This window comes from Aquila chrysaetos, chromosome 1, assembly GCF_900496995.4.
Source record: "Aquila chrysaetos chrysaetos chromosome 1, bAquChr1.4, whole genome shotgun sequence".
NCBI lineage: Eukaryota > Metazoa > Chordata > Aves > Accipitriformes > Accipitridae > Aquila > Aquila chrysaetos.
In genome coordinates this window covers 47,380,801-47,452,889 of record NC_044004.1, presented here as the reverse complement: position 1 = coordinate 47,452,889, position 72,089 = coordinate 47,380,801, and the positions used below count along the sequence as shown (strand labels likewise).

The window sequence follows — 72,089 nt, the reverse complement described above, 5'->3', positions numbered from 1 at the left end:
ACATAATGTATGAGTATTTCAATTACAGATAATATTTGATTGGATAATACACATCTGAGTTAAAAAGCAGTAATCATAGTTTAATATCCATGTTACAGTACATCAGTATATTGCTATATAAAGTATGTCTGTGTGCATTTAAGTGAAAAGTAGTCAAGAGTGATGAAAGCTGTCCAAGGGTTTTTTATTCATTTTATATGAAAACTGTTATGGAGCAACCAAAATGTTTATGAACTCAAACTTGTGTAAATTTCAAAATGTCCTTTTACTGTAGCTTTTTGTTTACAGTACAGTATCTTATTTTCTGCTTTGTTAAATGAGTAACGGTACAAAGCTGGACATACACTTTCTAAGACATTAACGTTCCCGTTTTTTCATGTATACCTATATGACAGAAAATGCTTCTGATTTTATTTTTCAATCTAACACATGATGGCTTTTCTGGAGTGTTGTATAAACTTCAATCATACATAAAAAATCTTCTTAAAAAAGGCAAAAGACCTTTAATGTCTGTTTAGTATTATTGAAATCTGGTTTCTTATTTATTATAAATGTATTTTCCTAAGATTTTACATAGAGCAAACATGTTTGTCCCCACAGACATGAAATTTCCTTGAAGAGTTTTGCAAAGAGAAAATAAATCTTCCCCCAAATCATCTTGTCACTCAAGGGTAGATTTACTGTAGTTTGCATTATTGCTAAACAAAGTAATGTAACTTTCTTGCCAACAATATAATTGTATTTCTGGAATGTAACCTTGATCATGGTTATAATGGCAGTGTGATAGGATGATAATGCTAGTAGGTTAAGTATCTATTCAGTTACTCTACTTAAAAATTGTCATATTCAGTATTTTTTTACTTCAACAGATTGTTGATGTGTCCAAAGCAGAGAAAGAACCTAAGAAATGGCAAGTATTTTAGGTATATATTAGTAGCGTCGCTACAAGAGATCTGGTACAACAAAGAGTTCACTGTAATAGCAAACAGATTGTGTCTGAAGAGGTTTGCAGTGTGAAAGGTACAACATTTTTGTTTAATGTGTTACACATTTTAACACAGTGTGTGTCCGGGGTATCAGCCTCCTCTTTGGGTGATAGATGTAGGCAGTATCTTTAGACGAAGTACTGTGCACAAATAATTGTATTTTAAAATACAAATACAGGATTTCAGCTATCATTTGGTACAGTTAGTTAAGTGAATACAGTGGTCACCAGCAAAATAGAATCATCAGCAGCTATTCTGCATAATATCCCTAGAGGGTACTCAGACCTGTTTCACAGTACCGAAGTTTATTGTTTATTAAATCTTTTCATTTAAGCTGTCATGGGATCACAAAAACTTGCTGTGAGAGATCTACTGGGTCCAGATTATCTTAGGAATTCATATTATATCAAGCACTTAGAATAAAATTCAGCGAATTACTTAGCTGTGGACTTGACTTTGAACATTTTCCCTAGCATCAGTTTTTGTAGATAATAGAGAGTACTACATACCTGTGTGAGACATAATAGAGTTAGGGAATTGTATACAGTAATGGCACCTATGTGACAAATCTCATTCAATCTCTGCCTACTATTGGTCTTCCTGAAATTTCTGCTCATACTGCTCCTAATACTCTGAACTTCACGGCTGTTTCAAATAGATCAATGGTAAAATTGCCCTAAATTTTTTTGGTTTTTCTGTCTTGAATGCTGTCTTTTCTCTCCCCAAAGAAGTTTGATAAGCATGTCTGCATCTAATATCTGGGGACCTACAGGAACTTGGAAGTGATAACAACTTCATAACAGAGTCTCAATTAATTCCTACTTGCATTTAGTAGGTGTTAACTCCTTGTACCCTGAAGTAACTGTAATATTCATAACATATCCTTTTTTTAGAGGTTTCCTGAAAGTAGTGAGTATCACTTTGATGATCACAATTTCAATTAGAGTCATTTAGTCCTTTAACATAAAATTTATTGAATTGATATTCTTTGAAAAAAAGAAATCTTTAAAATATGATTGTTGTAAACAAGTGGAAAAAAAATAGAACATAGTAAGATACAACACAAAAATTCTGAGAGTTACAGATCTAACTCACCTGCAGCTTTTATGTGTCACAAGGCCTTCCCACAGTTCCTAATCTTATCATTAGGGCATATTACATGATGCGCTTGCTTTCTTTCCCTCTTGCCCCACCATATGCAGTTAGTGTTAATACATACTTTTTAGATTAGTAGGCAGACAGGAAATATAGTTACTGTATAAAATACTTACTATAATTTTTTAAAAAATGATTTGGCAGTCATTAAAAATGTTTATTATAGCTCATTGCATATGTCTCTGTATTAAAGAAGCAGTGATGATAAAGGTGGGAAATACAGGTGATCTAAGCTAAACCCTTAAATCAAGTGGCGTCATCCACCGCACTGTTCTTCTATCAGTCTCCTTTGTACATCTCTTATTGCTAATGAAAATTTAGCTACCTCTGTAGACAGCTCAGTGCTTTACTTACCTCAGTGGTAAGAAGATTCTTTATACCTAGAAGAAAAGCACTTAATTCCACAAAGTTGTCCAGTGAATGACTTTGTGGCATTTGCCCAAAGTTCCTCCTCACAATATACTTACAACTCTCACTCAACAGGAAAGGACCGTTACTGCATGCTGTAGGCGTAGAGAAAAAGTTCACATTTCATTTGTCATTATTTTTAACAGATATTGACATCTCAGGAATGACTTATCTGTGTTAAAGCATTTACTCCTACTAGTCTTCTGGCTGAAGACTGTGATTTAAAAGACATATTTAAATTAAAATGGTTTTTATTTATTTGCCTTAAAGATCCCAAACCTAATTTTGAAGACGTATCTTATAGAATAGGAAAGGGCTGCTAAGCATTAGTGGCTAGACCAGCACCTTGAAATTGCCTTCAATTAGTTCATAGCTGGAGGTGGGGGAAATGCTACAAAGAAAGGGGTTCCATGGCTCCCGTGAGCCATGCAGGACCACACTGCCCCCTCCACAGCTTTCCATGCACAGAAGGCAAGCAGGTGGGCAAAGCTGAAATAGGAGTTGGAGAGGCAGTTTTATGTCATTCTTCTGTCCTCTCGCTCCTAAAAGGTGAAGGAGCATCCAAATGAGACGGCAGGGAGGATTTATCCCTATATTCTAAGGATAGAAAATATACTCACAATTGTTTTTTTTTCTTTTAAAAACCCACTGTTGGTGCAGTTTTGAAATGATAAGTCTATGTTTTAGTTTATGGTAAACAGTTCATAAAATTGGAAAATAAAATCTGTTTCTGGAGCCATTTACTGTTAGTAATGCGTACACATACTAGCTTCTTAGAAGGGGACAGCCCAGAGTCCTTCTGGCATGTGCTTTACTGAAGCATCAAGAGCATCTTGTTAAAAATATACTTGGAGGCTTTTATATGACAATTTTTTACCCAACTTTCAAGTTGTATTGTTACTGCCTGCCCTTCAGCACCATATTCTCTGAGTTAAGAGAAAAATGTAATTAAAGAGGTCAAGCTATAGCTCTTTAACTTAATAGTATGCTTTACAAATAACATAATATTTTTCAGTAGTTGGTTTCCCTTATGAGTTTCATTATTAATAACAAACACATTTTGGGTTACCTCATACTCGTAAATAATGGAATATTCACAGAAATATATTTTCTGGTTTTGAATGAGTAGATATTTTTTATACTGTCACAATGACTAAAGATACAATAATACAAACTACACTGATTTTTACTCAGGTGCTTGCTTTTATATTTGTTACTGTTGTTTTTAATAATTTCACAAAACTGTTGGAAGGCTATTTACATAAATTTGGAACTAAGTGGCTTGGCAGCTAATACAAGTTACCTGTAGCTGGCATTCATCATTCAGTTTCAGCTACTATGTGTTAATAAATAAGCAGAGTTGCTGATACATGAAAATGAAGATTGTGGATGTTCCAGTATATATGTATGTATACATATCCATACACAAATATGGAAATGCAGTAGTAAAACTAGTGCTGAGTTTGATAAGACCATACTCAAAAACGATGATAACCACAGCAATAATTCATAGTAGGGCCAGTAGAGAGAGGAAGGTTCATAAGCAAGTGCCTTACCACCTTTAGTTTGAATAAATATGGAACCTTACATTTCCATAGGACACTCTGAGTCCCCGTGGAACTCAAATCAACAGTGAATCCCATAACTTCAAAATCTGGTGTAACTCCTGTGATCGTCTTTGTTCTCACTGACAGGATTAAGTTCTACAGAACTTCTGTGAGAAAAACAGCCTCTTCCACACTACCTTTAGCCTACACAACAAGGTCAAATGAAGGCTATTGCATGCGTCATTGCCTCTCACTTCAGCAGCAGGGATGAAGGGTTGATGTGTATGCATGTATATGCATAATTTTTCAAATTACACCGTCTTGTCTCTTTAAAAATCCACACAATTGATCTGAGAGGCTCAGGTTTAGTTAAATATAACATTACATGAACAAGGACAAACAAAACATTACTTTTTGTAAGTTATTACTTGATTTTCTGAACCAAAACCTCTATAAGAAGTTAATGCCTCCAGAACAAAGTGCTGGGCACTGACAGGGCTGGATACTACACTACCTACTTTGAACATTGTGCAATAATATATACTGCTATGGTGCTGTGGCAGAATTCTGTCCACATTTTATATTACTTTTTTACTGGCATAGACAAATGAGTACTATAAGCTATAGAAAATCACTCTCACAGTGTAGGCTTGGCAGACAATTTTCGGGCAATTTCTGTTGATTGGTTGTATCTGTGGCATTACTATTTCTTTAAATCTGCACCTTCTGAATATAAAAATAAAGCATGTGATAAACTGTTTTTGTAAAGCCATTATCTTCAGTGAGAGCAGGATTTTACTCAACACGTTTTCTTCATCCTGATGGCTATACTTACCTAAAGTACTTGTTTTCCACAGGAACAGTTTTCACTCTTTTTCACTGTATGCTCTTGCTTGTTCTAAGGGATCTAAAAATATATAAATAGAAATATTTTTTTTTAGTGTTATAGATCCACTATTAGATGTGGGAGATGTTCATCAGTTCCGCTTAGTCCACCTTATAAGCTGCTTTCTATAGGAGATCTTTGTCATTTTATGCTTGTAATTTACTTTTTTCATTTTTTTTCATTGGGAGAGATCTTAGCACATTGAGGAAAAAAAGTAACATTGCATAGCTACCCTGCTTGCTGATTTGAGATGTTGCCCAAGTCATTCAAAGTCATTCAGCTGATGAGTATGTCCCGTGACTCACACCTCTTAAAGAACCTTTCTCAGACCGCAGGGACAAAGTCTGCTCTGAGGCGAGTGAGGTTTTACGTGTCAGTCGGATCCTGCCCCACTGACATCCAGGGAAGCCGGGGTGTCACGACCCGGTCGGAACCTCCCAGCTGTCTGTATGCAGCCACGCAGGGGTCTCCCCTGGGGTCACCGCACTTGGGCTCATGCTAGCAAAACTGAGTTGTTAGCACGGTCAAGGTGCAAAAACTATTTCTCCACTCTGAACATGATGCCGAGGGGGAGACCCGTCCCCTTCTTCCCCATCCACACTTTCTGAAAAGCTTTTTCCCTTCCCTGAACTACAGCCATTCATATTCAGAAAATTCAGGATGTAAATTCAGAAAAATTGCATTAGTATAAAATAATCGTGTATTTTGTCAACATAGAGGAAACTTGGCATTTACCCTCACTCAAGAAAACTGAGCACAGCCATCTTGGCTGGCTGAACAATTTTATGGAGATTTTTCTCATCGGGCAAAAAAAGTCACTACTTTATGAATTATGGCATCAAATACTATCATAAAAGAAAATGTGTAAGCTTCCCAGGAGACAGGTTCATGAGAATGTAGGTGTTTGTTATTTTTTTGGTAACATGCTAGCTAAGATTATAGTATGTGGACAGCCTTTCTTTATGCATGTTGTAATATGCTATGTAAATCAGAGGATTATTGGCTTGCTGGGTGATTCTTGTGCGGTGTCAGACCTGTATAATAATATATATACAAATAATACAATTATGTTATTTTTTTACTTTTTTAAAAGGGTATCCTTTGATCACTTACACAAACCTAAGTTAGGAGCAATACAAATAGTTGAAGTGCGAAGCAAAACTGCTCAATGTGACAACATCACCTGGTCTATGCTACTTTCTTTTTTTCTTTCTTTTTTAAATATCTGTTGAAAAAACAGTGTCTTGCTAGAAGCAATAAGCAACAAAACAGTGGGTAAAAGAACGCAAACCAAACTTCAGTGTGACTATAGGATGGGGTTTTGAAGCCATGACTTGGAACTCTGATACTGCTTAGTAAATAAACTAGAACTTCAGTTCTCATTTAAGTTACAAAGTTAGAAGAGGTTCAGTAGATTTTTGTAGTGTAGCTGAATCATAGAAATGTGTCATAATGAGTGTAGACACTGAATATAGCCTCTGGCATTTAATGCTTAGACCTATCCAGCTTCCAGGTATTAGCTATTTTAAGCTACCTTGTGAAATTCTTACAGGCCAGACTTACTGCTTAGCTAAATCAGCTCCCATTGTGGCTGTCCACATCAAATCAGTTTCTGGGGATAAACATCAAATCTGGGGATAAACTAGACCGTTTTCTTTCCAAATGTTCTTTTCAGCTGGCTTGCTTTGTTTTTTAAAGTCAATATTCAACAGCTAACTTAGAGTAATTATTTTTCTTTCCTTGCTGGCGATACTCTTTAGGTTTTGGTTTTTTTAAAGCCTTTAACTAAAGTTGGTTAAAAGTGTTTATTGACCAGAAATGTGGATTATCAGTCAAGCCATTATTTTTTTTAAGACACTGACTATTTTCTACTGAAAATATAGAATGCTTCATGCTATAGCAGAGAAGAAAAATATGAGGAACTGTTGCAAGAGGATTTAGGTGAGATTTTGTTTGGCTTGTTTTTCAAAAAAGTTTTATCTTTTTACTTGTTTTCCTTTCACTACAGCTTTTTAAAAAAAAAAAAAAGAAAATTAGTCTTCTCTGTAATCATCCTCTGCTATTACATGCTCTGGTGACATTGGTTGGCATCAGTGAAGCCACCTGGATACCTTGGAAAATGTTCCCATGTTCGTGTAGATAAATGGTAGAACTGCCCAATGTAATAATAGATGTTTTCTGTCAGATTTCATTTCCATGTGGATGTGATTGTTCACTTGTTTTGTACAGTTTTGTTTGTGGTGCAGCTACAGACACAGAGATCAGTGGGGAAAAAACTAAATAAGTTATTTCTTAAAAGAGTAGTGTAGAATATGACAGAGCACGCCTGAAGTCTCTGCAGAAAGATGTTTGAAAAAGAAATGCTTTATAAAAAACTGACTTGCCTCTGAGCATCCCTTAATGAGAGGGGAAACTAAGTGGCTTCTGTGTCCTGCAATTGTATTCCCCTGAGTAGAAAATCCTGTTCTAAAGGTCAAGAGTGTGTACAGAGGTATTTTCGCAGAATCAGCCCTAATTGACTGAATGCTATATAAAGATGTAAGTATTGGTATTGAGCACGCGATGAAATGCACAAAGGAAATTTCTTTAAAAAGTAATTAGCATGATATTTTTTTTCCTTTCAGTTACATCCTCAAACCTAGCAGTGTCAGGGGTTTTTTAGATCAGTACAAAATGCATGTGAATTAATGCTCCATGTCCTCCTCCTGCAAATTCCATCACCATTACATACCATTTGCAATTTTTAGTATGGACAGATCTTCTACAGTAGATGTCCTCATCAAAGTCATCACCTTATAGAGCTTAGCTCATGTTTTATTTCAGATTCTAAAGAATTAATCATATACGTAAGTCCTACCATCAAAGTGCCTGAAAAAAATTGATTTTGATAATAGACTACTTTTCGGCACAATGAAGTCTCACCAGATCATTTAGGATCCTTTCCCTACCTGGTCGTTAGAAACAATATCGTAGTATTTCTTGATTTTAATATGAATTTTCATCCATTATTGTCTTTCTGTCTGAAACATCTTGCACACTGTTTTTCTCCCTCTTAGGAACAAAAAGATGATGCATGGGACACCACAGGTATATTTCTGAAACCCTCTGCAGATACTGTCATTTGTATGTATAGGTGCTTGGCTGTTTCTCATCTTAATTCCTCTGAGATCTTTATGGCTGATAAGATTTAAATCTTCCAGACTTTGTCTGTATGTCTTTGTGTTGGAAACCTGTTTTGTAACCTGTTAACATTCCCTCAGTGGCCATTAACTAATGATTAATGCCATTCAGATACAACATTTAATTTGTATAAAACCTTGAGGCATATACAGTGTTTTACAAATAATTTAATATTTATGGCACTCTAAAGTGAAGACTTAAGCATGCAATTTAGGATACTGAGGATAAGAGATGATAAATGAACAAAAGTATAGGAGAAATAAAATGTGAGACATTGCAGGCCGGTTGTGTTGATGTGAGCATATACTCTTTGTTTTGTTTTTTAATACTAAGGCTTTAATCTTTGATTCTAAATTGTCTTAATGAAAAATGGAGTAAGACATAGAAATACATATTGTGACTTCCATCTGGTAATACTACTTATTCCAACTAAACAAATTTTTTACTCTAATAGTGAAAACTGAGGAAAAGAAAATCCTTTCCCATGAGCATCTTATACTACTGATTTTTTTAGCATAGCATTGCTGCTGCTTGGAGTATTTCTTTCATTTCTTTTTGGAAGCTTGTCCTTCAGAGAGACATGCAGCTGCAAACATAAAATGCTTATTTTGCAAGTGCCTGGAACTTGCTGAATCATTCTGTCTTTGCCAAATAAGTATTTTTTAATGTTTCTACTCTGAACTTGAGGAGGTCGTACATTTTGATAGCATTTGAGTTCTGAAATCAAGCTATGATACCTAGATGTATGAAAATTAGCTCTTAAATTAGTTTCTTGCCATGACTTAGCTCAGAGGCTTCTATGTCGTCTGCAAGATGGATTGCCCTTTGTGTTGTTTTACATGTTAGTGATTGTTATAAATTATAGTAAGAACCATAAAATTTAAACTTTCCATGTTAAAAAACCTTTCCAGTTCCATTTGTCTGTGTGCTCGTGTTCAATCAGCCATGTAAAGTGTCTTATTTCGGATACATTCAATTGTAGTCAGGCCTGTAATTTCCATGCTTATTTGGAGACTTTATTAAATAAATTATGTAGCATTCACTAAACATGGAGTTAATCTTTCTGTTGTTCCTTCAAGTTGATTCAGACTTGAGACCTGGTTTAATCATGATATTCTTTAGAAGAGTTGTTGATAAAAATTATGGACAGTGTCCTGCTATGCCTCTTGATGGAAGCTATTTACCCATCTATTTAACCTAAATACCACTTTGGGAAAAATGAGTTAAGCTGACACAAGCAAAAAGGTGTTTTACAAACTCCAGAACCAGTGTATTCTACTGCTTTACAATCTGCATCACATTCACCTCAAAAGCTTGTCTAACCTGATCTCTAATAGAATAATACATCATTGTATTAAGAAGAATAATTTTTATCTATGGGTTACAATTTTTAGAGCTGCACAAAAGGCCTATTTTTCTTAACTAAAGTGCCAATATTCTCAGTTTTGGTGAAAATGTACTTCTGCACAAATAAGCTGTATGTAATAGTGCAGGGCTGCATGACTGTCACTTTTTATATAAAGACCTCAGTGAACACAAGTCCTCTTTGAAGTGGGAAGTATCCTGGCACAGAGTTCAAGAGATTTCCTGCTTCCAGACTCTGTAGTTTTAAAGGCAGAATGATCCATGTATGAAATGATAGATCATAAAACCAGTGCAAGAAGGACTGGGCCTGGGACATTACTTCGCACAAAGTGCAAACACTTGTATGTAGGAGTAAGAACGGTAAGCCAGCGGAAATTGTAAATTTTCCCGTACCCACTTGTCTGTCCATTTCTCCATTTCATTTTGCTCTAGAAAAAATAGAAAAGATAATCACCCATTTTCTTATGCTGGGAAAGAACCCACCACCTCACTTCAGGCATCAGACATGGCACATAAAAGGTTGGTGAAAGGATCCTGCATAGTTTTTCCTATGAACTATCTTCCTATCTTTTGAATGTTCAGTATGCCTGGTACCTAAATTAAACAGTGAAAATCTCTTATAATCCATTTATCAGATTTTTCTCCACATGCCCTTGTCAATTAAGATTTCCCTGGCGATTTCCAAGTCTCATCAAAAGGTTTTTATAAAGAAGAAGGTTAAACTGACATGAAGATGTTTAAGACATCCTGCTTACAGGGTGATCTATGCTACTAATGACTGGCAGCATACCCAGAATAGCAGTCTTCTGAGAGAGCTTCAGAGTTTATTTCTCACAGTCACTGTGAAATGAGACAGAAGGAGACAGAAGAAAAAGGCCTTAAATGCACAAAGGTTAAAATATGTCTAGGATGCAGAAGCGCTAGCCTGATGAATGAAAAATGTCCAGATTAGCAATGAAACACCTTAAACCCATGGGGCATTTCCAGGATCATTGAATCACTCTTAGCTGATGATTGTCAAGCAATGATTTTAGTAAGTAACGAAATCTCTGAGAATATTAGCTTGTAGAGAGTGACCTTGTACTGGATGATTATGAGTTGATTCAGTATAATTTTAGCATAAGGATTAACAGAAGTAGCCATACAGTTAAGGGTCTCTCTTTCAAACTGTGACACAGCAAAGCCGGCTCCATACTAGTACATCCAGCAGTGCCCAGCGTGTTCCAGGCACCAGACTCATCATCTATCCCATTAAACTGCTAGAGCAGACCCTGCCGCACTGTTGGCTGGTGCCAACCGAGCATGCTCCCAGGCAGTTCTCAGGGATACTTTAGGGATGAGAATGTCCCAATGATCTTTCCCATTCGGCATTTTGTAAGTCGTCACAACATTTTGGCATATAGGAAAGTTTGCTGTAATAAACGGAGGCTATTGCATGCCCATTAGCTTGAGTGCACAGAAATATTTGGGGCACTTTCTTTAGCAGTGTGAATGTCACCTGTGGGAACTAATTAGAGTTGGAGGAGTGTAGAGTCTTGGATTTGGAGGAGACCAGGAGATCTCTTTGGTCAAAGAAGTTACACCTAGCAAAGGTTTTTATTAAAAGCCTTTGCTCCAGTCCCCACTGGTAGAATACTCACATTAGGAAAGACATCTGAAATAAGTGAAGAGATTACCGGAAATGCCTGAAGTGATGGGACTGGTTATCTGAAGAAGTTTTAAGACAGGCCACAAAGAGTAAGCATCGTTTAGGAAAAATCAACCTGCAATAGGTTTTCCAAAAGCTATTAAATACCACATTTTTTTTTCACACATAAATATATGAATACCAAACATGAGAATGTGGAATTGGTGATTAATGACTGTTTAGTTGTAACTCAAAAAGTCAATGTATATTTTGGTTCAGTTTTGACAAGGAAGTCTGGTGAATAAACTGCGGGTTTCCTCCATAAAGCAAAGGAGCTGTGAGGTAGGCAGGAATGTGGATGAAGGAGATGGCATTACCTAAGGAAATTTTACACGGGAAGTCTGAAATTGTATTTTTCAAAGATCAGTGTTAGGATCAGTTCTGTTTTACTAGACAAATAATGACCCTAACACAAGGAGTCGAAAAGTCCTGGTGAAATTAACTTGATGAGGTAAAGTTAAGATAAAAATGAAGATGAAACAGTGAAAGAACTGGATGTGCTTGAGGACTGGAGTTATAGAAATAAGTCTGAATAGCATAAAATGAAAGGCACTTAAGACACTTGGCAGAAAAATTTAGGACAGCAGCAGATCCAAGGGGGACCTATTGTTTTGCTTCCAACACTGGCCGATAGTGAATGCCCCGTGAAGACTGAAGATTACACGTACAGTGTATTTCGCTGGATGCTCGTGTGGCTTCCAGCGGTTTGTAGGTCAGGGACTCCCTCAGACATAGATGATATCTTTATGTTTCATATCCTTTCCAGCAATTTATCTAATCACTTTGAACTCGTCTAAACTTTGGCAACCATAATATCCTGTGGCAGGAATTGTCATGGTTTAACTAAATATTGTGTAAAGAATCACCTTTTATTTTGCCTTAAGCCTGTTACCTGTTAATTTCCTTTGTTGCCTCCTCATTCTTATACTATGAAATGTAGCTAGCGGTTGCTCATTAATTCCTGCTCTGAACTGAGAGGCTCGTAAGCTATCATACGAGAGAAAACTAAAAAAATTGAGCTGCTTTCATGTAACAAAATGAAAGTTGAGGTAGTATGTGACTGCTGTTTATAAATACAAGTGGGAGAAGAGCTTGGTCCCAAGAGGGAGAAAAGCTGCTTATTATAAAAAACAACACTGGCACCAGAACAAGTAGAGAAAATTGGCAAGGCATAAATTTAGGGTGGATTGTGAACACTTCTAGTTTCAATGCAGCAGATTCTCTTGGCAGTCAGGTCAGAGGGCTATACCCTGCACAGACAGTGCATTGAGCAGCGTGGTTATGGAACAGCCATTTTTACAGTAAACAACCTTTCAGAGGACCACTGGTTCCTCATTTACAGAAGATCACCTCAGGCAAGGGTTCAAGAGCTCAAATACATGCCTTTGGATCACCTTACTAGCAAAATCATGAAAATGCATTTCTATGTGTGAAAGTTGGTGATTGGGATTCAGCACCTCAGAAGGTCCCTTTCCACCATATATGCTCCTACGTGGTCTGGCTGCAGAGATGCTCTTTGTTCACATCCAGATTCACAGTCCTATGTGGTCTCCTGTATTTAGGTGTCTATGTCAGTCATTTTGCAAAAAGCCAAGAAGGCACATGGTGCCCTTGCATCCCCCAGCTCAATGATTAGAAGTGATTTAATTAAAACAAACACCCCCTCCCCTCAAAAAAACAAACCTCACCCCAAAACCCCAAGCACTTGCTTTGAATATGGGGAACCTTGGTTTCATCCCTTCTGTTCTGCAAAAAATTTATGAAAAATCCCTTTTCCATTCTGCAGGTGAAACTCATCACTAGTGCTGGTGGGTATCTTCAGAAACTAAATATCTCCTGGAAAACCAGCTCCATTTTGCAAGAAACAGCTAAACAGTCACTGGATAGGATTGGTGCAGGAGGGTTGGTGACTTACACCAAAAAGAAGCCAGACACCCTCCTCTTCCAGTGGCTCTAAGGGTAGGACAAAAAACTCTCATGTTGTCAGCAAAGTTGGAACCCACATCTGCCTTTCTCATCTGGGCATCTCGTAGAGTCAAGCTTCCGCTTTTCCTCAGTTGGGTTTGTCCAACAGAGAGTTAAGTCCTCCACAAGAACTGGAGCAGTTGCGTTAGGGGCAAATATCCTGTCAATTTGGATTATTCTCTGTTTTGCTCTGGGGCTCCAATCCTCTCGTTGCCCAATCGCGTACACATTTTTTTGTTTCTGATTTCTGTCTGGAAGAAGCCAGAGAGCTCCCTCTGAGAGAGAACGTAGGCATTGTTCAAAAGGTAACTTGGACCCACAGTTCATTCTGGACAGACTGTATAGATGCAGAGTGAGCAAATTTTGCTCCGTGTATGTATTTAGGCTGCTCTGAAAGGTGGTGGCCTTGAAAAGTTTATATGTGGACCAGGCCTTGATTCCTAACACAGGCTGCCGAGATGGGATAGGTGTACACCAAAGTGCTAGTTATGCAGAAGGCACAATCTAATAAAGGGTTCTGCCAGGGAAGAGGGGAATGTAACTGAGGTCTCCCACTGTCTACGTGAGGCGAGGAAACTAGGCTGGGGTTTCTTGTTTTGTAAGTGGCTGCACTTGGTGATGATAATCTGAGAAGGATACTCAAGACTCACACTGAGAAGATGTAAACCCCTCCAAAAGCACGATTACAGGCTGAGATTCAAGCTGGACATTTTGAAGCTGAGGTTAATTCTGGTTTACATGCTTTGTGCTATGTCCAAAGCCAGATGTTGAAGTTCCAGTGAAAGATGGTTAGAGAACCTGGGCAGCTCCTAGGAATGGGTGGTAGCTGAGTGCTGAAAAGTGGTGAGGCTTTAAATCTTACATGTAGACACCTTTTACAGATTTAGCTGAGAGATTTTCTTGGTAAGTTCTTTAAAATTACCTTGAGTTGGTTGGATAAGTTACAAATGACGTATGAGTAACCTCTGCCTTAGTACTGATGTCTGTGAGGATAACCTTGATAGGGAGTTGCAATCTGTTCTTTTTATCCTCTCCAAAGAGAATGCACTTGATGTGCTGAAGTATAAAACTTGCAGAATAGGAAAGAAGTCTGATGGAAATTACCTTAAATAGAATATCCTGTGCCAAGACATGTGAGCTGGCATTGCAGACATTTTTAAGGTCTCTGATTTTTAGTTTCTGATTTTTTTTTAATAGAAAAAGAGGGAAAATGTGTAAAAACCAAAGCTGCTCAACCTTGATTACTGGTATTTTATGCTAAACACAGTTGTTCCTGCCAAAAACATTAAGCTGGCAAAGAGAAGCTTAGATGTCTCATTATACTATTGCCAAGAAAGACATGATTTTGAAAGCTCTACAGGGCGGACCCAGAGGCTCTTGCTGCCAATCTGTTCTGGTATTCACTGCAGAATGAGCAGAATCAGTGTTTCTTTGAAGAAACGGTGCTTCAGGCTTCTCTGGATGTGCACTGAATAGATTTTAACAATGATGGTTTTTTACGTAACAACTCTGAGGAACTTTGTTTTGCTTTATGGCGCAGGCTGTACTAGATTTTAAACAAACCAATAGAATTCAGAATATGTGCTCATCTCTAAAAGCATATATAAGAAAAATTGTAAAGTAGTGCTGCTAAAGCATGAAGTGAAAAATGAAGACCTGAAATCTCACCATACTCTATAAGAGGATGCACAAGATTTTGTAGAGGGATAAGCTGGTTATTTTACATTTAGTAATCATCTCTGTCCCAAGGACACATTTAGTGAGAGTCGTAAAATTATATTGAATATGTAGGCAAAAAGTATGCCCAGTGCATATGTTTCATTTTGTTGGTGATTCACAATCAAGTCAGAACAGCATAGAAATAAACCTGTGAATTCTTCAGATCGCTGACATTTAGCAAATTAATATGAATTTTAAGTTGCTTCCATATTGGACTATGAATCAGTCAAGAGTGAGAGACAAGAAAAAGGATTCTAATGTGAGAGCATTTACCCAGCCAACCAAATGGGAATGAGCTTACCATTCCTGGAGTCAGAAAGAAAAAAACCAGAAGGAAATACAGTGCTTGTTGAAATAAAAATGCATTCCATTCACATTTCCTGGAGTAGCTCATAAAACACTTTTTTAAAGAGAAGTTAGATTTGGCACTGATCTTGAAGTCTGAAGGCAGAAAGCAACTGTCCGCTATACTTAGACTAAAGAGGTATATCTCTTAGTCCAGAAAGCTCATAGATCTCAAGGAAGAAGGAATGTTTGTTCACTTACGCTTGACCTCCTGCATGCCAGAAAACCATCTTTGGAGATTTCCATATTGAGCCAACTCAGCATACTGCTTACAGAAACATCCAGTCTTGACCAAGAGCCCTTATAGCAGAAAACTTAGCACAGACCTTTGTAATCTGCGCTGACAGCTTGTTAACTTCATTTTAAAAACATAATCTTAAAAAATGCAATCTAATCCTTACTTGAGCACTCATGCTTTTTATCTCTTGGAGAGCCTGAGTTGGCTAGATTGAAAAGTCTGCTGCTATGAGATATTTTCCTTTCATGGGGAACAAATGGATCATGACTTAATTGCCTCTTAAACTTCTTCACTTGAGGTGCCTTAGTCTTTCATTTAGTCTTTCACTGGACAGAACAAGGTCATTTTCAAGGTTGGTCTTGCACATCTAATTTGTATTGTCTCCAGTTTGTCATCACTGTTTGCAAAACTGAGTGTTAGATTTTGACATAGATAATGCCATTTCTCTATTCTTGTTCAATACTAATAACAACCACCTCATTTCTTAGATATTCTTCAGGAGTTCATGTTCAGGTGATGAAACTGCAATGAACAAAATTAATACATGTGGGATGCCTCACATTTCTCCATATTTTTATATGAAGGTGATAAAAGAAGCAAGGAAACCTCAGTCTTCTCCATCTCTTTCCAAAATCATTTCACTAAAAGTCTGCTGCAGACAGGGGGGTTGCATCAATATGGTACTTCCATGTTCTCTGTCTGCCATTTAGAGACAGCGCCTTTAGTGGTCCCTCATGCATCTGTGTTCTGTGGAAAAGAAGACCAATGAGTGCACGGATTGAAGCCATAATTACTTTGTATGAATGCTCATTACACACCATCAGAGTAAACTCTGGGAGGAATATTTTATAACAGGAGAAGGATCCTGCAGGAGCTACACATACTAAGAAGTTTGCTAATAAGGAGTGGGAAATAGAACAGAAGCTTTGGAATTTCTGACCATGATCAAGTCTAATTCCTATGCCAGAAAAATGAACATTTTTTCCCCCACCCTGTAGTGCTTGCAACATCCGCAGGAAGGTGACATGTCTGCTGACTGTGATGTCTGAAACAGTAAGGGACAATAATTTGGTGTCATTCTTAAGACGGTACATTTTTCTGCGCAGCTCTGATCTTGGAGTTCTTATGATGACAAACTACTGGAAAGTTAGGTGAGTCCTACCTGCCCTTTCCAATTTGCATTTCCCTCTTCGATAGCTCAGATTTGAGATCCTAGAATTGGGATGTTGTAATAACTTCTGCTAGGAACAAATAACTGAATAGGGGACACGTTAAAGGAAAAAGTCTTTAAAACACCTTAGTTCATTTGTTTGCAACTGATGTCATCCCAGCCCTTATTAAAAGTTCTGTTCTAAATCCTTCTCTGCAATATTATGAAGAAAACTGTACCTTTCAGAAATGTGAATGCCAACTGAAAAAGAGTAGTCATGCTTTCCTTGAGAATTTATTTTGGGACAGAAAGACTGGTAGCGCTTTGTAGATGTACTGTACATGTGACAGTTAGCAAAACCAGCGAAGTTGATTCTAACATTGTGTACTCACATCGGGGGCAGCCAAAACTGAGATCCTTTGTCAGTTTTAATATCAGGCAGCTAAAGTCTAATAACCAGCCAACTGCACATCTCTTTAGTAGCATTCTAATTCATGTACCGTAATTAGGCTTGAATACAAAATATTGATTTAGTAATTACGTTTGTGTGAGCATTAAGATAATGTTTCAGGAAATCTGCCTAGATTCAGCATGACATTCCAGATAATGAAATGTTCACTCTATTGCTATGTAGAAGAGCTTTTAAATAAAACTTAGTCTATCCTCTAACTAATATAGATTTATTTGATCCTGTCCTCTGACTTGTTTGGCTTGAGACACTCTACCAAAATTGAAATACATTCCAGTGGTAAATCCTAGCTACTTAAAATGCACCAGCTTTTTTAATGTGTTTTGAGATCATCCAGGGAAAGAAAGTGTGAGACCTATAAGAAGTAAGGCAGCATTTAGAGCACTGATTTATGGTCATAACTCTCATTAGTTGTAGAACTAAATATAATGCAGATAATCTTTCTTTAAGCAAATTTGTAACTACTCTGTTAGCCTTAAATATTACACACTTAATCAACACATGCACACTGCGAGAGCATGACTTCCTCTGATTCCTGGGTAATAACTTATTTTCCTGTTTCACTGTTCTTACAGTATTTTTAGAATTTCACATCTCAAGGTGTGCATAGATACATGTTTTATATGTTTACATTTATACACACTAAGAGGCAGACTTGTTTATCGTAGCTACAAGTATATGCAAGTAACACAGTCTGGGCATACAGGAACATTTAGTCTTAGCTTGCTTTTCATCTAAATGGCTGCTTGATAAACTTTATTTCAGAGATCTGTTACTGTAAAAATGGGAACCAGTCAGAAAGTGGCAGATATCTGGAGCAATGGTTCAGTTAAGGATCATCATGGCAATCAAATAACTCAGAACTGAAATAATAAATGTGCAGTTAAATCAGACCTTCAGCAGGAATACTTGTATTACCAGTCCAGGTGGTCTGCATGCAATTTGTACCTTGAAACATGTTTCATATCAGGGTAAGTATTCTGTGTCTTCCAGGGGGAAATAAAACCATATTTGATTTTTAATTTGAAACATGTATCTGAGCTTAGCCACTCATATCAGACCAGGAGTGTTTAAGACACACATGCTATTGTGGGTAAGATAAAGTAAATGCTACTTGCGGAGGTGAGTACACCATTCACATTGCCTCAGCAGAAGCACCCTGAGTAGATGCTGTATCTGTTGCAGCTGTTTAGCAGATCCCCTGCTCTCTGCTTGTTGCACTGCAGGGGAAGAGGAATTCAGGAGGAGATATATATATATACACCCCCCACCCCAATAGATATACATGTATGTATATATTTGTATATATGCATGTATGCCTGTGTGTGTAGATATATATACACAAATACATAAAATAAACCTGGTTTACATAAACTCTGCTTGCATTCAAGGCAAGAAAGCAGAGCTGAAGTTCTGACTGTGCTATGTCTGCTTCCTTGTCAGGCTGGGAAAATCCCAAGGACAAGGGAATTTGTTTGATTCCACCTGAGCTTTGGAAAATATCATGACTGCTGATTTTCCTCCTCCCCATACCCCTTCACATAGGAGACTAGCTACAGATGAGCAACTGACAGTGAAAATCCACGTCTGGCTCTACTCTGTCACAAGTTAGGAAAGCTAGAGAGATGAAGCAAATGTGCAGCTATATATAACTCAACTCACCTGGGCAACTCCTCCTTGCTGCAGGAGTCTCTAGCAAGACTGATAGGAGGTTTCTATTCTATTTATGCTTTCCAAGGCAGAATCAAACTGAGGAACTATAAACCTCTGGCTGGTGCCACTGCTCTTTTACTCACACAATAATATAGAAACTGCCGTGTCTAATCACATCTAACATCCACCAGTGTGTCTCCTGTGTTGGATGGTGGTCAAGTCTAGAGCTTTCAGAGGAGGAAAAAGATTCCTGTAGTTGGCAGACTTAAGCTGACCTGCCCAGTCCCCATAACAAGTTTCATTTTGATGGCTATCTATTAGCATAATTCTTAATATTTGAAGCATCAGGTGAAATATTCCTTTAAAATAAGAACTATAGCTACACACAGTATCTCTGAAGTGCCTTGAAATATAGAAGATAGTTTTTACTGAAATAAATATTAAACGTGCTAGGCATATTTCCAGGAATATGGAACAGCACTTAGTTAGAAAATCACATATTCAAATAAATATCTCTTTGGAGACGCATTGTGAGTATGTGTTCAAAACCAGTAATGTGAGTAATTTACTGGAATAGATGACTTCATCGCAATAGGGCATATGTATTTTAAGGAAGCTTCCACATTCAAAAAGGTTCAAATAGTCCTAGCGAGTAACATACTTATCTCTCTACGTTATGTCTGTGTACGAACCTTTGCCTTATGATGAATAGCATCTTAGATCCTCCTGAACAGCAATAACAAAGGTGGTAGATTAAATTTTCTGAAGTTCAGTTTGAGAAACCCCAAAGAGCCCACTTCCATGCATTTCTCTGTGTGCCAGATTATGCTGTCACTGTCCTCCTTTTGCCTTGATAGTCATGCTGCATGAAGAATTGCCATTTTGATTTCTTCCCAGTGAGACATAATTCTTCTGCAGAAAAAGCCTTGACTAGAATATCCCTTGCAATGCGCTGGCTTTGTTTTATAAAGGACAGTGATTAAAAGGTTGCTAATGAGTCTTCTCATCGTTAACCCCAAAACACTAATGATGGAGAAGTCTACTTTGGGATTATGCTCTATGGAGGTGCATGAGAGCACCCTACCTGGGTGATGAGACTGGGGAGGGCGGTGCACCTTCCAGAGGAGCTATAGAGTGGGCACTACTCATCTGCAACTGGGAGGACCTTCAGGTCATGTTCTTAGCTGATTTTATGTGAGTGTTCATGTATGGTCATGTTTATGGGACAGAATTAGTTGTCTTCTGAGGAAGGCGAGGAGGAAGCACTGTGGACGGCCCATCATCTTCAGCATCAGACTGGCTGCTTGTTCTCTGAACTAAGTACCATGGGCTGAATTGCTCCCTCACTGCCATTACAGCCTGTTTCTGCTCTCCTTAATTTACATGAAGTTTCTCTGAACAGGCTATTCAGAAAATGAGAGAGGAAGAGGGGAGAATAAATTTGTTGTAAGAGAAAGATTGTAGCATCAATCGAAAGTGGCCAAATAAAACACTTATAAAATACAATTTACCTCATAACCCACTTTTCAGACAAATCTCAAAACATACTGAGGCACAACACCCTACTATTACAGCAACAACATTGCAGTGTAAGAGCAGGTAAAATAAAGTGGGAGAGAAAAGCGGGGTAGGTGTTAAAATCCCTAGCAGGGGATTGTCTGACACCTTTCTGGCTGGTTTCGACCTGGAGTGTCGGTGCCACAAATACAGAGGCAGACATCAGTTAAAATCAGGTTTGGGACCTGGAGCATCCCACAGGTGCAATCCTTTGATGTGCTGAACATATCCAGAGTCGGTCAAGCCCTCCCTATGCTATTAGAAAGGGAGGGGGCTCTTCTTGTCCTTGTCCCGCATCTGCTGGCCGTCGAGTTGGGTGGGGGCTGTCCCTGCCGAGAGGTTGTCCCTGGTCCATCCCTCGAGCTGTCGCGGGCAGCCCAGCCGGTGACAAGGAGATGGGCTGAACTCCCCTCGGTGGTCAGCTGCGTCCATCCTGTGCAGCTCTCCTCTGTGTCTGAGAAGACGGACACAAAACCAGCTGGCTGCCACTTGCTTGTATATTAAGCTGTAGTGCAGGAGGGCACTAAAGCTGTTAGTGTCCCCCAGCACCCCAAGGAGGTGCTGCTGACCCCTCACAGCACCTGCACAAGGAAGTGCCTGATTTCCCCCAAGCACACCCGGATGGCATTAACTCCAGGGAAAACGGTCCTTGCAGCCACCTCTTCTCCATGGCCACGGCCTCTGAGCGGGGAGGAGTGTTTCGCTGCTGGGCATTGGGCTGGCAGCAAGTGCAGATGCCGCCTGAGTTTGGCTGTGTCTGTGCCAGCCAGGCTGTTTCTGTCCCACGGTGAAAGGGGGTGGGGAGTGGGATGGGTTCTCACCTGGTGGCCCTGCTGGCTCCCACCGAAGGAGGACAGCATTGCTTGGCTGAAGCTGAGCCCGTGCAACGTCCCTAACCATAGCCTCAGTACAGCAGGATGAAGAACCAAAAATTTCACTTGCCCCAGTGAGGGTCAGACTCACTTCAGGGTGGGCTTGCTAATATCTGTCTCATTGTCACTCCCTGCTTTGTACATTATCAGCCCCCCAAAGCTCAAAGCTGCCCAAAAGAACAAGTCTTCTTGTTTTTCTCTTGGCTTAACCTGGGGATCGCCATCCTCAGCTCACCTGGGCATGTGCGTCCACCAGCGCTCTTGCTCACGCTTTGCAGGTGTTACCTAGGGGAGCCCAATCCTTGCACTGACAGGCTGCGGTTTGCATCAGGCAGAGGCACAAAGAGAGCCAGGCCAGAGGCAGCTGTTTGGGAAGAGTGAGCCTGAGGCTGTGTTTACAGAAGGATTATGCACCAGCATATTTTGTCAGAAGGTGTGATTTTTTCTTCCTTCTTTGTCTCATGCTACTAATGCATTCCCTCAAGTGGACACAGCTCTATCAGTATGAAGGTGCTTATGTTGGTATAGTTTACTCTTTGCTGTAATTAAGGTAGCAGAGTTTATGTTCCTTAATTAGGAGGCGAATGTCTCCAACTCTCCAGCCAGCTATAAGAAAGCACACACATTGCTGCCCCAGCTTCTTGAAACTAACCCATGAGATTTTGAACATCTTTTCAGTGCTGATGAGGGAAAAGAGACAATAAGGAAGGACTGTTTCTCATGATTGTCATGAGCAGGCTAGGCACTCAAAAGCATGCCACAAACAAATAGCAAATTGCCCAGTAAAACATAAATAAGGCCTGGCTTAGAGTACACGCTGCTTGGTAAAACCAGGCGGGCACCTTGGACTGTGGGAGAGAGGAAGAAGGAAGGTGCTGCAAGCGGCCTCCAGCCCTCCAGCCGGGACGTGGCTGGAGAAGGAGCCAGCCAGACCGACAAACAGAGCAGTGCGGTGAAATGCAGTGGGAAGAAGACATAGATAAGCTGACCTACGCAGGCTACTTTGATAGCAGCAGTCAGTTACCTATGACGACGTTCAAAGCCTTCATGTTTCCAAAACCGATGACCCAAAATCCACCTCCGAGCTGTTATGAGCAGAAGGGAATCGTGCGTTTACCCTCTGCTGTGCTAACAGCTCTTCACACCCAGGCAGTTCTCAACAGCATCTCTTCTGACAAATAAGCACCCACTGTTCAGAGTCAGCAGAGGTAAAGGAGGGAGCACAGTTAACTTGGGACGGCTTTCGTTTGTGAACGAGAAGAACTGACAAAGTATGTGATTTTCGCCTTTTTGCGTTTGACATTTTTGAGACTCCTTCTTCTTCTACACCATTAACTTGTTAGCTTGAAACATAAGATGTCACTGTGATAGAAAACACACACAGGAAAGTGTTCATTAAGATAGTGTTAAAACAACGTTGGGAACTGTAATGTTGTGCATCTAGTGTGATATGAATACTTTTTCTAATACTGTAAAAGCCAGAAGAAAATGTCATTCTAAGTGGATATTATTATAGTTTATGTCCCACATCACGCAACAAACCTAATTCTTGCAGCAAATGCTATGCATGAAGCAAATTAAAAGCGTTAAGGCTCTCTGACTAATGGCTGATCAAATTAAGCACAACGACCTGGCGAGGATCAGAGGAGCAGCAGCAGACGGAGACACCTCGTAACCTTATTCAGTGCAACAGGAGCACAGGGCTGCTCCTGAAACTGCAGAGGAGGGGGGTTGCATCCTCGCCGCTGGCGGGCCATCCCGATGCGACTCCCTTCTCAGAGCCTATGTGTGCGAGCTGCTCATGAGCTTGAAGTGGAGCTGGCTCATCCCTCGGCTCGCGAAAGAAATTTTGAAAAAATTTCCAGTTGCACATTTTCCATTGCACACTCATTTATAGAGAAAGATTTCTCCCCTTAAAGGGTATGTTGTTATAGAAACTTTTGCCAAGTGGAATTTATACAGCATGTTACCAGGACATTTAACCTGTCGTGAAGCTAAGATAAAACCAATAAAAAGGCAACAACATGTATTACTTAGAAAATTATGTGTGATCTGATTTTATAAACTTTCTGTTTGTCAACAGGTTCTTTAAAATGTGGAGTCTTTTCTATCCCATTTAAAGTCAAAGTCAGAGAATATTGCCTTGTGGTCTCCAGGTAGATAAGAGGAAATTACAGTCTTTCGGCTCGCCTAGAAGAAGGAAATGCATAAACGGGTCCAGATTACAGATTTTTAGAGAATGATCTAAATTACCAAGCCATTAATAGCAGATGAGGTATATGGTATTAAATACCAGCACATAAACTAGATGGATAGTTTTTTTCTGGAACATTAAAATTTTCCAGGACAGGGTTTTTCAGGAGGTAGGACATTTTGTCTCTCATTTTACAAATGTGGTGTGAAACGAAAAGAGGAAAAACACTCCCCCCTCCCTCCTTCTCCAGCTCTCTGAGGAGGAGACTCATCGTGGCACATAGAAGAAAAACAGCCACCCACACACTGGAGCCCTTCAAGCAGAAAGCACCTGACGGGAATTTAAAAGTAGGTTTTCAATGGTGAAGTTGGCAGAAATCTACATAAAAGCAGTTCTTCAAGGGAGGGTATTATGTGATATGAATTAGATGAATGTATTGAGTTCCTCCTTTTTTTTTTAACTGTGGAGTCTAAAATTAAATTATTGTTATCATGATCAAATATTTTGTTCAAAACAGCTCATGCCTGAAGACAAAGTATAACAGCAAGGAAAATATAGGGGAACACAATATATTTTAATAAAATAAAGTTTGCTTATCACTCAAAATCTTGAATTTCTATTATTAGAAATCTGGGTGCTAGCGGCTTAAGTCTTCAAAACCCCCACTATACAGAGTCAGCGGTATGCCTAAAGCATTTAAAAATTAAATACATCAAATGAAACAGTAAGAAAATATGGACATAGCAAGTCATTTATTTGATTTTAAGATCATTTTATAAGAGAAGGGGAGGCGCTTGCAGTTTTCCTTTTAGTAAAAAAACCCAATAACATTCTGATAAGAATTACACCTGTTTTTCCAAAAGCTTTTTAGAGTCTTCAAATGGGCATCTTTAGGGCATTGCATTTCTTATCCTTAAGACCATATGGCTACATTAAATACATTTTGCTTCTGAGTCACTTTATTCTTCTGTAATGAAGGGGGAAGAGAACAGTTGCTGCTGTTTAAGACCTCACTTAAATTTTTCATTGCCTTTGAATGTTTTATATAACCTGAATTTAAGCAGCTTTCTGGGTTTTAATTTTTCTCCCTATTTATTTTCAGACTGAAGCCAAACAATAACCTCTATATCTAGCTTGTTTTCTCTGCAGTGCAAAGAAATTTTTAAATGGCTTACTGATTTGCAGATTATTGATAACTGAATCTGGCAGATAATTTCACACCGGCTTCATTGCTGGATGTGATCTGGATCTTCCATACACCAATGGTACAACCACGTATGACCTTCTTCTTGGAGTGAGTTTCCTCTGATTTACACCATTTGTAAACAAAATGAAAACTAGACTTCTACATTGCTTCACCAGTTGTGAAAGCTTTCTTCAACAGCACCAGCTTAGCACAGCTTTCTTGTGAAGTATTTAAGGAAAACTGAGTTTTCTTTTGCCTACCACCTCATGTATAAATCAGCCCATAAATCGCTGGTGTTAACTCTGAAATTCAAATTGCTGTGCACACCTCCTGGGGCTAGACTTTCTGATATGCTGTACCTGTAACTGGCTAGTAGTAACTGCGGGTGTACTCAGTGTGGCTTCTCACCCATTAATAAGGGAAGCACAGATTGCTCAATTATTTACACACACAATAACAATTCAAAAAGGTCCTCACCTTGACATTCACAGAAAGCCATTCCTCTTAACTACCATCTTCCTTTCACCTGTACTATGTGTCTTTCACACATGAGGATCCCAGTAAAGAAGAGCATACATTTCTTGCTAAGAAAAACTGTATGTCCAGCCCTTAGCTATGCCTTTGGGTGTCACCGCTGTGCAGACACCTCTGCCTCTAATTGCAGCAGGGCCCCTGGTGGCTTTGCAGAGGAGAAACACACTCAGAGATATTAAGCAGACAGGAAGGTTTTTGTGCTTTGACTGGCTGGAAGTCCTCCCAGCAGTATTGACTCATTAGCTTGTCACCTGCAGGTGAATGAAAAGGATATATGCACTGTTCAAAGCCTTATCCTGGGCCACTCTATGCCATATGACAGCTCCTGCCTTTTCATATGCCAGTATCTCTGCAATCACGGATCCATAATCACAGATAAGTTTCAAAAGCTTGGGATTTTCTGGGGTATTTGTTTCTCCGTGGTTAGCTGTTAACTGTAACCACGTGGGATCGACCAGGGCACGCCGATTTATTGCGTTAGTCCTGACTGATGCCAGGATTTGGGCTTTTTATCACTAAAATGAAGAGAAAATGTGTGGGGAGGAAAGGCTTGGAGGTGGTGGTGGAAGATCATATCCTATGTCTTAAATGCAAACCCAAGTTACTGCTGTCTCACAAATCAGTCTTAGAAGCTCATTTCCTACATCAGCTGCAAAACATTGATGTGCACTTCGTTTGTTTCAAAGGAGAATTAGGTGAAACCACTGTTACCACAGCACTGTGCAGCATATGATACTAGCTAGTTTAATCAAATTCCTCTTCATAATTGTAATCTTTGAGAGTGTGTGTATTATCTTCTCTTATCTTTCAAGTTTTTTATTATGGTTCCTAAGTTGTAATTGGACCTCAGTGTCAAACGGAGCCTCACTGTGTTACAGTCACAAAGACACATCAACCTGGTGATGTTGCTCTGTATCCGACCCTCCTCGCATGCTGAACAGAGAAGAAAGGTGCTTGAAAACCTGGTATGTAGGATTTGTAATACTGAGCTCCCATGCATTTTGTATATCCAACTACCACGTGTCCTAGTTTCAGCTGGGATAGAGTTAACTGTCTTCCTAGTAGCTGGTACGGTGCTATGTTTTGAGTTCAGTATGTGAAGAATGTTGATAACACAGTGATGTTTTCAGTTGTTGCTAGTAGTGTTTAGACTAATGTCAAGGATTTTTCAGCTTCTCATGCCCAGCCAGCGAGAAAGCTGGAGGGGCACAAGAAGTTGGCACAGGACACAGCCAGGGCAGCTGACCCAAACTGGCCAACAGGGTATTCCATACCATGGGACGTCCCATCTAGGATAGGAACTGGGAAGTGGGGGCGGGGAATCGCCGCTCGGGGACTAGCTGGGTGCCGGTCGGCGGGTGTTGAGCAATTGCACTGCGCATCATTTGTACATTCCAATCCTTTCATTATTGCTGTTGTCATTTTATTAGTGTCATCATTATCATTATTCGTTTCTTCTTTTCTGTTCTATTAAACTGTTCTTATCTCAACCCGTGGGTTTTGCTTCTTTTTCCCGATTTTCTCCCCCATCCCACTGGGTGGGGGGGAAGTGAGTGAGCGGCTGCGTGTTGCTTAGTTGCTGGCTGGGGTTAAACCACGACACCACGTTTTGAGGATCCTGAAAATTAATTCATTGTAGCTCACTCCTTATGGATTTAGTTGCAAAAAGGTGGTGGGTAACTATAAAGGAAATCTATTCCTGCAAGTGACAGGATATTTTCTTTGAGAGGTTCCTCTTAAAAGCACAGAAAATCAATTAACAATCCTTGTATTTCAGGCTTAGGTCTTTTTTTCATGCCGTTGAGCACCAGATTGATACCACCCATGAAGTCATTCCCACTCTAGCACAGTGCTGCCCCACTAGCAGGTGTTTGGGTTTGACAATAAAATCCCAACTCTTGTTTCTTGAAAGTATGACATTTCTCATCTTCAAGAAACACTGCTTGTGGAGTAGATTTTTGGAGGAATGATTAAAGAATTACATGAAACTTAATGAAAAATAAGAGAATTGCTCTTTATAACTATTTTAAATTATGTCTTGTAGACTTTCTAAATAACATATGTGATGAATGGCTTGGGAATTTAAATAACAGTTAGAAGATGTGCAATTTGAATTTCTAGTCTCATAAAACTCTAATCTTAGGAAACCTACTAAGCTACAGGGATTTTTTTCTCCATTTTAAGCCTCTTCCAGAAGTGAGTTATGGATCACACTGCAGCACATTAGCTGTCAGAGTAAAATTTGGCAATCCTGCCACAGTACACACATTCTCTTTTATGACTTTATAAAATGCCCTACAAACAAAACCTACAAATATGTAACTGATATTGGAGGTCTTAGCCCATAAAGAAACTCCAACATAGCCACAGGACAAGTTCCAGAGTATTTGATTTCTTGTAGAGGAGGATGAGGCAACTGGTGTTGGTTGGGTACAGGGCAAATTGCCAGGGGAAGGTGTTTTTTTTAAAAATCTCTGCCTGCCATTATTCATTGCAGTGGGATGAAAATTTCTGACACTGCATGAACTTCCTATCTGTGTTTGGGCATTTGGCACTTCCACATCATAGCAATTTAAATGATCTATTCATTTTGAGGGTTGTTACACTTTTTCTTTTTTTAGAATGGTTATTAAGGAAAAGAAGGTAAGGCCTCGAATTTTCTTAATCAGTCTGCAGACCTGAGTATGACATGGACACTACAAAGATATCTTTGATAGATGTTATGACATCATGAGCTTGTTCACTTTATTTCACTCGTACCACATTCTGATATAGGTGAGATAAGGTAGCCATGACACTTAGCAGAGGGAATTTGGTACTTTACAGGGGGATTCAGCTCATTTAAGAAGGTTTCTATGGTACTTTTGATGTGGCCACTCTTCTTTTAAATCCATGTAAGTCTGTAATGGGAAATAAAAAAGTATTTCAGGTCTCATCTCATCAGGACTGAAATTCAAAGTCTGAATTTCCAGGAAATATGTTCTCAGATAAAAACACGTTTATTTAAATGAAATTTAAATAAAGTGTCTAGTTCCTGAGAAATGGAGGAGACACATACACACACAAAAAATGAGAGGAAATACTTATTCTGGGGAGAGGATAGATTCATAAGTAACACTGCCACGCCTCAATTTCAAAGTCCTTGGGAGAAGGTGAGATTGAAGAGTAGCTATAAAACTTAGCTAAGGTTTTGTCTATAAAAAGATAAAATTACACGTAGCTTTTCAAGAGTCTGGTAGCTAACTTTAAGAGAGAAACTCAAACACAAACATTTGTTTGATTTATCAAGACAAATTCCACGGATTTTTCCCTGTGTATGTGTACATATATAGAGATTTTAAATCACTTTATCTCGGATTTACTAATAAAAAGCCATGAAATTAAGAGAAAGTGTAAAATTGAAGTGAGCATGATAAAGCATGGTGTCTGATAAAACTAATGTCAAAATAATTTTAAACAGGCTCAGTGCCGCAAAAGGTCTGCACAGTCGAAAGTCAGCAGTGTGAAGCAACATGAGTCCAGCCCCCTTGGGATTACAGACTGAAGAGGAGATGACTGGTTAGTTTAGCAGCATTAGCAGCATTTCCCTCCATCGTGGCCATTCTTCCTCCAGCAGTAATGGTGTGAAGTGGAATTGCACCTGGCCAAGGATCTGGCCATCGATCCAATGCATCTACATATGTACGTCTGAAGGAGCAAACTGGATGATTGTACTATTAGCAGTATGTTTAGAGAATACCCTGAGCAAAAGAAATAAAAGAAATAAAAGAAAGAAAATTACCTTTGTGCACACAGAGAGGAAAATCACACAAATGCTACAATATTGAATATCTCAGGCTAACTGCAGTCATTTATTGTTAAACTGTCCGTCTATAAAAAGGATATTAGAGAAGATACTAGGCCATTTGGCTTGTAATTAGGGCTTTTTATTCTAATCTCATTAATTTGAAAACTGAGAAAATAACCAGGCTTGTTTATCTCTATTGAGCTATATCATTTTACTACAGTTTCCCTTTCCCTTTTTTCCTTTTCCTTTCGGAAAGCTTCATTTAACATTGTGCACATGCAAGGTTAAGATAGGACCCTTGCTGGGCAGGGGAAAGGGAGGTGGTATCACTTCAGTCCTTGGCTTCCAGCTGTTGCTCCTTCTCTTTCTGCATCGCCCCCAGGGCCCTCCCTTGCACCAGGCACCCATCATCAGTATCAATGGCTCCTCAGGAAGTCTCTGCCTTTCCTGCTTTTGCAGAGGTTGTGAATTTCCTTGGGTTTACTTCTTTTCATCTTTTTGCCTCTCTTGTCTTCTCAGTTGGTGGCTCTTGATTTGGGGGTTTCCCAGCTCAGGATGCAAAACATGTCTGTGGAAGTTCTCTCCTCATGCTGATTTCTCCTCGTTCACGTCTGTCAATGCAGGCTCCAGGATTGCCAGATTCCCAGCTAAACTTCTCCATGTTAGTTGTATTCATGTTTATAATTCGATTTACTGTTTAACTGCTAAAAAAATCCCTCCTCTTCTCTGTTTCCCTCTCTGTAGAGGATCTTGATTTCTTCCAGGTGAATACCAAGAAACGTAATCTGGCTGTTCCCTGTCCTTTGAGGTTTCTTCTATTCCTTGAACAGCTCCTCTTCTGACATGTGTAAGTGTCGTGGTTTAACTCCAGCCAGCAACTAAGCACCGCACAACTGCTCACTCACTCCCCCCAACCCAGTGTGATGGGGGAGAGAACTGGTAGGAAAAAGGTAAAACTCATAGGCTGAGATAAGAACAGTTTAATAAAACAGAAAGGAAGAGAGTAATAATGATAAAAATAACAATAATAAAATGACAATACTAATAAAAAGATTGGAATATACAAAACAAGTGACGCACAATGCAATTGCTCACCACTTGCCGACTGATGCCCAGTTAATTCCCGAGTAGCGATCCCCCCAGGCCAGCTCCCCTCAGTTTATATACTAGACATGATGTCACATGGTATGGAATACCCCTTTGGCCAGTTTGGGTCAGCTGCCCTGGCTGTGTCCCCTCACAGCTTCTTGTGCCCCTCCAGCCTTCTTGCTGCCTGGGCAGGAGAAGCTGAAAAATCCTTGACTTAGTCTAAACACTACTTAGCAACACCTGAAAACATCAGTGTGTCATCAACATTCTTCTCATACTGAATTCAAGACATAACCCTATACCAGCTACTAGGAAGAAAATTGCCTCTATCCCAGCCAAAACCAGGCCAATATGAGACTCATATCTAATTTCTTCTTATTCTTTCAGCACACCATGATCATTCCATATTAGCTGCTGATTTCTCATTTTTACTTTCCTTGCTTTCTTTCTGATTTTCCTTAACCTCTTCCTGCTCCTAGGTTCCTTTCCCCCTCCCAATACGTCTCATCTGAAGAAGTGAGAAAAACAGGTATCGTGGGTATACCATAGGTATCATCTCTAAACTTGTGTAACACGAGTTTCTCTATTCTCATTCAGTTATAGGCTGTAGCTGATCCAGCATCCATGTCCTGTAGTTTTTTGAAACCACTCTTGCCAAAGGCTTCAGTGACCACATTTGTTCAAACGCCTGGCATGTGTAAGAGCTCTGCACCCTCTTCAGCCTGTGATGACTTTATCCTCAAGCCCCTGGCCTTCTGCAGCTTTTCCTCCTGGATCTATTTGTAATCACTCCTTCAGCATGTATTACAGCAGTCCCCCCCCTCTAGCCGTTTTGTGGGATCTCACATGGCTCTGTCCTGGATCTTTTTGTCTCTGTAAAATTTATTTCTCATCCGTTGCTCATCTCAGCTATAGCCTCTAGTAGCGTGAATCACACATCTGCCGCTCCCATCTTGTCACTGCAGCATCAACTGAAATTCACAAGTGTTTTATCAGAGGTCTTAATTTATTCCACCCAAATCTCTCCTTACTCGTCTTCCTCAGTCATTACTTGTCCGTCAGGACTGCAGACCAATTGATATTTTTCTATGATACCAGTGCATGCAAGTGCATGCAGACTCACATGCAAGTCACATAGAAAGTCTGTAGATACTTTCTGTGTAATCTCCTTAGGGTAACATCCATGCACCCAGTTAAAACTAACCAGGCCATCTTGATTTTTTGCAACATCCTTTTCCTTTGTCTTTTATAAATAAAGTGTTGGGCTGCTTATATTTATTGAGAATTTGTTGAAAAGACTGATCACTTCAAATGTAAGAAACTTGTATTCCCATTCAAGGTCCTGAACAGCCTGTCCTTCTCTAATTAGGTATCTATTGCCTTTACTGAAGAATGATATCATTTTCAGTTGTTCACTTTTTAAGTTTCTGTGATATTTTCATGCATCTCCCAGGCTGTACCTCCCATGTGGGGGAAAAAAGCACCTTATTGCCATCCATCAAACTACCTTAACATGACTCAAACATTCTGCTGCTTCTTGATGTATACCGAAAAATAACACATTAGTTATTTAACTGACTTGTCGAGTTCACTGCCTCTTGCTATTGCCCCATGTGCATTCTTTGTATTATGTATCATCTTCTACCTAGATCATAAGCTGACTAGGAGAAATAACAGTATATTTCTGGTTTTGATGAACAGCTGCTCCTGCAGTTGGATCTTGGTCCACACCTAGAGTCTTTTGAGTATACAAATAAAAGACCTGTCAAATAAAAGTAGTTGTTTAGAGGTTTTTGTCCATCAGTCCCAGTGGTCCAGCTCATAGCAAAGGAATAAAATGGGTTTGTCCTTCAAGAGTTTGCAGGAGTGTGCTGTTTTGATCCATGGCATAGGGGTATTCCACTGCATTTCCCATCCTCCCAAAACACTTTGACAGTTTCCAACACAGAAAATGCATATAACACAGAAATCTGTTACCGTAAAATTTTAATTCAGTGTTCCTGGGTTTAGTAGTAAATTTGGATTAATACCAGGATGAATATGTAATTTATTGGATAACTAAGTATACATAATCAATTAGTTACTCCTAGCACACAATAATAATGGGTTACTTTCAGCTGACATTGCACTTTCTCTGCATCATTAAGATTTACATTAATTTTTATTCTCTTCTCTATTAAATGTTCCTCAGATACATAATGCAATCAGGTTACCGATTATTAAAAAATGGATGTCCTGGTTACAGCTGGGATAGAGTTAATTTTCTTTCTAGTAGCTGGTATAGTGTTATGTTTTGGTATGACCAAAACATATCTTCAGTATAAGAAGGATGTTGATAACACACTGATGTTTTCAGTTGTTGCTAAGTGGTGTTTAGACTAAGTCAAGGATTTTTCAGCTTGTCCTGCCCAGCCAGCAAGAAGGCTGGAGGGGCACAAGAAGCTGTGAGGGGACACAGCCAGGACAGCTGACCCAAACTGGCCAAAGGGGTATTCCATACCATGTGATGTCATGCCCAGTATATAAACTGGGGGGAGTGGGGGTGGAGGGAATCCCCATTTAGGAACTAACTGGGCGTTGGTCAGCAGGTGGTGAGTAATTGCATTGTGCGTCACTTGTATGTTCCAATCCTATTATTACTGTTGTTGTTGTTATTATTATTATTGTCATTTTATTATTGTTATTATAATCATTATTAGTTTCTTCCTTTCTGTCCTACTAAACTGTTCTTATCTCAACCCACGAGTTTTACTTTTTTTTTCCCCCGATTCTCTCCCCCATCCCACTGGGTGGGGGGGAAATGAGTGAGCGGCTGCATGGTGCTTAGTTACCAGCTGTGGTTAAGCCACGACAATGGAACTCAAACTCTTTTCAGTATTGTTTTATTCATGGGTGACTCTTGAAAATCCTTAAAGATTACTAAGATCAGACATTTTAGGACTGGGCCATTTCTGCAAGGACTGCAAGGACTTCCCTCCCCCCCCCCCCCCCCCCCCAAATTGGAAGGGATACTTGGGAAACAAGTTGCTCCCTTTTTTAACTAATGTGCTCTTTCTGAGCCCACCAACTGATTGGTCTCACTTTAAAAATCTGCACAATAACATCCTCTATTAATTTTGAATTGGGCCATTTAAGAAGTGCATAGGAAGTAAGTTATTGTACTTTAGATGATAATCACACTTAGAAACCTTGGACAGAAGGCAACATAAAAGTGTAATATAGTTGCTTAAAAAGCTAAAAGTTCTTTTAAAAATGTCAGTTTATGGATTTTTATCAGTCCACAGAAAGGGAAAGCAGACATTCCAACCAACAGAAAATGTACCAGGGAATAATAATTTTTTAAAAAAGCTGTTCAATGAAAGGGAAATAATCTGAATGCAATAATGCCAAATGGAAATGTACAAGAGAATGGATTAATTGCTTTGTAAATTAGTCAGCCTTTTCAACCCATTAAAACCATTAATAGTGGCTGTTTTCATTATAATTATCTTATTTTGCAATGTAAAATTATACTAAAAGGGGATTGAGATAGAGTTCTCCTTACAGAGAAGATATGAACCATAACGACTTTCTTCTACCAAAAAACCCCCCAAACCCACAACCCACAATAATCACTTTTTAAAGTGTAAGAAGCAAATGAGAACCTCTTCAGGATGGATTCTTTATTGGTTGGGGGATATAGTTTGTGACTGTCTCTCCCTGAATTCACTCTTTTACAATACTGAAACTTTTTGGACATTGTGGATTGTAACATCTCCAATGCATCCTGTTACTAGCTGTTGAAATGCCAACTTTGATTTTTATCCTACTAATTTGGTCAGCACTAAGAAAAGAAATAGCAGATACAATTTTGTTTGCTGTGTTATTTTCAACTCTACAAAGTCCTCCCAAGTATTCTGAGTCCCCAAAACCTTAACTGATGATGAACATGTTAATATCAAGGGATAAGCTTTTAACACCTAGCAACTCATCAAGCATTTGATGTGTTTTTCTGCATAATTTCTGAAGAAATTCTGAAACATTTTCTTCTAAGGGGTGATACAGATTTTTTTTCTGATAGGTGAGATCATATGAACTTGGGGACAAGTTGTAGCTGGTAAGCTCCTTACACATGGACTGAAAAACACTGGGACAAAGATGTGCTCTGTGGTGGTTTGTTTTTTTAACCACTCATCTAATGGAGTTCTAATTTTGGGTACTTGAGTAGTCCAGGTTAATATTGTGACATTCTTCCAAAGAACTTAAAGGAATATCATAGTACAGGAGGTAGAAATTAGATCAAACTAAATGGGACATTCATTCAGGTAACTTACAGGGCCAATCCATTTCAGAGTCAAGAGCATCTGGTAATATAAAGGAACATAATTCACTATGAATAATAGGTTTTCTGGATATTTTCATGCTAAATAGTTAGTTGATACTACAGAGGAAAAAAGGGATTTTTTTTTCTTTAAAGATTTGTACCAATACATTCTTCATTACAATGCTTCCTAAGTAAGATGGCCCCCATTTTAAAAAATCAACATTATATCTCTTCCATCTGTATTATACTGCATATGCTCTCATATTTTCTTTCACAGATAAATACCTCTTCTTATATTAATGTTTATGTACTCTAGTGGAGTAATAGACAATTAAACTATAAACCCACTAGAATCTTTTTAAAGCAATAGACACAAATAAATTTCTTTCTATACAGGTGAACCTAGCTTAAAATTTCAGCAAGGTGTTGTTGAAGTTGTATTATCTCTTCCATTTAAATGTAGTTAGCTTCAGGTAGAAGTCATTCATTCAGTTATTAGTCCAGTGGTTTATTTGCTCAAATATTCTGGGAAGTATGTGGCAAAAATTAATAACAGAACTTTAAGTTAGCTTTTAAGATGTCTCTGCTTTGAGCCATCCAGAGGCTCCCTGCAGATAAAACACTGTAATTCTAGGATTTAAATTTCCAGGAAGGGAAATCAGAAAGTGAAGGGTGCGACCTCAGCAAAAAGAAATAAATATTGAAGTGTTTTACTATGCCTTGGTAGATGAAAGAATGTGAAATAACAGAAACTGATATAGAAGAGACTTGACAGAACTCTTATGGAAAAAGAAAAAAAAAAGAAAAAGGAAGGAAGAAGAATGTTAAGGCATTGTAAAACACTATACAAAAATAAAGAATTTGCTGTATTGCATCACATAAAGGACCATCTAGGTAGGTAATGTGTATTTAGCAGTGGCCATTTTCTAGAATCAGACTCAGAAGAGCCCTAAGCATAGCTGCTTAGGGATACATTATCATTTATTAATTAAATTACTTATCCTCTAACAGAAACTCATTGCATCTATTAATTTTTCACTCTCTTCATCTAGAACGTAAAAAGTGGGATGTTTTTTTCTCTTATGAACATCCTGATCTTAAATGAAAAGCAAGATCAGTTGGAAGTTATTCCAAAGCCCAGTTCTGAGTAAAACAGGATTACACTGAGAATGTGGGATTCCTAAACTAAACCAGTCAGATGCTAAACGCAGATGATATGTAGCCTCAAAGGGACCCCATAATTGACATTTGAAACTGAGGTCTAAGGAGGACAAGGAAGGAAACGCAGTCAGCGGTGACATTTCTGGTACGCCAGCTGGGGCCGAAGATAAACATTGGGCGCAGATGTGCAAGCCTGAGCTGCGGTGGGAAAAGCGTATCTTGCTGTACTCAGATCCGTGCATTTTTGAGTTTCCTTGCGGTGATGTGCTGCAGGGCCACAGCCGGTCGACTGTCATCCGCTGCCAGGGAGCAAGGGTGTCCCTTACGCCGGAGACCTTCAGGCCTCCGTTGGTGCTGCCAGCAGCAGCCTGGCAAGCTGCAGTTCTGAAGCTATAAAAATCATTGACGTTGTCCGAAGGGAAAGAAAAAAAGAAAAAAAAAGGCCCAGGAAGACCTTGCAAATGCGCTGATATCAAGCTCATTCATGTAAGTTTACCTTAGTAGCACAGTGCCTTAATTCTCTAGCAGGGAGCACTCAGAATATGAAGTGATGATCCTGCTTTGTAGGTTTTTGTTTTGGTGTCGTTCTTTTTACTTTCCAGCTGGAAATTATGGTTCAGGAGTAATGAGTCAGGCACAATGGTGGGCTTAGCTGCTTCTCTTGTATCTGAAGACACATTAATTACATTCTCCATTCAGTTGTGGTTAGGCTTGAATGGGGAAAAAAAAAATCCTATAGGCAGTTTAGGAGGCTGGGCACATGTCAGTGGAGGAGAAAATACAAGTTACCACTCTTGTAGTGCGTGCCTAAGTGAAACTGAAATCACAATATCCTGGGCTTACTGATAGTTCTCATTTTGCAGAACAGCCTCAGATATCTTAAAATATAATAATCTCTTTGGAATTTTCTCCTAAGAACCAGTGGGGACTTATGGACTATATTTATTTGAGGCGGGTTTAATTGTTGGGGTTTTTGACTGAGGAAGGTAGTGAGAAAGGGAAATCTACTGAGCAGGTTTTTTGCACACTCATTTTTCCAGGGTTAATTCTTGATGAGTAGGTAACTAAGAAACTTTTTAATCTTGAGAAAGGAGAACTATTCCATAGTTTAGGGTTTGAAATATTTTCCTGTCCCTTCTATTCTTTGTTGAAATGAAAGGAAGACAATTATTACTGGAATCTTGGTTTCAGATGTAAGTGGACATTTCGTTTTTATTGTGCATCTATATCAGCGTGTATTATGTGAGTGTCTACTAGGAGGTGGTCAACATCACAGGATGACTCAACGCTTTCTAAACTTCATACAAAATTTAAGGTCCTTAACAGCATTTTTTTTAAAAATTACAGTGTCGAAATTTATTTAGAAGAAAGTATCATTTTTAAGAAAGGAATCTAAAGCTTTACCTTGACTGACTTGAATTTTTATTCAGTGTAGCATTAGACAACAGTTTAAAATAGAAGGATGAGTGATAAAAATTCTTAATATAATTCCATCCATTATTGTAAAGCCTATGTTTGGTTCTACCCTCTCATCTGTACAAGGATAATTAATGTGTGTTTCTAATCACTCATTCCTTCTGTTTCAAAAGAATAAAAGAGGTAGCACTTAAATAGGTGCTGAGCTGCATGAAAGTATTTTTGGTGATTAGAAATGGTAGAGAAAAAAGAATCTAATGACAAAAAATGAACATTAGCAGATTGACATCTTCAAGTGTCTGAATGACACAAAGAACAAGTGCACCATTATACAAACTTGTTTCCTAGAACAGAAACGGATTGAAGAAAATTGCTTAGAATGAATTGCTATCAAGTTGAGTTACAGGGGAAAATTAAAAGAGGTTTTATAGAGCAGTCACTGATTGAGGTAGTACATTAAGACTCCTGAGCAACCATTTATCTTAGGGTTAATGTGATATAACGAGAGTTGGGTCATTTATTCATGACTAATATATATATTTACCTAAAGGTGGTAAACATAATTAAACAAATCTTTTCCTTGAGTTACCTTCTGAAGGCAACTTGCTAAATCCTGCAGGAAAACTGTTGGCAGAGAGGTTAGCTCTGTACATCAGAAACAGTGCTGTTCCCTTGAGATTATACTCCCAGCTGTAGTGTTAATTCCTCAGACCTGCTCTATGACTACATCTTTTGCCAGAGTAGCTACATCACTGAGCAATGTGAGAATTGCTCAGCTAACAATTGGCAAAAGATAAATATATTGCCAATAGAGTCTTTATTGTGATGTAGCTTCTTATGTTTGGCGATATGCCTAAGCTACGAAGATAATTATTCGTTATTTCTAGTAGGAGAATCAGTAACCATAGCGTGTGGCTGGTACAAGGTTGAGCTGAGGTTGCTGCACTGATGCAATGGTACATTGTGCACATTGGACCTCTTTAATAGTGAGATTTAACTATTCTGCTATGTCTATTTTAAGTGCAGCAAAAAAAAAAAAAAGATTTTTTAAAATTTACTTTTATCCTCAGTATTCCAAAAGATTATGTAAATAATATATTCTCAACTGCTACCCAGCCCTGTAAGTTTTGTCAAGCAGATTCCAAACACAGAGGAATTTAGAAGAGGAAAAACCAGCAGCTCTTTCAGTTAAATGACAAATGTACCTTGTTGCTGGCAGGTTCTTTTCCAGTTAATCAAGTACCTTCGTTTCGCAAGATGAGAAGTTGGGAAGTAGAGTCCTAGTGCTGCAGCAAGTTCTCCATGTCCCCCTGTATCAAAGATTAGTAAAATACAGCATTAGATTAATACACAAAGTATAGGATTCTGTGTGTTATACCAAGGAACATTATGACCTGAAGTCTAGGAGCTCGGATATTCATCAGATGCATGTTTTGTAGCAGAAAATAAGGAGTTCCTTATTAGAGTATCCAGTGGTACATGAAGAATAATTACAGAATCTGTCATTTGTTTTACCAGGACAAATGTTTGTCGTTTTAAAATGTGTGTTCTGTAAAAGGCATCCCATAATTAAATGCTCCCCCATTCATGTTCATGGATCAAAACCATGAAAAGGCTCGCCCCATGCAAACAACAACAATAGCTACCACATTGTGCGCATTTATTTTCAGATGAAAAACACTGTTGTCTCTTTAGTTAATAATCTCTGCCAATTTGGCCTGATTGATTTACTGCACATCATTTACTGCTGCTGTCCAAATAATCTCTATTCATGCCAATAAAAGACAGTGTCAACGACTGTAATAATAGTGCACTTGTTTTTTCACCACTCCAAAAAGAAAAGACATCCTGAGTTCAGAGGGATCCTGAAAGAAATAGTGTTAATGAATGGCCTTCCCAGCTGTATGCGCTATGGCAAGTGAAAAACCTCCCCAAGAGTATTGCATAACCGAGCATCGACGTCGCTGTCTTCCCAAGCACTCACCTTGCTCTGCCTTGTTGACATCAGTGCAATTGCACAGGGTCCAGGTTAGCACAGAATGGGCCCCAGTAGCTCTAGTGAAGCCAAAAGACTTTATCCCCGTGGACCAACTGACGCTGAAGAAACGCAGGATAATTTTCATCAGCTTCAGCTCTAGTTCATCTAACCCAATGGGAGTAAGTAGTTATGCAAACTTTGAAAAGCAAGAGCAAAGAGAAAATTAAGTGCTGTAACCCTTCATTGATGTTTTTATGCTCCAGACTAGAATAGTAACTCTCTCCCTGAAATAAAAATCACTTTCTGTGTCCTTCACAAGGGCGTTCCACATTTTCAGAGGAGATCGAATTTTCTTTCATTCTTTCCTCAGCCCTGGACCTCCCGCAACAGGATCTGATTTGGCATCAGCCTGTGGTAGGCTACCCATGCCATCTGGAGAAGAGGCTTTCTGCAGAGTGAATGAAACAGCTGTAAGAGTGTTTTTAGGGAGGGAAATGAATAATGTGGCAATAGAGGATTTGCAGCCATTGGAGACTTTCTCCAAGTATCAAGGCACTGATTTCACTCCCTATTGAACTGAGGCAACTCTGGTCAATACACAGACAGCTTTTTATACCAGAGGGTGTTGGGATCACTGGAGTTTTCAACTAGTGCCAGAGGCTTTATGCAAGGGCTACTATATTTCCAGGGTTTTGTAAGGTCCGCAAAGTATTATTGTTTAAAGCCTCCTTTACAGTGGAGTCCCTAATCAAGATCAGAGCCGTACAGAGTTGTATCATGGATGACATCACTTATCTCGAACAACAATATTGTAAGAAGCAGAGATGAATGTCTGCCAAAAGGATTATGGATGCAGGAATATTCTTCAATTAACAGGACATATACTTACCAAAAAATATCATTTCACTAGGACCTTCTGAGTTTTTGTTATGAAGAAGCAAATAGTAGTATTTTGGTGCCCAGTAAAACAAATACTGAATTTCAACGTTTTGGTGAAACTCTTAACATTTCACAGAGATAAAAATCCCTGCTCCAGTTGCTCTAGAAATGAGATAAAACCATAGAGAAATCTGGATTTGCAGATCTTATAGCTGCAGCTTGGAAATAATTTCCATTTGGTAAATATTAGACCATTCCTCCTGAGTCCTGAAGAGGGATAGCTAACTTCTTTTCATCAGTTTGTTTGTTACTTTCATTTAGGAACACTTTTTCCATAGGAACAATCTTTATTTTTCAGTTATTTTCTCTTTTTACTCCCCATCATGTGTTTTTCTTTTTATTCCATTCTTTTCTAAGAGGAAAAATAAAATAAAACATTAAGATATTTTGTTTTCTGAAAACTAATGTGATGTTTTTGTCAAAGAACAAAATATGTCTGTAGAAATTCCAAACCAGGCTGTGTTTATCTGGCTACACTTCACAGAACTTTGTAATTTTATAATTACAAATCATGTTGCAAAATATTAGCAAAATTTGAGGAGCTAAAGATTTATAGAAAGTGACTGAAGGAATCAGTACAAGTGAAACAAAATTAGCTAAGAAAACTAAGTGAATAAAAATCCAATGTTTATTAATCTCTAACAATAATCCTTATCTTTACCATGAATTTTTTGTGATATTTGGCTTCAGTGGAAATTATCATACTAGCTATTCAGCTTTACAATTTGGTTGTGAACTTGGGAGTAAAATTAGAATATTATCCATAGGTACATATAGTATGTGGTCATCATCGTGAATTCTGTTCTTAACCTTTTCATAGTTTTTTTAGAAAACAAATAGCATATAGAATCATAGAATGGTTTGGGTTGGATGGGACCTTTAAAGATCATCTAGTCCAACACCCCTGCCATAGGCAGGGACATCTTTCAGTAGATCAGGCTGTTCCAAGCATCATCCAGCCTGCCCTTGAATGTTTCCAGAGATGGGGCATCTACTGCCTCTCTGGGCAACCTGTGCCAGTGTCTTGCCACCCTGTGCCAGTGTCTTGCCACCCTCATCTCAAAAAGTTTCTTCCTCACGTCCAATCTAAATCTACTCTCTTTCACTTTAAAACCATTATCCCCTGTCCTGTCACTACAGACCTTGGCAAAAACTCTCTCTCTGCCTTTTTTATAAGCCCCCTTTAAGTATTGAAAGGCCACAATAAGGTCTTCCTGGAGACTTCTCTTTCTTCTCCAGGCTGAACAACCCCAACTTTCTCAGCCTTTCTTCACAGGAGAGGCATTCTAACCCTCTGACCGTTTTCATGGCCCTCCTCTGGACCTGCTCTAACAGATCCATGTCCTTCTCATGCTTGGGGCCCCAGAAGTGGATGCAGTACTCTAGGTGGGGTCTAACAAGAGGACAATCACCTCGCTCCACTTGCTGGCCACACTTCCTTTTATGCAGCCCAGGACATGGTTGGCTTTCTGGGCTGCGAGTGCACATTGCTGGCTCATGTCCCATTTTTTATCCACCAGTACCCCCAAGTCCTTCTCCGCAGGGCTGCTCTCAATCAATTCATCCTCCAGCCCATATTGATATTGGGGATTGCCCCAACCCAGGTGTAGGGTCTTGCACTTGGCCTTGTTGAAATAGTGCAGTCCTTTGTAGTTCTTTATCAGCATCATTCACTTACTTACATCATCCTTAAGAACTGGAAATGCTAAGAAGCCTTCAGACCCCACTGCTACAATATAGTGGAAAGTCCAGTAGCCCAAGTGTTGAAATTAAGGGTGACAGAAAGGACAAGCACTTCTTATCAAGAGATTTTTCCACCTAATTTATATCATAGCAGTGATTTTCAGTTGATGTCTGGACTTAGTAAGACAAAACCCAGATGTAATCCATTGCATGTAAAATACTATGCTTGTACCTTTGGTTATGTATCTGAATGATGCGTATTATTTTTCATTAATATAGGGGAGGTGAAACAAAACCTTGATGCTCTTATATATTTAGACAAGGGTGGAATTAAAATTCCTTCCAAAATGAAAAAGATATTATTATTTTTTTCTTTCTGATCCAAAATCTCCCTCCTTTTTCCCTCTTCCTTCTTTGAATGACCTCTTTAAAATTCTCAGCAGGCTTTCTTCTCCCTCTTGCTCCCAAGTTCAGTCACAGAAACTTCCATTCACATGAGTTTCACAGTCATTCCCCATTATCCTCTATTTGATAATTTCACTTTGTATTAAGAGCAGATGACCTATACCCTTGGATTTATAGATTTGTATTATTATGGAAAGCAGCCATATAAAGCTATTCCAGCACGCATTATGTCACAAAGTTAATTTGGTATTGCTCTCTTTAGCCAAGGCAAAAATGGAGTTTCTTCTTTTCAGTTAATGGAATAGATGCTACTCCTGTAGCCACTTGCAACCTTATTTGCATTGCTGTCTGTGTGCAGCCCTGTTTCTCCTGTTATTGAAGGGTGCTTTGAGTATTTTCTTTCCTCAGGATTTCCCCTCAGTTAGTTCATTATATCTTTGTCTCTGCAAAAGCTGTTTATACCAAATGGATTTGGGTGCATTTTAAGTCACAGGGCTGAAACTTATTTCTTCTCTGTCCTCTATGCTAGCTGGATTTATAAAAAAAAAAAGATTTTAGGGATATAATGCTAAAACTGGACTTTTTCAACCTGTGAGTATTTTAATATTTCATATTAGAAAAATATTGTTATACCAATATGAATACTAATATTAAAAAAGGTATTAGTTCTGATATGTATATGTATACAATCTTTTGAAGCATTAGATTATAAATATCTCAAGATGACAAATAAAGCTGGTTGATGGACCAAACAAATGAAAGACCAAAGGCTACACATTAAAGCTTGAATAATCCAAATGAAGAGTAAGGCAGACAGTTTTAGCAGCAGAGATGGATAAGAACAAACTTTAATAGGATTCTCCATTCCTTTTAGTCTTCAAATGAAGCCTTGATGTCTTTTCAAAGTTGTCTAATCAAATCATAGATCTACAGGTCTTTTGACTGGGGTGGTTGAAGAAGAGCCCCAGCACAGAGAGGGACCTCAGAAGACCGTCTAGCCCACTCCCTCCCAGGAGATGTCTTTGTCCTACCTTGCAGGTGTTTCTAATAGGCTAAAGACTTTCACTAGTGGGCACTCTAGAGAAAAAGTCTCCCTACCTTTCAGTAGTTTTCCTCTAGTATCTAATTTGAATCTCCTTTTGTGGAATTGAAGGAAATTTATTTTATTTTATCCATGATAGAAATTAGGCGTTAGAAGGTCTTCTAAAACTATCTCACTCCCCCTTGCTCTCCTCTCCTTTAAGCTAAGCAACCCAAATTAATATTTTCTCAGGAGGATGAATTTGGTGCCCTTGAACAGGGATTAAAAAAAAATCAGGTTTTTATTTCTCACGTTATATCTTCTGCACATGTGTTGGAATCCAGCCGAAGCCAGGAGACATGGCCTCTGGAAGGGGCACAGTGCTGCTGATTTTTTTTTTGGGGCTCCTTGTCTTGTGCACAGGTGCTATCAGCTTTCCTGTGTGCCACTTCAGCAATTTTGAGATCTTTCTGAGTTCAAAGCGTGGCGTCTGGGGGCTGCCGCCTCTCACCAGCATCTCTCTCCGTGGTCCCTGGCACCCCACTGTCACCTCTGCATCAAGCTGCTGCCTACCAGCCCCAGATGTGTCCATAGATCCAATAGATACCACGGATCCAAGGCTGCTTTCTAAGCCTTATCTGTGAGAATTAGTGCAAGTGGAGAGCTAGAAGTTTCTTACTTTAAAACAAAAACCAGCAAAGCCTCCTTGCGTTGCTCAGTACCTTCTAATAAGATCTCAGTACCTTCTGATACGATCTACAGACCACTCTGTTAGTCCACTGGTTTTGACATATCAATTTCCTGCATGCAGCGCTTCACTTCCATCTGCTTTTTGTAACATCTGATTAGAGATGCCTCTCCAGGTCTGTTCCCTTCCACTTATCATCACCAATGCAGTGTTGATTCCCACCTTTGGCCAGCCCCCAGTCTGGGCCTGTATCCACTTGTTATTTTTTTCTCAGACAAGAGGTTTCTTTTTTTTCTCCCACTCCATATACAGGGACAGACTGCTGCATGCAGTAAATAGGCAGGGAAGGTAAAGCAGTATGAAAAGTTACTGCCTTCGGTTCCCCTGTCAAAGCTCCTTGTCTGGAGGACTTGGCAGAGCAGACAGGGTACTGAGGCCAGTGGCTGTTACAAAAGGACGTTTTTTTTCTTGTTGGTTCCCCTTAGCTCTATCTCCCCATCTACTTCTTGTTTAATATTTACAAAAATAGTTATGAGGAGAGTGGGTTTTTTCTTTCAATTCCACGTTTTCACAATGTCTTGCACATTGAAATCTGTATCTATGACTAGGGTCCCTAGCTATTACAGTGATGAAGACGCTTATGCTGCTGTTAATAATAATATAGGAGTGAACATAATTTGTAATAGGCATTAAGTGGAATAACATCATCTGAGCCTCTGAAGGAGAAATGGAAAGTTGTTTTTTTTTTTTTTCTTCAAATTAAGACAAAGAGTCTGGTTGCAAGACAACTGACTCGGAGCTTACACATGGCATAGACTCTAAATTGAAATATTTGGCTGAAATACTTCGGTAGGCTTTGAAATCTCACTGTAGCCCTTGGCATTATTTTGGCTCAAACAGTCAAGAATATTATGAGTTGGAGCTCACTTCCTACTATATGACAAGAGTGTGTGCATACTTCTGTAGTTTAATTAAAAATGTTAAGAATGCTGTTAGTATTACATTAATATTTAAAGTGATTATTACTTATATTTTCTATGTTCTCTATTACTCTGAAATTAGAGATACTTCTCATTAGCTCTGGTTACATATCTAATGCACACACGTTAAAAAGTAATCTTTTCAACATTTTAGTATTTTAGCCATATTTCCAATTTATTTAATGGAACAGCCTACTGCAACTTTTCAAACTCTTACAGCTCCTCTCTGCATTTGTTTTTTAGGCATGATTTTCACTGCAGTTTGTATTCATTGTTTTTGTATTATGATTCTCTATTTTTCAAGCAAGGTAATTTTAGTTTGATGAGAGAAAATTGTGGAACACACCATACTGGTAAACAGGACATTCTGTTGTGCTCCACAGTAGCAAGGAGAGAAGCATCAAAATGAGTTGGGCACTAGAGTGCCACTGGTATTTGGGGCAGCAAGGTGGAAAAAAGGAAAGTCATGGTTGGTTTGTTGGTTCTCAGTGTTCAGTGCTTGCCTTAACAGGGACCTGCAAAAAGTAGAAACAAATGGAAATCACTGAATTTCTCAGGAGACCTAATGGCATAAGACAACCTATAACCTTTCTTCCAGAACGCAATTTTGAACATAACCATTTGTTAACCTTGTGTGACGGCCTCTGTGTAAAAACATGTAAACAATGTCATGCTGAAAATAAAGCAACATAACACAATCTATACATAGAATTAGTACCGACTGTTATTTTTCTCATTTTTGTGTATAAAGTCTATCCTTTTCTCAGAAGTCCATTCTAAATGTATGTCTCTTCTGCTGCACTTTTTTTCCCATTTACAATATTCAACTCAACCAACAAATACCAGGTTTTGAAAGAGAGAAAGTTCTTCATAGAAATACAGGACTGTGAGAGATTTTTCTTCATATTCACAATGAGTAGGGACACATATATTAATGACAACAGTGGGAGAAATTTTAAGGAATGTAGAAAAATTATCTATTCCAAAAAATTTTAATATTCTTCTGAAAACCTATTTTATATGAGTGATTCCTTCAGAAATAATTTGCAAAAAACATCTCAGCATCATACAGGCTTTTCAGGAAAGCCTAACTGAATGTGCTGTTTTAATGTACAGTTATATACCAGAAAAATAATTTTTTGGTAAATTAATGGCAAAATTTCATAAAAGTCAGGGGGGAAGGTTTAAATAAAAGACTAAAAGTTTAGTGCAAGGTAATAAAGAAAAAACATATTTTCAGATACATAATTTGATCTTTTTACAAAGCAGTGAAAATAATTTGAAATTCTTTTCAGGCATTTCTGACCTGTCTAGCACAAGAAAATAAAACGAAAAACTGATCTTTATATTTACTTTTAAGATCCCTTACTTAAAAAAAAAAAGAAAAAAAAAAAAAAAAGAAAAAAAAAAAAGAAAAAAAAAAAAAAAAAAAAAAAAAAAAAAAAAAAAAAAAAAAAAAAAAATAGTCTATAGAGTCCCCAAAACAGTGAGAAGTTATTACTACACCCAGAGTGACATTCTGCGCTGATATGTAGGGTTGGGTTTTTTTTGTCTGATTAAATATGTCCTCTGTTTAATATTACCCCGTTACTATTAAAAGTTTGAAAAAGAAAAATTAAAGTCAAGGTACAAAACAGTGATATTTTAGGGAAAACCAAGTATTGGTAAATTCCTTTAGGACTCATGATTGAACAGCAAAGATGTTAAATCACTTGCAAATTTCACAGAATCCCCCAGCTCAATTATATTCTGGCTTAGTGTGTAAATCTTTGATGACCTCTGCCTTCAGCATAATGTGCTTTTTTAACTATTACATTCTGCCATATATTTAGAGAAAACTCCTTAAATGCTGCACACTAGCAGTAACTCAAGCTCTTTTTGTACTGTCCCTTGTCTGTGCTTCGTTCCACAGGTATCGTTGGTAAAGCAACACAGTCATTCATTCTTCGTATCCTATAAATCATAGTCTTTCCTCATTATACTGGCCATAACATGCTGATCCTTTTGAGTTATGTTGTTTACATGGTGTTGACAGCAGGAATTCGCTTGAAATCAAGACACTTTTCTTTAAATAGCAACCAAACTTCAAAGGGAAGATGGCTACCCTATGGGCTTGCATTTGAAGCAGCAATATTTCTGGTTGGTTTTTATTTTGATAAAAAAACATTTTAGAATCATGGATGAGATTTTAAATAGCCAACATACCTAAAAGTAACACCCAACTCTGTGAATGTGAATTTTCTAGAAATGAATGAGTGGCGGTCATGATCTATGAAATGCATAACATTCAGTAAATTTGCCCTGCTGTTATGTATAGGTGAGGGCTCTTTCAGAAGGGCAGTCATTGCATTACTCTAGCATTACTCCATATTCTTGGCCATATTGCTGTCTAGCAAGCTAAACGTATGCAACATGGGAGTGATGCTGTGGAAGAAGACATCCGTCACTGATTAATAACGTAATGTAAGCCATGTAAACTTACACAGGCACAGTACTATTTAGTGCCATAGCAGCTGTTCAGATACCATTCAATACAACAGATGTGCTGAAGTTTCTAGCTGTGAATCTCTGTAGTCTGTACTTATTTTGAAGGAAAGATCAGAAATTATGTGCTAATCTTCACTATTCAGGCATTTCAGCTGCACTTCAGGTCTCCACTGAACCTCAGCAGAGTATTTTAGAGACAAAGCTTTTAGCTCCCCCACCTCTGCCATGTGGTTCACTGGCTGGTAGCCACTTTACTGGCTAAAATGTGCTTAATATTCTGATCAGGATAGAAGAAGAGTTTGATTAAGGGGGACTAGGTGCAACTTGTCGAATACTTCTTTAATACTGTGGAACCTTCTGAAGAAAACTTCTGGATATTTAGCTCCGATTTAAGCATTTAGACCCTTCCACTCTCCTCTCCAAATCTTCTTACGTACCCATTTTGGTTGGGATACCAGTCTATTGAATTTGAAATTCATACTGAGGAAATAACTTTCATATAATCTATTATGATAAATGAATATCATGAAATACCAAATAATCCAAGAATATTTATTTTTCATTACTATCTGATGCCCTTCTCAGTTTTTAATTTATATTCTATAAGTGTGTATATACTTTTTCCAAGTAGAAGGGGACAGATGCTTTAATTTTGGGGGTTTTCTTTTTTTGTTAATTTGCTGTACCTTAGTGGTTGAAATACAACCATGCAATCTATCATATTAGTTCTCTTAAATTCCCCTTGTTTTTTCTAAACAAAGCTTCTCCTTAGCTTAGCTTCTCCTTTATCATCCTTTATCTTCTGTATAAAATGGGCATCAAAGTATCAAGCTACGAACTGGAATCTGTCTAGATAGAAATCGGGAACAGAACCAGTATCACTCTGGATTGGGCACACATAAAACATGAACCATATACAGACCTCCAATATCCATGTTTATTTCTAAAAGAAGAGCTCTGGCTGATTGTGTTAGGTAATATGGAAAAAAACCTCCAAATGTGGTTCCCATTCCATACAGCATTCAGCTGTGGAGTAAATCTCTATAATAATAGTGCACATTGCCCATAAAGCGTGAGACTCAATCAATTTTAAGTTGATTATCAGGTTTCACAAAGAAGACTTATTATCTGGAAATTATAAACATTAAATGGTCAAGTACGTGGTATCTGAATGTAAAGTTCTCCACGATCATGATGAATTTAAAGTTTAAAACCAGCAGTGAATGATGAATGAATATTTACTATAAGGCTGCGTTATGGGGTTGAATAGTCTCTTTTGAAAGGAACCTATGGATTTGTCAGTGATAATTCCTTTTAAACTAAGTTTTATTTTTAAAACAAAGCTCAAAAAATAATAGGGAAAGAATCTTCTGTTACTCTACTCTCTGACACTATTTAAAAAAAAAAAGATAATTAAATATATACTATATTGTAATGCAGTACATTGACCCTCCTTACTACAAACATGTATACATTTATCTATGTATGTATTTATTTATTTTGTCTTTCTTTCCTATGGCCATAAATTTGCACTGAACATCTGGCAATCAAGCAACTGTAAAAACTTTGGAGAATGCAAAACAAAATCCATTAAGTAATATCCTGGTATCTAACTGGTATCGAGCTTCTTATAGTAGACTGGCAGATTTCTGACTGTGACTGCGTCTGCTTCCAGCTACAGCTTTCTGAATATAGTTTGAGACGAGATTCTTTTCTCATTTTATTTTTTTTTCCCCTAGAGCAGTTCCAAATACATTCCAAGTTTGAACACATAGTTCTCCTTGATTTAATTAATGTTTCCTCTACAGCAGCTCACTTTCTTAATTTAATGTGACATGTTATTCAGTCAGAATAAAGTAGCTTTTTCATTTGCATGTATTCACCCAAGCCAGTCAAACAGTTCACAAACAAGTAAGTACTGGGTGAGAAGTGAGAGTATTTTATAAATTTACATAAAAGGAAAAGATAAATTTTATTAAATTGATGACTGTAGCATATACTTATGTATGTAATCTATTCTACTTTTTATTAATGTAAGGATGCCATTCCTTAGGTAAATGCTTGAATTAAAGTGTAGTAAATTCATGGCACAAAATCGGATAATATCAAGCTATGACATGCTGATAGAATACCAAATTGTTGTTATTAGTTCTTCAGGGTTATAAAAATGCATCTCTAATCCATTAATGGAAAGCAAAAGGAAAAAAGAAAAGTAAAAATGTTAGATATTAAATGAACAAAAACTATTCCTGTCTTTCTGTTTCAGCCAGGGCTATTCAATCATGTCAGAACGACTTCTGCAGTCCAGTATCTTCATGTCATTGCTTTACCCTACTGCAAAATGTTTTGCACGCTCTCTGGAGAAAGGACAGGATTTTGCCAAATGGAAGGATGTGGAGGGGAGCAGAGAGAGCTGGTTTCCATTCTCCCAAGCAGACATCAAAAGCAGCACTGAACTGAAAATCTTGGCCTTATCTGACAAGTTTCATGGGAACAGAGCTCATTGCTGAATGGGAAAACAGACAAAAAAAAAAAGTTTTACATTAAGGAAAACTAACACCCTCATCCAGGAGCAGGATCATTTTAGTCTTATGTTTCCTAATTGGTCATTCCCACAACTCACACCATATATTGCCCCAGGGTTTCCATCTACATTTTTTTAATTAGAAGAGAGACTCATTTCTCAGTGTAAGAGGGTAAGAGATAAAGTACTGAACTAGTGTATTTCCTTTGACGTCCAGCTGTGGGACATAAGTGCTTTGGAAGGCCTAATATGCATCTCATCCTAGCATAGCTAAAAGCAGCTCAAGTTAGAAATGTTCCTGAGTCCATTTTCTCATCAAAATGGAACTTACACAATGGTTGCTCCTATTAATAGTAATGGATGCATGTAAGTCTCCAATAGCCCTGGTGTTTGTACCAGTGTGGAAAGACACAGATCATTATCGTCTGCTTTTTGCACTCACTCAGTGTGCAAAGATGGTCACATGAAACTGAAAGTGCATTCAGATGTCTTAAATACAGAAATCTTCTGTGTATGGAAAAGGAAGATTTTCACATCACATTGCTTTACTTACGATAACAGTTTGCCCTACAAAGAGCTACTTAAAATATATATGAGCTATCACATACATTTTGAGACATTATAGGAAAGGCTTATTTTAGCTATTTCTAGTACCACTATAAAATTCTGCTCCTACATAGCTTCCAAACAGATTTTTTTTTTTTTTTAATTTATTCTGTATTAGACACTCAACCTAGAACAGGTATTTGGAGCACCACTTTCAGTTTGACACTTTCAGTATTTACTACACCTGAGTATACTTATTCTTGTTGCTGTTGCTATTCTCCATGTCCCCTTTTCCATATTTTTCCTAGGTCAGCTTTTTCCTGGGACAAAATTTTCATAACAACATACCCCTAGAGTGCCAGCTATGATGATATATCTCCCTAATAGTTTGTCACCTCAGCTGAGAATTAAACAGAAGGTCTGGGAATAGTCTGTTGTGGAACTTGGTGTCCAGCATAGTCTTTTATGTCATATCTGTAGTTTAAACTGTGCATTCACCTGTGATCCAGATAGCATATCCTGAGCCCTGAATATTTTCATTTTTATTAAACTAATACTGTACTTTATTATACTAATACTACTCTTTTCATGACAACATATAGAGCACATAAATAGTTGCTGACTGAACTGGGTAGAATGAATTCCAAATAGTTATCCAACTTTAGAGAAAGCTTAAGTAACTTACATAACTCCTTGGTCAGGTTTTGCATTTTGGTCAGGAAAGCAGGTACAGTTTTCTGAAATACCTGTTTCTGATAAAATTAGGAAATGGATTTGAGGATCATGATAGAATCAAATTTATATCAGCCTGAGTATGCAGTTCTCCATCACAGTAACAGAGGGGGCAAGTTAAAAAGCACAGATTAGATTTTTCTTGGAAAGACATTTTTTCTACTCAAAAAACAGAAAGCCATTAGTGAGTTTGGGTGTTTGTGTTGTCATGGACACGTATATGGAGACCCAGATGTGGAATCTAGAATTCTTATTTATATCGGCATCCACTCTGAACTTGACTGTATGGATCCTTTGAGGTCCAGGGGACCTTTATCAGTACAGACAAGGGCAGATTTAACTATCTACTACAGTCAAATACTCTGCTTTAAGTGATATTAACCTTAATTTTTCCCTTGCCAACACTAGCCTTTGCAGGAAGCTCCAGTTTGGACATTCACAGAGACAATCAATTCCCTCATCATGTATTAATCACATCCTGTGTGCAAGGGCATCCTTGAAAAACATTTTATCCTCTGCTTATATTGTGTACTTAAAAAATTTTATATACAGATCATGTAGGCCTGTGTGATGGGTGATACAAACCTTCTCCTATATTCTCCACAAAAGCAAGATGCATGGTTTGAATTCTACCCTCCTTTATTGTTTTCACTTAGTATCCCCAGGATTGCCGTAACTGTGGTGCTTTTATTTGTATTAGTATGTATATGATGGTGCAGTAAGCAGATTATATTTATTACATATTAAATTATATATTTATCATCTACAACAAGCTTTGAAGAAAACTGTTGGGATTTTAGTGATGACTAATATGTCCAGCTTATATGTTCTGCTTCATTTTTTTAAATTATTTTTTTACTCCACTATCCTGGAAATTAGTATTCCTTTATTTTTTTAAAAATCTCTTCCCTGTTCTGTCTTCCACTAAAACCAAAAAGAAAGGTTTTGCACAAAGATTATTTACCTATGAGTTCACATATTTATACTGTAATACAGACAGCATCCTGTCTTAACAGAGTTATATATTTCTTATTTTATGATACCCACCAGGGTGCTGGCAGCATCAGAAGAGTCAAAGAGCTCAGAATGTGCGTATTGGCTCCTTCCATGGGCCAAACCAAGGTATCTTTAGTAGTCAAGAGTGATCTGATCTGTGAAAAGGTATTTCCTGGGGTACAGTGACCCTTGGAATGTGTATAAATAAATTTGCTATATATATATAATTGGTTTTGTAGTAACTAGAAATAAACCATGGCCAAATACATAACCATCAATAACACTAGCACTTCTGAAGTTGTGTCTTGGTCACTTTTTCCAGCTAAGCTCTTTACAGATGCACACACTACCCTTAGTGAAATCACCTTTCTAATGGGATGTAAGACACAGCTATAAGGGGCTTGTACTCAGTCTCTTTTCAGTGTCTGCAGAACTTGTAGAAATAAATATGGAGAAACCCAAACCCCATGCCTTTTCCCTTTTCAGCCCTTTTTTTCATTGCAGATTATTCCGTTGCATCTCTTACACTGGGGAGAAGTGAGCAAGTGCATAGAAGGTGACCGGATGAGCTGGTGGAGTTTCTCATTTACATTGCTATCCCTGTCTGAAAGGTGAATGGCAGTTGGTTCTGTACCCTTTGCCAAAAACATGCCAGAAATGTGTGGAGGGCTCAGTCCACACATTTTCTGTCAAGCTGAAGCATGGATCAGAACACATGCGCAGAGTCAAGGTATCTTCACTGTCTTCCAGCTGCTCACTCCAGAGCTGCAGCCTGACTCATCTCTGCTTGCCAGAAACGAGTTGTGGCTGCTGTCACTTAGAAAACGCCAGTCTGAAACTCATCTGGACCTCTATGTGTTACCAATACTTGAAAAAATAAAGGATTGTATACCTACCTCATTCTTCAGCTCACATGAATAAAAACCTTTTCCCTCCAAGTCATTTTGTTAGGTTGAAATATTATTCAAAGTAATGACTTAACCTTCCCTTTGATAAGCTTCACAGATGGAGTCTTTCATTCTCCATCCATAAACTAGTAAGTTTATGGTGGATAAAGTGTGGGTTTTTTCACTGTCTGTAAGTGCCTTGGGGAATGTATTTGAAACTAGGAGGCTTCTCAGTACAGAAGACAAAGATATAACAAAATCCCCTAGCTGGAAGTTGAAGCTAGATCAATTCAAGCTAGAAATCAAGTGGGCAGTTTTGACAATGATGGTGATTGCCTTTAGGACCACTTATGAAATAGGGCAGCAGATTCTACAAAACTGTTAATACTTTAAGTCAAGACTGGGTTGTTGTTGTTATTAAGTTTTAATTAAACAGGAATTACTTAAAGAAAGGTCTAAGGCCTTTTTATGCAGGAGATCTAATGATTCCTTCTGGCTTCAGAACTTCTGAAATATATGCTGTAACACAGTTTATTTTTCAAATCTATTCACGCAGCAGTATTTGTTTGCTCTTTTATGCTGCTACTCTTCTGTGCTTTCAGGAAATTCATAGGAGACAGTCTAAGTCTAATGCCATTTTAGTCACAAAGCAATGTCCCTCCTGGTGGAAGGAAATCTCTTTCTTCTCTGAAACACAACTAGAAACATAAAGGAAAGGAAACGATTCTGTCACTGTTATATTTATCTTCTTTTTTTGTATTATTAACCAGTTCACAAAGCTTCAAGCCACTCAGTATGGCTTTCATGGAGTATTATGGGGATGGAAACTAAAACTATGAAGATACAGGTATATGACTGAAGTCAGAGGACAAAATTCTGCTCTCATTTAACACCAAGACAAACCCAGAGCTACCACTTCAGAATCTGTAGATTTTCTCTAGAATTCCTACCACAAAACTAAAGGCAGGATTTAGACCCTCATAAATTAAAAAAAAAAAAAAAAAAAAAAAAAAAAAAAAAAAAAGTTTTTAAGCATAGTCTTCAGGAATTATTTTACACATGTTCTTATTTCCCAGCATCTTCTCCCTCCCAAACTTCCCAAAGAAGTCATCCATAGATTTACAGAATCCTGGAATTTTTTTGTGTCATGCAGATGCTTTTGTCTTATACCTCACTGCCAGTTAACTCTAAATGTCAAAAGAAACCCATCTCTTTGCAGTGTCACTTATGGCTCATCGTAATTTCTTTTTTATTTCTGCTGGCTCCAAAGAGCAGGTTGTTGTGTTTCCTACATTACACACAGCTGAAATGATGGTGGATTTCCAGATGGTCAATTTTGTAATGACTTCTGTGCCCAGATCCATCTATTCTGAAAGTCCAAATCACCCAAAAGTAAAACTGCAAGGAGCAATAAACATAATGCACTGTAGCTACAGGTCAGTAGTATTCTGCACCTTGGGACCTGTGAAAGCTGTACCATATCCTCTGATAATTCATGTAACCTCTTCCCACTGTTTAATCAAGGGTTCTAATTGAAGAAATAGGTATTAGCTTCTGCAAATCGATATAATTTTCTACAAAATTTGCTTTGACAGTCTTCCTTTGTTTATTTATCCCATAGCTGTTGTCTGATTACTGCAGGTACAATTCCAATTATGTTGTAAATTGATATATGATATTTATCTTTCAATAATCATATGCAAATCATAGTACACACTCTACAGTACAGTATAGTATTTCAGTTTGAAGGGAGCTGCTTCTGAATGCTCTTTTTCCTTAATTCTCATGACTGACTGACATAGAGGGTGCTGGAGATCAGGCTACAGCAGTTACAGTGTATACTTCAGCATAGCTATTAATCCAGCTTTTTGTTGGACACCTATGCATTATAAACAACTCATTGCAATTGTGATACTTGGATAATTTGACTTTTAAAAGTACTCTTTTTTTTTCCTTTGGTATGTTCTTTGAAAAATTCAGATATGGCCATAAACTTTCCCTTTTCATGTGGTGATTGACTTTTCTGCCTTTTATTTTACCCTTTTGAAGAGTTTTTGCACTTCTTCCTGTGTGATCAATTCACCATCATTCATGAAAAGAGACTGTGAATACTCCATCCTCTGACAGCAGACCTCCATTTGTGGCTCCTAGGATTTCTTCAGACATTTGAAGTGGGTTTGGTCATGCAAACTTCTCTGACATGAATCCTCAGACACATCTATTCCGTTGTTCCTATTTGATGAAAAAGATCCACAATAAAAGCCCTGAAAGAAGACTAGGTTGAACAACACAGTATCAATATTCTACCTTTATTAAGGTTTACCAAATACTCAAACTTCACTTTGGACTTCTACCTGGCAGAAGAATAGCATCACATCAGAATCCTAGGACAGGAGTTGCTTAAAATTAAATGGGGGGGGGGGCAAAAAAAAAAAGGCAATCGAGAACAGATTTAGATAAAAAGGTTGACATATGATGAAAACACTACTCTGAGGATTAAAGAAGATGTGGGTGTTGTGTGGGAATAGAAAACTTTTATTTTAAAATTGGCACTGCAGTGAACTATGAAGTCTGGCATTTTTTTTCCAGATAAGCTCTTAAACTTCATCAGACCTTTAAAAATCTTGCCTCACCTGAAAAATATATAGCAATCTCCGTTTGTTTTACAGCTGCTGAAGATTGGAAGGCTTTGATACTTTTATACTTGCAATACTGTGTGACCATCACTGAGAACATACTGCTATTATTTTAATTACTGTTTCTTTTTCAGCAAAATCCCAGGCACAGTTACAGTTATGTGCAAATCTCTATTTGTGCTGCATTGCCTTTGTCAAAATAGCAAACATGCATTTGGAATCAATATCTTATAGCAAAATATACACAAAAATAGAATTTATCAAATTTTACTTTTGATTTTCATAGGCTTCAACAGGATCTTTGGTTTGGTAGCATCCATATTCTTTTATCACTATCCAGATGAAGGAAGTATAAAACACAATTTACCAATACTGTAACTAATTATGACTAGTTATAATTTAATTACTGCTATTGGTCAGTGCTAACTTATTCAATCAAATTAGTATTTATGTATAGACTGGTAACAGGCTGTTATTGACATTTAACAAAACACAAAAAATAAAACAGAATGACGCTTGAAGCCGTATGTGGAGAATAAATAATAAATAAATGATCCAGGTTAGAAATTTCATAAAGAATTTACAAATTCAGGTTTGGATTCGGGCATTTTTCAACATAATTTGAAGATAAATTAAATAATTATCTGACTGTTGCTAACCAAAATTTCATGGGTAACATCGGCATTTAATTTTCTAGTAACCCGTTAGTTATAGGACATTTAAAATGTGTCTATGGGAGATTTGTTTTCCTACGGGGAGGGATTAGAGGAAAAATAGGGCAGGTTAGAGTTGAGGATATGAAAATGGTTAGAGTTATAACCATCATGGCTGCAGGGCCATTCAGTGATCTGGCGTGTAGCTTGGCTATGCCCCACGTGAAAGCATGCATGGACCCAAACATATCCTGTTTTGTCAATTACTTGGTGCATGCAGACACTGGAATATGTGGGGTGTCTTGACACAGCACTGGATTTTTACAGTTTGGAAATTAAATGGGCAGCAGATCTTCCTTGTCACTGGTTCCCGGGATTGTCACAATGGATGCATTATATGGTATAAGATATCCATCCAGCCAGGTTAAAGGAAGAAAAATTTCCAGAAAGGTCATGTTAGCTCTATCTTCTCACTTTTCTTGTAGCATCAAAAATGGGGAGCCAAAAGAAGGTCTTGCCTTCTTCCTCCTGCAGAACAAATGCAGATAGCTCAGCCAATGACCTCTCCTCAGCAATAAATATTAGATACGAGTCTGAGGACATTAGGTTTGAGAAAGGTGCTTGGCAAGACAGAAATATCTCAGAATTCTTACTAACACAGGCCCTATCAGAGCAGAGGTGGCTGACTGTTCTCAGCCTTGGGTCATATGCTGAGTCCTGCACCCACATAGTAAAAATTACTTGTCTAGGAATGGCTTATTATAAATACACATTGTAACCTGCCTCTCACTACAGTTACTACAGTTCCGTGCCATTCTTTTACTTGCATGCCTAAATCAATTTTCACTGCATGCTTATAGGTGCTTTAATCCACATATTGGTATAGAGGACATCGGAATTGGAAAAAACATTCATCTATTGAATAAAATGCTTCCTACCTATGCTCCACCTTTCCAGACTTTTTTCATTTATCTCCAGGAAAAACACAGCAATCACCATAGGTGCTTATTAAAAAAAAGGTGATGGTTCATGAAAATGCTCCTATTGCTCATTCTCTTCTCATGAGGGCAAGTGCAAAGCTCTTTGAAACATTTCCTCAATGAGTGGTTCAACAGGAAAAAGCTTGAGGTTAAAATGTGCAGCAAAATCAAACTACAAGGCCTAAGAGAAGAAAGATTTGTGTAAAACTAACACAGCTTAGTTGTTTATTGTTGATGTTGGATCATTGTATTTTATAACATATTTTACTGAATATATGACACTTGTAAATCTTAGAAGCAATGCTATTTTTTGCTTTCTGTTTATTTCTCCTTCATAAATCTATGGGGGTTTTGTAACTTGTCTTTGTCACGCAGCAGAATTTTAATTTCCAAATGTGATTCCATTGGCTTATAAGTAATATTCATTTCTTTCATACCTTAGTGACTGCACTGAATGGAGAGTATTTTACAGAATGGATTTTATGAAAGTAAATGTAGTGTTTGAATGCCATAGCTAGCTAATAGGTGATATTCTTGTATCTCCTGCAACAGTTCATTTACCAGAAGTATAGGAGTGGATTATAATAGCAAATCCCAGTGTCTGCTAAAACTCAGTTGAAACCTGAGATCTACACTTTCTGAGGGCTCTGCTTCTTTACCAGGTACTGAAGGATTGGTGGCACATTTGCAAATCCTCTGCATGCTCTTCCTGACAGAGCACCAGCTAGAATAAAAAATGGACCCTAGCTTCACAGCTGTATTTTTAAATGTGTAAATCATGGATTATTGCCTTCTGTATTACTGAATATTGTTAACAAGTCTTTCAGCAAACAAAATAATATTTCCCTTCTTCCTTTTAATCCCCAACACTTTAACAGTTACTCTGCTTAGCTGGGAACGTGGGTTATCAAGAAGCCTTCACTGCCCTTCAGTGAATAGTTAAATCTCTGCAAAGCATATACAAAATAGTATTTATCACTCCATCGTTATTACTTATAACTGTTCTGTTTGCACGATACATATAAGCAGGCAAGTTTTCTGACTAGGACTGGGTACACATCTTCCATAATACTAACTAACTGTGGTATAATCTAATAGGAGCAGACTGTGGATGCCCTGGCAGGTAAACACCAGCAAATACTGTGTCTTGCTTGTGTTGCCACTTTCTTAGCGGTTGCGCTCCTCGTTTGCCCATCACTAGCTTGCCAGTACTCTGGGCAGCAACTTTTCTGTTTCGAGTGCATTTAAAAATTCAGAGAGAGAATAACTGGAGAGAAAATATTTAATGGTGTTAGCACTGTCTTTTCATTCATTTCAGATGACATTGCAGAAATGATTACCAGTTTTCAGAAGAAGCAGTTATTAAAGTAATATTTTAAAAGTACAACAAAATGCAGCATAATCTAAGCCAATTTAGCAAGTGTTTTCCCTTGCAGTCGAAAACCAGAAAGTAAGTGGATTAATTAAGAGAAAACATTTTATTCCTTGCTTAAGGAAGCTATACAGAGACAACTGTAGTTAGCTTGCTTTAAAAGTGCCTGTGTTCACAAGCATCCTAATTGCACAACAATTTACTTGGTGCCCCAGAAGTTAGTGAGTAATCTCCTCTCAAAGAGGAAAACAACCCATTTCAATGCTACAGTACTGCCTGGAGTGATCCTATCTGCTACCTAGTAGTATTGAGTTGACTAGCTGTGACAATTTGGGGTTGCTGAAGTCATGTGTAGCCTCGTCCTTACCTTGCCAATGGGGGAGCAAACTCATTCTCCATGGCTCAGCACCTGGCAGGGCCAGTTCTCAAAGAGCCATTTGCAGGTTGTATGCCCCAGTTAATGACTTCCAGGTTTGAGTCATTGAGACACTACCTGCATGCACTGCTTTTTAGAGTTTATTATCTATAGAGGAATAAATGGAAGATTGTGTTTTCCAGCTTCAATTTCACTCTTAATACCAGGCAAACCAAAAAATGAAATGTATTAATTCCTGCATTTCTGTTCCATGGGCTTTAGTCTCTAACCACCAGTAATCTTCAGCTCTTTTTTTGGAGCTGGTGGTGCCTTATTTACCATCATCAACCTTCATTTGAAACAGAAACCTATGTTCTTTGCCTCAAGATAGCAGGCATACACAGATATTCATTATTGGTGTTTTTAATATTAATTACATATAATAATCTAAAAAATATAAATAGTTCTATCAAACTATTGTTATAAGAAATGTATAATATGGCTATACTATACTAAAGAACCTTTATATTATTTGCAGAGAAAAAAATAATTTAAAAGAACTGAAGAGACATTGGGTCACTAATTCAGGAGTCTATTCAGGTTTCCCTGAAGGCCATGGGCTTTGCACAGCACTGAAAATAGAGTTAGGTTTATATATAGGTTTATATATTTGTTGCGTAAATTGTGAGGAATGTGTTATGTTCACAAAACAAGTAATCATAATGATAACAATTTCTTGTCCAACCTTTTCCTATCAAGGTGTATCTCACAATATTTAGTACTGTTCAGCTGCAGTAGTTCCTCACCTGTTTGTCTTAGGCATCTTTTAAATTTTGCACAGTGTAAGATCTCCTTTACTTTGGAAAGACAGAGCTACTTTGCTGGACTTACAATGACACATGCCAGCTCTGCGGTACACTTTCTTCTTCTACTGCATTTCCCAGGTGCTGTCCTTCCACAGGCTCCTTGTGCCTGGCTCAGCTCTGACTGTTCTGACCAAAATTCTTTGTGAGCTCTTTCCCTGATCATTCAATATGAATACTTTTTGGAATACATCTCTGAATCTGACAAGGCTTTGCACTCAGTGTTTCCCTTTATTTTGTCCCAGAAGTTCTTCAGAACATTTAATCCTTCTCCTGCAAATGTTTTCTTCTAAATTCAATGGCCCTATAAATCTTCCTCCCATTTCTATTGTGTGGCAAATTCTGTTCATTCTTTGAGCTACAGTCAGTCTCTTAATGCTTGTTGCTATGTATTTTTGTTGTGGTTTTTTGGCCCATTTTACTTTCCTCTCTTTTCTTTTTCAAATCCAAACTGCATCATAATAGAGCTAACAACTTAATTTCTCTGTGTTCAGGCTTGGTAACATATAAAACTGAAATAGCAAACAGACATTGACTTCTGTCAATGTGCATAATAAAACTTATCATCCAGAGAGATTGAATATGGAACAAGACAAAGCTCGTATTCACTGAAACATGAAGCCATCGTTACAGCCACCATTATAGCCCTATATTAAGAAAAATTGCTGTAAATTAACATTTTGAAGAGATGGAATTAGAGGCCTAGGAAAAGCTGTTCATGTTTTATCAGGAAGCAAAGCTTTCAGTTACCGTACGACTGAGGCATCCTAAAAATACTGTGCTTTTTTCCTTCTAGTCAGCTGGAGCTAGTCACAACATGCTGAGATTGATCTTGTCCTGATTGTTACCCCTGGGAAGGTTGTTTGAGGTAAGACCAGAATCAGACGTGATTTAAAAGATCTCTGTTCCTCTCAAACACTGAAGACAGAAGTCCGGGACACGGCTATTTAACCTATTCTTCAGTACCGAGCCCATGTTCCAGCCTGCCTGCTCAAACCATTGCAGCACCAACTTGCATTAGATTAAAACAACTTAAGCTTTTTCCCTTTGTTGGAAGGATGTTTCATACTTTAGTGTTTATTAAAGTGTTTACTTTTTAAACAGCCACTTTTAAACTGAATCTCGCTGCATTTTGATTAGGACAATGATATGTTGCTGGGCCTGAAGAAAAAAACACACGCACAGACATGATTGTTAGTAAGTCTGACAGCTCGCAAATTCTAAACAAAAAAATCTCCTGGTCTGGGATGTTGTGATCTACCAGTTATTTATAATACTGTGATGAAGATGACAGAGGTTGCAAGATCATGTCCATTTATTTACAACTAAGAAGCTTAAAAACAAATATTGTTTATGATGATGCACAAGCTTGGTTATCTAATTTTCTCTCTCATCAATCATGCTTGCTCTCTAGCATTCTTTTTGAAGATCCTTTTCACTAGAAGCTGACCTATACAAATGAACATGTAGTTCTGTAAGGTATTTCTGTCTTTCCCTAATTTGCAGATTTCGTTAGCCCATGCGAGAAAGAGAGACCACATTCAAGCGTATTTCTTCAGCCATTTTTCATTCAGCTTGAGGTTTCTGCAACCTTTCACACTGTCTGAAGATACAAGTACTGTTGCAAAGTACTCTTCTGGGGGTTGAATATGAAAGCACCAATGAAAACTTAAGCTATTGTAGTATGTAGCTGGATGCAAACACAGCAATATTCCTTTCTAGTAGCTTATGACAGTAATTTGTCATTTGTACTAGCCTCTAACTTATTTCCAAATTCAGAAAAAATAATAATAAAAATTCCCCCAAATTGCTCCTGATTCTCAATAATGTAGGAAAATCACAGCTAAAATGTTTTTTTTCATGAAAGCCACATGGCTTTGGCTTTAGCTATTTCCATATTCTTTAGCATTTCAGAGTCAGTTTTGATATGAAATAACAAGCTCCAAATTTAAAGTCGATGCAAAGCTCATTAAAACCCATAAATTGAGAATTTATTCCAAAACCTGTTCTGAGAGTCTGCTTTTGAACTTTAGGGCATGCCTCAAGGCTCTATGCAGGGGCTTTTTCTTAAATATGAGAAATTAAAGGGATTGACTTTAACCTTCTTTCTGTAAAATCTTATCAGCCAATTAAATTAATACTTTGTGAATTTATTAAATTCCTTTTAATTTACTGCACACATTTCACATGCACATTTCACATGCACAATAGACTTAAATGTTTATTGATGTCAAAGGCTGTTTTGACTAAATTCACATTTAGTCTTAGTAAGGAAAGAAATTTGGGCTTAGTTTGTTTATGTCTAAGTTATGGGGATGGGAACCAAAGTGCCTGATCCTCATCTCACAGAACACATAATATTGAACATACAGACTTAATTAGTTATAATTTCTCATCCAAGCTGAACTGAGTGGTTTTTGGCAATGTGAAAAAAGCAGACCTTGATATTTGATGCCTGATTGAATACACATTATTAGACCTTAGACCAAGCTTCCAGAAGACTGGGAAGCAAAGACTTGTAGACAGTCTGCATTCAAAAATCTGGGAGGCCAGGCTGCCTGCAATATGTATATTTAGCTGTGTGGGGAGTATACTGTGGGGAGAGCTAGCTGAAAACAGAGGTGTGGCCAGCAAATCTGCATGTTGTTCAGGTCTCCTATACAAAACCTTCAGTTAATCTAGCACATAATTTGTATTTCAGTGCCGCCTTCCCAACAGAAAGATGGGAAAGATGAGAATGAATCCATCGAGGAAGCTTAATCCAAGATCAGGAAAATATTATTGCTTGTTGCTGCTTTATGCAGCAAGTGAATGTTATAATACCAAAAGAATTTCATATGTCCTTATCCTAGGTATTCATCTGTTGAGTCTGGAAACTGACTGTGATCTAAACTAAACTCTTTAAAATAGCTTTATTTATAGTATTATTGACCTGGAAAAGAGGTGATGAACACCATAACATAAAGCATTTTTGGTGAAAATATAGTCTCAAAACTATATGACTTTACAAAAAGTTTCTATTGAAATAGTTACTCAAAACATCTTAAAGAAGGAGATGCATGTGAAAGAATACAGGGGCAAAACACATTTGAACAGAAGAAAAATAGGTTAAATGATGAATGTAGGAAAAGTTTAAATAAGGGGAAATTAATAAGCTGGCAATTTTCCAAACCTGAAAAATACCAGTAATCTTCCATGCTTTAGAAATGATAACCAGTCAGCTATTCTGCCAAAGACATACTAATGTGCAAAGAGGAGGCAATACATTTAGAATTTATATAATGAGGCAACTTAAATTTATACAATGAGACAAAATGTCCACTGAGGTCAAAAGCATAAATATTATGTTTGTTCCTTATCACAGGTGAATTTATCAGTTCAATACTAAAACCTATTGCATATGTTTCCCTCAAAGACAGGCTAACACCAAAGAGGTTTGGATCTGCTGAGAATTTGCATTTTCATTTCAGTAGAGGCAACATGCTTTTATTTATTTATTTATTTTAACTCTAAATTACTGAATTACGTGCTTTCTTTAACATAGCAAAATGTCACATGCAAATCCAATACAGTTTAAAATACAGTAAATACAGTATTGGTTTTCCTTCTAAAGACAAAAAAAAAAAAAAAAAAGAAAAAAAAGAAGAAGCCAGGGAATCAAAAAAGCTGCATAAACCAAAGGTGTAAGTAAAGAAGGTTTATGTGTAAATAATACAGGTGTTTTTATACCTGCCTCATTTAATACATGAAGAAATTTTTTCCATGGAGGTAAAAATGAGCAGAGGTATCCTCAGAGGAAGACCAGCAAAATAATCTGTTCAAGGAGTTTTTCTATCTTGTCTATTTGGCTTGGGATTTTTGAAAGCTGCTCTGTTAGAGGAAATTCTTTCCACTCGGTTTGCTCTGCGAGGATGCTTTAGTGGAGATGAAGTGGCCCTTGCTGAGGGATAGGCCCTTCAAGGGCCCTTTGGCATCTGCCCTTCAAGCAGCTGTATAATCAAATTCATTATATCCCCATATTCCTCCTCCCACGGATGGCAACAGCTTGATCCCTTCTCTGTGGACCACCAGGAGTATCAGGGCTACCTCAGCAAGGTCCTTCCAGAGCTTCCTCCCAGACACTAACCGAAGGCTCTGTGTACCACACGCAGCCTGTGACCGCACCACGTGGGCCGGGTTTTAGGGACCTGCCTGCCCCACACCATTGCTCCTCAGGGCCTTGTAGCACAAGGGTGGGATGTGGGGGTGAGGGGCGAACCACTGATGGGATCTCTGGTGGCTTCTGAGTTCTTCAGACTCTTCCTTTAAGGCATACTGGATCACGCATAAAACACCTGCACAGGGACGTCCCGCAGGTGTTAAGAGTGAGGGCTTTATGTGAGACTACAGCTGAGCGTACCTGCGCAAAGAGTGTGAAGGTATGTGTGCCTATTTGTAGCGAAAATCTATTTTGTCCAGTTTTTCTTGGCCGTCCATCTGGTTCTGAGCAAGAGTCATGTCCGTAAGAAATAACACGCTGAGCGAGAGCAGCGTCAGGATGTGCCCGGGGTGTCACCGGTTACATCTGCTTGCAGTGGCTGCTGAGAGAAAAGTACAGGTTCTCCTGAATGCAATTGCCGGTCATCCAAGCACATGATAATTGGATGGCAAGACCTCAAGTTTTAATGCTAATCTGCTAAGCAGGTTTTAGTCGTGTGGAAACCCCAGAATCAGTATTTGCCTGGAAATGCTGAATCAGAGGTCCAGGCAGTAGAACTGACTGTCTACGATGGTACACATACTGATCTACTCAAGGTAGAAGGCCATCATCTGTGGAATGTTTTTTCCTTGTTGCTGTGTCCACATGTGAAACCTTTTGTGCGGATGTCTCACTGACACTCCTCTGCTCCAAGAAAGCACAAACATGATAGATGTTCTTACTACTCTTCCTCCCCAGCCTCCTGAGTGCCCTCCAAGGCCAAGGCACTTTGGACATGCAGGCACTGTCACTCCAGTGGTGTCTCCAGCAATGTAGTGTAGAGGTATGAGCTTCTCAGAAAAAGAAAAGCGTAGAAGACGGGCTTTGGAGGAAAAAAAAATTAACTAATGAATTACTGTAAGAAGGGGAAGATACCTTTGCCTTCTGGCACCTGTAACAGCTGTCAGTAGGTGGGAGCAGGAGGATTCCAGATATACAGAAGATTGCACGGAGAAGGAGGATTTCCGCCCACTTCAGACCTTTGAGGTTAATAACCTTTTTCAAGATCATGGTGCATGTTAACAATATTATTATTATTATTTGTATTTGTATGGTTGTGATATCTATGTTAGTGCTTTCCAGTACATATAGTAAAACTATTACTTCTTCAAAGTTCCTGTGCTCCATAACTGGACTCAGGAGAGAGATCTGGGTTTTGTGTATCTCAGGGGTCACTTTCTGTGTGCCAGGCAAAGTACCCCCTAAGGGATCAATTAAGTACCAACTCTGTGCATGTAAGAGAAACCTCAGGGAATTTACTTCTCCCCTACACCAGTTTTATTTGCACAGGAAACAATCTGTCCCAAAAACTTGAGACACAGTAGAAAATGCAGTCCTCTCTGCAGCTCCAATAGTGTAGTCCTCTGGCTTTCTATACAATCCGTATGTTGAAGCACAAGTGATATGTACAGGGGCTTTGTGGAATTCTTAAACAGGAGCAAAATCCAAGGCCAGCCATGACAATGCATAGGCTTGAAGGAGCACTGCTCAGGCTAATTGCTTTACCCAATATTTGCTTTTTTTTTAACCATGCAAACAAATGCTTCACTAATGAGCAATAGTTATTTCAGTCTGGCTTTATATGCAGCCTAGCTATTTCTATTTTTTAACCAATCTCCATACCTTGCAGGTAGTTTGTTTAAATCATGAAGCCAGTCAGGTTATGACAAAAGCATGCCAGTATGAAGTGAGTGACTTGAATCTGCAAGCATAAATTTGAAACTTCACTACAACTTTGCAAACCCTTCCTTCTTTATTCATTCTTGAAATGGAGTGACTGGGCAAGAGTAATAAATTCTGTGTTTTATTTGTCAGATTGATTTAACTTTATCTTGAGGTCTGAATTATTTCACTATTCATTAGAGAAAAAAATCATTGGTTAGCCCAACTATGCTATTTTTGATGGAAGTATAACATTTATTTTGAATTTCAGTGTAAGATCTTTCCAGTAATTGATAGAATCATAGAATGGTTTGGGTTGGAAGGGACCTTAAAGATCATCTAGTTCCACCCCTCCCCCCATGACCTTTCATTGTTTCTTGGAAATCAGTTATTTGCATCGAACTATGAAATAAAAGTACATTTTTTTCTTTACTTGGATGTGGAACTCGCTCAAAGCCTGTTAAAGCATACTGACTGCTTCTATTAAATAATATTGAACAGTTTAAAGATTAACAAATGTCAGCTTTCCTAAATTTTCTGATCCCACATGCTTTCTGAAAATACACTACACACAGTGAAAGTTTTGCCTGAATGGGAATGGTTAGAACATACCCCCATCTGTTCCTGGGGTGCCACAATGAAATAATTCATGTTCAAATAAAAAGGACTGTATCTGATGAGCTTACCATTTAAGAACACAAATAGGAAGAGGACTCTAGATGCTCTTAATATCAAAGGTCATATCTTGTTAAAATGAAAGTTTGCTGCACCTCATGTTAGATCGAGCTAGCTAGGCAGTGACAAATACATGTTTATATTATTATATATATATATATTTATATATATATAAAATAGGAATTAAAATTGATTTCTTATTTTCTCCAAAGAAACACAGAAGTGGACTAGTTGTTAAAAGAAATTTATCTTTTCATGTCGCAGTGCAAGCAGATATGGCTAGGATGTGTGAAAACCCTGAGTTTTAACTGCAGTTTTACTGCCTGACAAACCACAGGAGTCTTTCTCTCTTAATCTTCCATTCTGTAAAGTGGAAGTCGTATTCAACCCACATTTACTCTATGTAAGTGTTATGATGGAAAGTAAAAATATGTGACTAGTTTGCAAATGTTATTACTACTTAAGTACTCTTATGCATTATTACCATATGATTCATTAATCCTCTAATGGATAGCTTGCTTCCCACTTGCACACTCTGTAACCTACTACCAGGATATATCATGACCAAATGGAAATTAAGTTTTTTAAAGCTTTATCTTGGGTGTTAAACCAAATAATTTATTGTAGATGCATCCTGTGAGTCACTAACTGTCCTGGAAACCTTTTTAGTTTAGCTGTAGCTCTGAAATAAAATTTCATTCATGTCACTGAATCAGCCAGATAAGACTCCAATTCAAAACTAAATGAAATTAACTCAAAATTCTCAAAAATGTTCTTATTTGACTTTAAACAACTATAATCTTACTTTAAAAACATTTCAGCTACCCAGTATATAAAGAGAAACATCACTTATGATTATAATTTTGGTTTCCCGAAGACCCTTACCAAGCTCTGCATCATGGTTAAAAAAATGTGAAGACATGGCTGTAGAAACTGCCTCTGGGAGGTATAAAAATAAATTATAAGAACTAAGAACTTAGCTTGGGACTTGACATTCTTTTAACCACATTTTTATTACAGTTTCTTGCTGTACAGATTGAGGCATGCAATAGTATGAAACTGTAGTATGAATAGTACAAATATGAAAAAAGCCCCGCAGCTGAGTATATCAACATTATGCATGTATTAAAATTTGTATTGATCATAATCTATTTCAAGCTATTTTCCCATTTGTCTTTTCTACTTTGACGCATTTGTTAGATTTTTCTGCCATCTGCCCAATTTGTGGGTCACTTCTGTAAAGGGCTGAAGACTCAACAGCCATTAAAGTCAGTAGAAGCAGGGCCTGTATTTGTCCCACAGGACCAAGTCTTTCAGTATTAATGCCCCAACTTTCTGGTTACAAAATGCATAAATATTCATCCAGCTCATCCCTTCAAAGAACTTGCCTTTAACCTCTGCACACCCTCAGGTCATGATCCTGCATGGTTGCCAGGTACTATATTCAGGGTATAAAAGTTAGTGCCTTGTTCAGGTAACTCCTCCAAACTTTAACCTGTTGACCAGAAATCTCACCTCAGCAAGTGAATTAGGACAAATATACATCTGAGCTAAGGTAATATGGGAGCTTCTTTACTGAGCATACCCAGCTGATCTTGCTTCTGTAAACTTTATTCTGTTCTATTCTTTTCTTCCTTCATGGGCTAATTTATGCATAAAAGCCAGAATATTTATATTTTGCAAGTTCTGTTTAGAAGTTAGCACTTTTTGACTAAAGAGAAAACTAATACACTGATCATTGATTTAATCAGAAGCTTCAAAAAAAAAAAAAAAAAAAAGGTCCTTGATGTTTGATCCTAGATCTAAAATGCATACAGGCTGAGAAGTATTTTGGGGAAGAAAAATGACATGTAAATGTAAAATATGACTGTTCTTTTTATTAGTGAGATGATCAGGGCTACAGGTAGATCCATTAGTGAAAATAAATAATGCAACCCCGGGTTGCTAACATTTCAGGCCTTCACTTAAAATGTAAATCTCTAACAGTGAAAAAGAAAAAAAAAAAGCTTGTTGTTGGTGCAGGCTGGCATGAAATTGTTCCTTTTCACTGCTAAAAGCATTTGCATCTCAGTGCACACTAACTCTCTATTTTCTTTTCCAATGCCCTCTAGTGCTAATTGAAGATTTTTTTACTAACTGAATATGCAGGAAATGCCTACCAGAAACCCAGAGCTTTTGAAATGAATGAAGTTTCTTGCTAACTTGTTACTTAGTGCCAGCATTTGGGCATCATTAGTAAACACATGTCCTCCTCAAATTAGCTGAAAATACAGCTTAGATTTAAAGATGACTCAGAAAGAGTGGGTGTAATTCCACACATTCAGATTAAAAATGTATTGATGAAGCAAAATCGTGTGCTGTAGATATAAATCTGTAGGAAAGATTTTGCAAAGACATGAAAATAAATATCAACACCTAAGTTTTTTGCTGGCTTGTTGTTCTTATCTTTTCTGGCAATCTAATTTTCAAAATTGGCTTATTATGCCTAATTTTTTTTAAAGTTACACCTAATGAAATCACCTGTAATAGTTGAGTAACATTGCCGTCACACTAGGGAAGAGTGAAATAAAGTATCTAACTTATGTAGCATTTGTAGATTGGCAGTACAGATTTTATTGGTTTAATAGTTGTGACTCAAACCAGTAACTCCTAAAAAGTAGATGAACTAATTCTCATATGTTGTGGTTTAACCCCAGCTGGCAACTAAGCCCCAGGCAGCAACTCACTCACCTCCCTCACAGTGAGATGGGGGAGAGAATCAGAAGGGTAAAAGTGAGAAAACTCATGGGCTGACATAAAGACAGTTCAATAGGTAAAGCAAAAGCTGCATGCACAAGCAAAGCAAAACAAGGAATTCACTCACCACTTCCCATGGGCAGGCAGGTGTTCAGCCATCTCCAGGAAAGCAGGGCTCCATCACATGTAACCCTTGCTTGGAAAGACAAACGCCATCACTCTGAACATCCCCCCCTTCCTCCTTCTTCCCCCAGCTTTATATACTGAGAATGACGCCATATGGTCTGGGACATCCCTTGGGTCAGTGGGGGTCAGCTGTCCCAGCTGTGTCCCCTCCCAACTTCTTGTGCCCCCCCAGCCTACTTGCTGGTGGGGTGGGGTGAGAAGCAGAAAAGGCCTCGGCTCTGTGTAAGCACTGCTCAGCGGTAACGAAAACATCCCTGTATTACCAGCATTGTTTTCAGCACAAATCCAAAACATCGCCCCATACCAGCTACTATGAAGAAAATTAACTCTATCCCAGCCAAAACCAGCGCATTATATTAGACTAAAACCATATGCATTTCACTATCATCAAGAATAAACTCATCAGATGATATGTTTTAAAGCCAGATATACAACCTAGTTAGGAACCTATCAAGATCTGGAATTGATTTTCTTTTTTAAGTTAAAAAGTAAGAATCTCTTATTAAAAATGCCTCTTTGGGTTTGCGGTTTCAAAATGTCTCTGAAATATGAGCAGAAAATGCATCTGTGAGGAAAACTATGCAAAAGAAATCTGGGGGAATATGTGGATGCAGAAGAGAATCACTGCTGGGGTGGGGAAAAATTCTGGGTGGCTTATTCAATAAGCATACGGGTCCCCTAAGGCATGGAGAGCTTTTTACAATACCGTTGGTGGAAGTTGTGGCAGCAGACTGAAGAATGAAGTGGGATGAAGTAGCACTTTGCATTTTGTGTAATACTTCTAGGTTTTCAAACTACATGGAGATATTGATGAATAAAGCCTCACAACCACATTCTCGTAAGTACTGTTATCCCAATTTTACGGGGGAGGGAAGCAAAGATGTGAAAAATGAAATGCCTTGTGTCACTGAGTCTCTGGCAAAGTTGGAAACAATTTAGGTCTCCAACCTCACTGTTAGGTGGGCAAAGAGAAGTGATATGTTTCCATGTGCTAACAGCTAGAAATGAAGTTGACTTCACTATTTAAATTCATCTCTAAAAGCTGTTGTTTAAAAAGGCTGAACAGAAATAGATTTCTCTTAGCTACTGCTATGGTTTCACTACAGTAATGTCTGAAAAATTCTCCATTGCTAATGCAAATAACAATCCTGTGAAGCTGGTACTAGTTACTGTTCCCATTCTGTACCTGGGGAAATAAACCAGGGAAGGTTATGTTCCCATTTAATCATGGCTGGTTTTCAGAAACTCCCCAGTGAAACCTGCAGCCCGCCAGTACTCGCGTTTCTGCTGGTACGGCAGTGTGCTGCCGGGTGCGCACACAGCGCTGCTCAAGTTGCAGTAGCATGCGGTCGTTCAGAGTCTCTGCCTGAGCAACGCGCTATCATGATTCATCAAGACAGTTGTCCTCTGAAAGTGCAAAAGGGCAGGCAGATGTCTGTATATCAATATGTTCCTGGATTGTTAAACCATTTTGTTTTGTCGTTCTGATTGGTATGGATATGAATTATGCATATGACAAGTTAGATCACTTGACTTCTCATCCTTAATCTTCCTTTCACTAACCGTCAGACTCTGCTGTGTCTCAATTGTGTCGTCATTTTCGCTCAAGAAAACGCATTCTGGCTGCAGAGTTTCATCCCTCCTTACCAAAAGCAAAAGACTACAGCATCAATGGTCTTTGTCTTGCTGCTGAAAGTTATATACCTTGGTGGGAAATTGGACTGATCAATGTGATAACACAGATTTTAAAAGGCCATTTGAAGCTTCTGTGCCCAAGCATTTAAATAAGTCTTCTGATGCCTGGACCCAATAGTCTGTACCTGTTCCCTTTGAATTTCTTACATTCTGTTACTTATATGTGACTTCATCCTGCCGTCATGGAACAGTGAATTGATTTTGCTGTTCTAAAGAAATAGTCTTAAATAGTGGCAGTCATCTTATCAAGCTTTTTACATAAAGGCTTTTCAGACTTTATTAATTTAAATTCACATTAGAGGCCTTGAGGGCATGTTCAGTAGTCATTTTTTTCAATCACTTTTGCATTGTGTTTATTTCCCCTAAAAAATCCCCCAAGGCAGGGCTGTGTTCCTGACACATTTCAGATTTCAACTCTTGGGGTTTGGCCTGTCTTCCTACATATATCCTGTTAGTTTTACTGTTGCCTGTCACCTTGTGCGTAAGCCAGACTGAACATAGAGAAGCCCCAAGGAAATCCTTGGCTCTGGGCTTTTGAGGGAGTAGAATACAGGTTGTGATGTGCAGGGATGAGGAAAGAGACTGGTTTCATCTGGCTTGCTCTTCTGCGGAGAGGCCAGAGTAGCTTTTGGAAGTGCTTCCCTATGTGAAGTGGCATGTCTTCAGTTTAACCTGCTATTTATTCAAACCAAATACTCTCCGTTTACTTAGGACCAGATTTCTTGTACACAGAGCTGCGTCTAAATAATATTGTTAGAGGTGAAAATGAAGAAAGAGACACTGGCATCATCTGGTGAAAGGTAGTAACCAATCTTATAATGAGAAAAAATGTAATTTGTACAGTATAGAAATTGCTTCAAACATCTGAAGAGGCAGTGCTCAGACTTTTTCCCCTGTCACAAATCATCTGCAGGCAAATAATAAGCATGGATGTTCTGGTAGAACAGTTGACTATTAAAAACTCTAATTGAAAATGGAGCCATAATGGAAACATTTCTGTTTGAAGTCCTAATATGGGTGAAGATGACAGGGTATTAAATATATGTTGTTCATTTTCAGACAGCTTGTGAACAGGAGTGGTATAACTGGTCTTTTTGGCATGAATCCATTGCATTGGTTAGTAAAATGTTTCAGCATGGCAGCCTACTAATTTGATTAAACAGCACCAATTTCACTATACAGCCATAATATAGCAGCTTTTAAAAATTTCCTTGTCATTTTTTTCCCATTTGATATTGATGTTATTGTGAACATATACTATGTCTCCCTGGAAACTCTCATGTAGTGCTGAAAAGTAATGCACAGACTTAATCTCCGTGAC

The 72,089-nt window shown here is 38.2% G+C and overlaps 1 protein-coding gene and 1 long non-coding RNA gene across 6 annotated transcripts in view; both read left to right on the top strand.

Annotated features, from left to right (window-relative positions):
• GRIA2 (glutamate ionotropic receptor AMPA type subunit 2) overlaps window positions 1-656 on the top strand; it is a 97,693-nt gene extending 97,037 nt beyond the window's left edge. For all 4 annotated transcript variants that reach the window (XM_030037363.1, XM_030037012.1, XM_030036928.1 and 1 more), the window contains one exon: window positions 1-656. This exon is cut by the window's left edge and continues 2,381 nt beyond it. The gene's annotated coding sequence lies outside the window, so the exon portion shown is untranslated.
• Window positions 657-35,680: 35,024 nt separating this feature from the next.
• On the top strand, window positions 35,681-61,726 carry LOC121233474. Of its 2 annotated transcripts, XR_005932983.1 has the most exons (4): window positions 35,681-35,922; window positions 58,306-58,437; window positions 60,374-60,445; window positions 61,084-61,726. It is a non-coding gene; the product is annotated as an uncharacterized LOC121233474 (long non-coding RNA). The 2 variants fall into 2 exon arrangements; XR_005932982.1 differs by lacking the exon at window positions 58,306-58,437.
• Window positions 61,727-72,089: the final 10,363 nt, after the last annotated feature.